Below are 72089 nucleotides of genomic sequence, written 5' to 3' on the forward strand. Positions count from 1 at the left end.
CCCCTCAGTTTATACAATAATGACTGGGAATGTAGTCACTCCCTTAAGAAGTCTTCACATCTTGCCCAATCCACAGACCTAAGTCAGAATGGCCATTTATTCAGATAACTATATTCCAGAAAAAAAGAAACACATATTTCAAGGAATATTGGAAACAGGATCCGAACTGATATTAATATCCGGAAAAGCAAAGTAGCATCTTGGCCTTGCTTCTCCAGTGAGTCTATGGGAATCTGGTAATAAATCAATGGAGTCCTGGCCAAAGTCTGACTTCTGATAGGTACCCTGAGTATATGGAACTGCTGAGTAAACATTCTCCAGTTCTTGAGTGTATAATTGGGATTGACACACTTGGCAGTTGCTGCAATAGCCACACTGAATCAGTGGCCTACAAGGTAAGACCTATTGCAGTGGAACCCTCCGAAACTACCCTCATACAGCCAAAATATTGGTCAAAAGCAGTATGACTTTCTGAAATGGGGTGGCAGAGATCACTGGTAAGGATCTTAAGGATTTTGGTGGTATTAATCCATTCTTATTCCTTTTAGTTACTGTTGCTTTGGTACCTTCTTTTCCCACCTCATTTTTTATGTTTCCCATCTTCTCTGATTCTTTTTTTCCCCCTTTTCTGCCCTTTGAGAGCAGATTAGCATTTTAAAAGTATCCACCTATTTTGGAAATTTGTATTTTATTTTTCATATTTTAATGCATACTTCTGCATTTTAACCTGCATATTGTATTTTTGAAGTCTAAATTTACTCAATCTACTTTCCTCAAGTTAAAGATGTTCACTTCTTTGTGCCAACTTCTGAATAACCCTACTATTTTATTATTTTGGGCTTAATTTAACTTTCTTTTTATAGCATAGACAGATGTTACTTTTATAGTCAAGAGTAAACTAAATTTGCCAATGCATTTTGACAATTACTATGTTACTCTGTTATCTTGTATTCCTCTATCTTGCTTCCATCTTCCTTTTCCTTGCAACATATTTTTAGTTTTTCACAAAGTTCCCTGGTTATTGAAATATCAGAGTATTTATACTTCTCAATACGTCTTTAATTTGCCCTTACTTTTGAAAAATTTTTTTATTAAGTAATCTTTAAGTCCAACATGGAACTCAAACTCATGACCTGAGATCAAGAGTCACATGCTCTCCAGGCTGAGCTAGCCAGGTGCCCCATAGCTTGACCTTACTCTGGAATCATGATTTAGCTGGACATACATTTCTACTTGATGGTTATTATCTCACAACAACTTTGAATATATTGTTTTATTGCATTCTGGCATCTGTTGTTGCTGAAGAGGAGTTTATTGTCTGTTTAATTCTCATTATCTTATCAATCATCTGGCAGCTTTTGAATTTGCTCCTTTTAATCCTGATAGTCTGCAGTATTACTATAATATTTGTTTTGTATGTTTGTTTTTAATTTTTATCCTATATAGACCTCAAGGAAATATATCAAATTGAAGATCCAGCTCACTTTTCAATATTTGAAAATTCTTAGCTGTTATCTCTTCAAATACTGCTGTTTTCTCATTTTTCTCATTTTTCTGTTTTTGGATCTCTTAGAATAGTGATCTATCCCCCAGTACTCATCTCTTTACCTATCACTGATATGTCCTGGAGAATTCATTATAAAAATATTACTATATACTCTTTCTCATTTTATGTCCAATCTAGAGCTTTTAACACCTCTTAAATTTTTGATTTAATATGTTGTTTATTCTAAGATGTTTATCTTCTTCTCTCTCACACCCACATTTCATTTGTATTTTGCTTCAGTCTTTATTTTATAGATGTAAGCACTGTAAAAAAGGTCATTTAAAATTTTATTAGATTGTTTTAGAAAATCAATTTCATTTAGAGTAAATGTATCTTCTGGTTGTTGATTTTGCTTTACTTGTTATGCTACTTCTTAAAAAGCTCCTCCTATCTTAATTTACCAATTTAAGATATCTATGGTAATATCATTAACTCCTTTGTGTTCTTGAGTTTGGAATTTGGGATGACAGTGATTTACTCTAATTGTTTGTTTGTTTGTTTGTTTGCTTTTTCCCTCCCTGCATTCTTTGCCCTCCCTCCTCATTTCCTGCACATCTTTCACTAGTCATTCTGAAATTACCTTCTGCTCAACTTCCCCAGACCCTCAGTTAGAAAAGAGGTCTTAAAATAGGGATTTAGAGTGACTAAGTTTGAGTATCTAGCAGATCCAATAATGGAACCAATGTTTGCTTTCACAGTAGTGTATATGGATCCTACTACTTACTGAGGCCCACACTGATATACAGTAGGCAGCTTTTATAAGATGTTAGTTGGCTTTCTTAATCTTTGTGCTGGAGGGGCTGTGGATATCACTCAGGCACTGGTTTCATAAAGTGAGTCAGATTTATTTCTTCATCTTGAGTTGTGTACTTTTAGCCCCAACCATTACTAGGAGGTGAATTCTCAGACATTAATGATCATTTGGAGACCTGGAGTCAAGCAGACCCATGATTCACATTATCTCATAATTTTCCTTTATCTCTGCCAAATTCTGCCAAATTTCTATTTATATTTTTTAAAGATCTGAGAGAGAGAGAGAGAGATCATAAGCAGAGAGAGTGGTAGAGGGAGAGAGAGAGAAAATCCCAAGCAGACTTCTTGCTGAGGGCAGATCCAGACAGAGTTCCATCTCACAACCTGAGTTGATTTCCAGAGCCAGAGGTTTAACTGACTGAGCTACCCAAGTGCCTGATATTTGCTATTTTTAGTCAGAAGTTCAATTTATAAAGTAGAAAATTACTTTAAAAGTTATTTTTAATTATATTCATTTATAGGGAAAATAAATTCCATATATTTGTTGTTTTGATTAATTTAAAATAAGAACTTCTAATCCTATTTCTATGAGAGTGATAAATTGGAAAGAAAGAGCATACAGAAAATTTAATTTGGTGGCCATGGAAAGAACCTTTCTATATTTGATATGTTTTAGATCTCTTAGGTCTCATAGACAAATATAGATAAGTAGAATAAGAGAAAACTAGATGTAACCCCACACACCCACTAAAATTAATTAATTAATTAAAAAATAGGTAAATCGGTCCTATGAGCAAAAGCTCTGAAAATAAATTCCATTGTCCAGAGATGAGCTAATTGAAGGACGACTATTACAGGACAACTAGATATATATAATTGAATATCTAACTAACTGTGAATAGCAATTCAGTATCAAGGAAAGAAAGGAGAAAAAGGTGAAGAGAAAGAGACATGGAGGGAAGATGGATGAACAATAGGAAGGGAATTCAGTGAAAAGACAGTACTCCTTGATTCTAAAGATTATGAGATATTAATTCAAAATATCACTCTCTGGAGATTATTTAGAAAAACATAAACACATTCTTTCTGAATTAGTTTAAATGTACTAATACAGCAGACTTATCTGGGAACTTATTATTGAAGTCCCTTCCAGCTTAGTCGATCCCTGTCATGCCTTGGAGCTAGACATAGTGCCTCATAAGAGTTCTTTCAACTTCTGCATATTCTAGGCATGAAACTTTGAGCTAGTTTTGCTGAGATTCACACTTCAGTATTACTGATCTAAGAGGTTTCTGAGCACATATAAACCTTTGGATACAGATTTGAACTACACTCTAGGGCTCTAGGGTTGTCTGCTACTTAATTAGACCTTCCACATAGGAAAAGAGCAATGAGCTGGTGTCCCATCTCCAACAGATGCTTGTGCCAGATGCTCAGAGAAACACACACTCCATTTCCTATAAGTTGTCTACTGTTCATTTTTATACTGTGTCAAAGAAACCTTTTCTGAGAATACTTCTAGAATTTACAATGGAAACAAGTAGAATAGAAACAGTAAAAGGGCTAACCTCTATTTCAATATTTTTGCTGTATACGCTTTTCAATGAGTTGTGCCTCTTTTCTCTTGTTCTGTTGTTCATACATTAACTTCTACTTAATTCTCTTTGGTGATTCTAAGTCAGAGTTAATGTGTACCAGTAAGAGCCCAGATCAGTTATCCACAGTACTAGAGAGCACTATATGATGCCTGAAAGTCCACAGTCTGTCCACTTTAAGGCAGATTTTGATAAAATGTTATGTCCAGGACACTGCCACCTGATGTGGTGGAGAAAGAAACATGAAAAGAAAAACTACTTTTCAAGACATGTGGAGATTTTGAAGAAAAACAAACTAATGATAAATTATATTTAGTCAAAGCACTCTCTAAAAGCTTTCCATGAGGGCATTAGAAGGAGTAACTCAAAGAGAAGGACACCCAGCCAAGCAAGAAGTTCCATGTATCTAGAATCATCACAGAATTTGTCATTAAAAATATGAATAATGTCGCTATTCATCATCAGATATTGCATCTAATAAAAGAATGTACTTGAAAATATTTCCTTAGAATTTGATGTAAATCTGTATTCAGGAGCATCTGAGAATTGTTGCTATCTCATGGTCTATCTCATGCTTTATGTGAAATTCAAAGCCCTCTAAAATTTCAACAAATTCCAAAGAACTTACATTCATATACTTATCTGGATCCTAGTTTCTGCCTCAATGAACTTTCAAATTCCTTGCATTTTACCATCTGCTGCCAGTTTTTCTTTCAACTCCAAGTTGATCCCCATACCAAACTAATTCTTATCCTTGATTTCACAAGGTGAAAGGTTTATTTTTCACCAAGAAACAACTACATAAGCACTAGGTATGCACACTGCAGAGATGAAGAACTTAAAACAGAAAAATGCATGTCCTTGTTTCTGTACTTCCCTTGTCTGTCCAGAGTCGGCAATTTCTTTTTGAACATACCTTTCATCAAGGTCAGCCCTTAACCCTTCTGCTTAGCCTTTCTTTCCTATTTATCTTCTTAATTATTATCATTTATTTTTTATCCATCATTGAATTTATGTTTATCTCTTAGTGTTTAGATTGCTTTCCTACATTTTCTCAACTTGCTTTTTCAGAAGTTCACGTTATACTCTCTATTACCTTTGTAGAACACATTCAGTTCCTTCACTCATAGGAGCGTTGATGCCAACAATTAAAATACTTTTTATAAAACATTAGGAGTTCTGAATATACTTTCAGAAAGAGAATATTAATAATTTTGTAATTACTGAATATTACTGAAAAGATAAATATTACTGAAAATATAAAGGTGAAATATCTTTTTTTTTAAGATTTTATTTATTTATTTATTTATTTATTTATTTATTTATTTATTTATTCATGAGAGACACACAGAGAGAGGCAGAGACACAGGCTGAGGGAGAAGCAGGCTCCATGCAGGAGCCCGATGTGGGACTCCATCCTGGTACTCCAGGATCACGCCCTGAGCCAAAGGCAGACGCTCAGCCGCTGAGCCACCCAGGCATCCCAGTGAAATACCTTTCTATAGGAAATCAATGAGTTTTATTTCCCTATTTCCTTTTCCTTTTTTTTTTTTTTTTTTGGTTCTTTCATTTTTATTCTATAGCTGAATTACTTTTTAGTATTCATGGATTAAATGATCTTCAACATATCACTTGCACACTTTACCCTGAGTCTTAGCCCAGGAATAAATATACCCCAACTTATTTTAATAGTCAGGATAAGCCTTTCTGCCACGAAACACTCAATACTAGGAAGTTCTCATGTTGCTCTGACTCCAACTAGGCTGCAGTCTTCATGAGGACAGCAATTTTGAGTTTTTCACTGGTTCAATAGTGCTTGGCATAGTAGGTGCACAAGTATATTTTACATATATCTATATTATATTACATATTATATTTTAAAATAGGTGCATGGTCTTTGAATCATTTCTCTCATTATTCTGCCCATGGTAATAATAGTAACATATTGTTCTGATTATTTATTACAGTGCCACAACTTCCAGCCCAATAAATATAATGGCTTAACACAACAGTTGATTATTTCCAATAGTTTTATGGATTAACTGGGCTCAGCTAGATGGTCATCACTCAAGAATCTCCAATACCAACATGAGATAAAGACTGAGTTTGGAGTTCTCTGAAGACTCAACTGAGACGTATGTGCACTGTGACCTTTTCACTCACATACTTGGCCCTTCAGAGTAATCTCTAGCTGAGAAGGAACTTGAATTCCTACCTTGGTAGATCAAGACTCCAAGACATTAAGGCAAAAGCTTCCATTTCACTGAGAAACTGAGCATGGAACTAGCATAGTGCTATAGACTGAATGTTTGTTTTTCCCAAGAATTCATGTTAAATCCTAAAAGAAACAAAACAACAACAACAACAACAAAAACACCTCATGTTAAATCCTAATGCCCAATGTGATACTTTTCGGAGGTAATACCTAAGGAAAGTGGTTAGATCATGAGGGCAGGGCCCTTACAAATGGGATTAGTACCCTTAACAAGAGGCTCCAGAGCTCACTAACCTGCCACCATGTAAGGACACACTGAGAGGATGGAAAGCTATGAACCAGGAAGCTAATTTTGACCAGAATTCAATATTTATGGCACCCTGATCAAGGACTTCTTAGCCTCCAAAATTATAATAAATGTTTGTTGTTTATAAGACACTCTATGGGCTTATAAACCCAAATCGCCTAAGACACATAATATTACTTATCCCATAATCTATTATCAGAAAATTCACTGGCAGGTGGGCCCAAATTCAAGGGGAGGAAACTATTTTCCACTTCTCAATGGGATAAATATCATCAGTAGCAAAAACATTGAACCCAAACTATGGATCATGTTCCATACAAAACCAAAAATACACATGATCTCATTTAATGCTCATAACAACTAACTGAAATAGCTACTACCATTGTCCTAGTCACACAGTCAGTGAGTTGGAGAGCTGGCTATTGCTCGAGTGGTCTGACTTTAATGGCCAGGCTCTTTATCACTATGACACATGGGCTCTGATTTAATTCACCAGAAGATTCTCCTACTATGATTTATTGCCATCCATCTTTAGTACATAGCCAGAAGTTGACACACTCATTTATTTTTGAGAAGTCCATACAGTTGTTTTTGCAAAGATGAGATTGCAATTCAACCTGTGATGGTGTTTTGTTTTTTTTTTTTAAGTCCATTGCCAACCGACTACATGAACCTACAAATAAGACTGGAAATTTATACTTGATCATGGTTACTTGTGAGGAAATAAAAATCACCTATGTTTATATTCAGTTGGTTTTTAACAATTATAGTAAATATTGACTTCATAGTGGGTTTCAAGCTTGGGACAGAGCACGGAAACATTTGCTCACACACCATTATATAGATCTTGTCCAGAAGGGTATGTCAGTAATTATCTCAAGCGCTTTTTGTTCTTTTAGTAGCAAAGATGTTGACATAATAATGCTGTCTTTTATCCTGACCACTCCAGTCTTTTGTCTAAAAACTCTAACAAGTTGATGGTCTCAATATTCAAGCAAAAACTTGATATTCTGAATTTCACATGTTCGGTGATTTTTCTCCTTTCATCTTATAGTTTGTCATTCTGTTAGGAATACAATACCATTAAATAATGTTATCATAGAATTAGCCTTAACTTTCAATCCCAAGTGCATTTGTTTAAAAGGAATAGATTTGTCTCTCATCATCAAATCCTTACAAAATTTGTTCCTATGATTATTTCAGCACATTGTGTTTCAGAAAAGCAAATCCAGCATTTCAAATTTCCCAAGTGACTATGAGAAACAACTCAGTGGTAGAGGAGACTCAAAGGAGAATGTGAACTTGCAGTTTAAAATTAAAAACAAAATGATAATCCATGGCAATCAGTCTTTCTTATTTCTTTTGCCTACTCTCCAATCATCTTTAGGGACTAAGAAAATGGAATGGGGCCCAGAATTATGATAATAACCCAGAGCATAATCATATAAATAGGGCACACAGTCTGAAATCTTTAGTTCATTTCCTGGCTTGCCCCTATTTGTTTAGGAATTGCTTGTAGGGGGCGGGGGGCGGGGGGGGGATAGGGGAGATTGTGTGAATGCATAACCTAAAATACATATTTCTTCCAAAGAAAGAAGCATGATGCTATCTTTCAACACTCTTTGAAATCCTGAATTAAAATTTATAATGTTGGGGGTGGCAGAAATTATGTAAAACTCGGTCTAATATTATGTGAAGATTCAGTATTAGACAAACCTTAGTATGATTTCAGAATAAAAGAAATCATTTATTCTAAAGATTAAAGATAGCACCAAGAAGAACGGCAAGCTTTGTAATGAACCTTTTTCAAAATGATATTGTGATTTTCTATCCACACTTAGTAATCACAGTTTCTGAATAATAATGAGTACTTTCTAAATTCTAAATGAAATTCCTAAAATATGGTTTAAAATTTAAGAGTTCAGCCTTTCTTTTGTCTCTAATGACATGACTAGTTCAATATCTAAGCTAAGTACAAGTATTCCATTTTAAGTACAAGTGTCATTTGGTGAGTTAATGTGAAAAACAGTGACCAAAGTTGAGGAAAACAGGATTTAATAAAAATAAATTCCTGCTACGTGGAAAAAAAATAGAAGAGGGTGGGCAGGTGCCTCTTGATTGAATAGTTAATTGAAATACCAAAAATAGATGACAAACAGTATTCACTGAAACACTGTCACTTCTATTGTAATAAAATACAAATCTTTTCTCCTGAAAGCCTATGAGAAATTGTAATTCAGTGGGGAAAAAATATGCAGACTGCTCTATTGATCTTTATGAAGTAAAAGATAATGAATTCATAATAGCCCACTTAGGAACAATGAATGTCTTTCATTCTAAGTTGAATGCAGAGGAGAAAATGAGGGACAGACGAGATAGTAATAAAGAGAAAACACTTAAAACATTGTCCTTCAATTAGTTTCTACCACAGAGGTTCATGTAGAACACTGTCAAGATGAGGGACCAAGGCAGTCAGGAGGTGAAATATTGGCTTGTGTCCGGGACTGACTGATGTGCTATGTCTGGAGTATTCTACAGTATTTAGCTTAATTTTGATTTAAAAGTATTAATATTCACAATATGATTTAGTACATTGGAATGATAAGATGATTCTCTGGAGGGGAAAAAAGTAAACTCACAAGTGAGAAGACTATTGCATTTTTATTGAACTGTGTCTGTTCTTATCAAGCACAATTATAGTTAGGTTTTCTCTGATGCTAAAACAACACAACAATATTGATATAGTAACATTATAAGATGTTATGCTAGAGTTCCTAAACTCTTAATAAAACTTCAAACTGAACAAAAAAAAAATGTTTACCTTAGGCAGTAAGAAGTTCTCATACAACAATTATTTTCTTTCAAAGGGATTAAAATCTTTGTATCCAAAAATCAAGACCAATATAGTCAAATAATATGTGAGTGTGAAAAGTTACCTAACAAATTTTAGCAGTATACACAGCAAAACTGTTCTGGTCCTGGAAAAACATCCCTGTCTACTCCTCAATTCACTACATGATTATTTCTCAGTATTCTATAGAGCTTTGACTTGAAATAAAATGCCATTTTATGCTTTCATGTTTTGTTTTGTTTTTTTAATTTTTATTTATTTATGATAGTCACACACAGAGAGAGAGAGAGAGGCAGAGACACAGGCAGAGGGAGAAGCAGGCTCCATACACCGGGAGCCCAATGTGGGATTCGATTCCGGGTCTCCAGGATCACACCCTGGGCCAAAGGCAGGCGCCAAACCACTGCGCCACCCAGGGATCCCTGCTTTCATGTTTTTTATATAAAATCATGAAACTTTTAATTGTTCAAGTTTCGAAAAGTTAAATTATAACTCATATTTTCAAGACATTTTGAGAAATGCTAAATACCTTTTATATCTTGAGTCTTTGGAATATCCAAATTTGTGCTAATATTTGGCTTTAAATTATAAAATTTGGGGGCCTGTAACTGGGCAAAAGTATAGCTGAATGGTAGACAAAATACATGCCTGAAGATGTATTACATTATTTCAAAAATGTACTTTTCAACTATCTAACATCACACATTTTTCTAATGTTTAACTGATGTAACAATTATAAAATTTCTTGAGGGATATTAAGTTAATATATCAGAGCATATTTCAAACTTAAACAATTATATTGTAGTATTGAAAAGGAACATAGCTTGAGTCTGCACAGAAATTCAGGAATTTCTGAACCATCTTGGTGATTAATAGATGCGGATAAGACTTTCAAATGGTTTGCGCTACTAAATAAATGTGAGGGATTATACAGATGGAAATCTGAATTTAAATTACATGACTGTGAATGTATCAGGGCGAATAGATAGAGACTAACAAGATTGAAGCTTTTTTTTACAATGATGATCTAAAAATGAGTCTCACAGTTTGAGCAAGGAACATTCATTTAGACCATGTGCAAAAATAAAATATAAAGTCTAATGTTAAATAAGAAATTTGATTAATTTAGATTACAAAGCCAACTGTCTCAAAAACTTGCAGGCTGCTAAATTTAAAGGGAACTTTTTAATCAACCTATTTATACCTTTTAATCATCCAGCTTCCAATAGAATGCAGATATCCAAGCTAATGACCAAAACACAGATCATCCTAGGTCAATTACATTCTCTTTACTGGAAGTTAAATGAAATGGCCCTTTGCATACAAGTAGAAAAACACTTTTTTTATCAACAAGTTATTTTAGTTACTATAATAAGACAATTCAAAGAGAATCAAAGTGTCAAGAAATTATTAAAATATTGAGGTAACAAGGTATCCTCATCCGGAACTTTTGCTTTAGTTAAAAAGATAGTATTAACAATCAGAATAATCTGGAATTATCAGCTGCTTGGTACTCTGGGGGTCAAGGGCAGCTACCCCATGATAGGCCATTTTGGCATGAACATTATTTTAAATTAAAAGTAATCAAACTCAGCCAATACAGAGAAAGTTCTTTACATCTCCCTCAACTTCCTGCTTGTACCAGGGAGAAAACTACTAACAAAGATTCCTCTTTACCCAAGAAATCTACATATTTTTAAGGATTTTATTTATTTAAGAGAGAGAGAGGGATCCCTGGGTGGCGCAGCGGTTTGGTGCCTGCCTTTGGCCCAGGGCATGATCCCGGAGACCCGGGATCAAATCCCACATCGGGCTCCCGGTGCATGGAGCCTGCTTCTCCCTCTGCCTATGTCTCTGCCTCCCTCTCTCTCTCTCTCTGTAACTATCATAAATAAATAAAAATTAAAAAAAAAAGAGAGAGAGAGAGAGAGAGTAGGAGGAAGAAGGAGAGAGAATCCAAAGCAGGCTCCATGCTAAACACAAAGTCCAAGGCAGGGTTCAAGGTCATGACATGAGCCAAAACCAAGAGACAGGCATTTAACGAACTGAGCCACCTAAGTGCCCACACCTACGAAACTTATCTGTGTATTAGGGCAATACTTGTTTTCCAAACTTCTCCTCTTACCTTCCCATTAATGGTCTTTCTTCCCTTTCAGATCCACTCCTCTCCTTAGCTCATATAAGCCTCATGTTGCCTGACTGTCTTTGGAATTTCCATGTCTGTGTGGATTTCCCTTATATATCCTATTAAATTAGATTTTCTCTAGTTAATCTGTCTCATGTCAATTTTATTTTTAATCCAGCCAAAAGGAATTTGAAAGATGTAAAATCCTTCCTTCCCAACAGTACAACAGGATTTATTTTGTGTGCACCTAAGTGGCTAGCTAAACCTTGGCTGGCAAAAGCAAGTTGTTATCTGAAAGAATGATATCCAGCATAAGTAAAATAGTACTGGATAAAACTAATTCGGTCAATTAAATTCTAGAAGGCATCTAGTACCACTCACCACAGTGGTTGGCATAAAGTCCTCCATTAGTAATCATTTTTCAAAATTACTTAACTGAAATGTTCAAGAAATATTACTGTGATGGTATCAGTCCCTGAGGTACATTTTACCACTGCTTTTATATTTGACAGACTTTTAATACTTCTTATAGTTTGCTAAGTTTAATAACCTGAAGCAGTTTTTGTGCACGTATATCTTATTTTGACAATTTTTAAGTCTTAAAAAAGTATTCATAAGAAGGCCAACTCATCCCAAAGATAGAAATTATGTTTGCTTTTTTTCTAGACCTAGATATTCATCTATCTAGTGAGACAACAATGTAAAAAGTATCCTTACATTCATAACCCAGACATAGGATCAACAAAGAAAGTAATTGCTATTGTTATCTTCCTTAATTTAAGAAAATCAAGTAAATCATGTGCACATAAAATGATCACTGATATTTTATTTTAGTATACAAGTGAAAATTTATATTGTTGGCAAGAAGAAAGAAACAAACTCGATATTGGAGAAAGTTGAGATTCCCACTTGGGTTTACAAGTACATCTACTGAAATCTTATAAACTAATTTTTACTTACAGGTAAAATATTTTTACTGATACACTAATTTTTTTGTATTTAAATTTTAAGAGAATCAAAAAGTCTTTTTCATCAGTAAGGTTCATTAGAGCTTACTCATGATATCTGAAATAATCAAATTTTGTGTGTAAAATAACCTTCTTACAAAAAAATGTTTATTTTTTAGGGGAAAGAACCTTATCATTTAAAACCAGCATTAAAACACACACACACACACACACACACACACACACACACACACACACCAGCATTTTAACAAAGTATTTTCTCCTAAAGAAATATTTGTAGTTTTAGGGCTACAAGGCAAAAGTCATTCCAACTATTATGACAAACATTTTACTATAGCAAATCTCTTTGGCCAGTTAAGTGAATATACTTAGACAAAAATTCAACTTAATAATTATTGGATCCAGAGTAAGTACTGATTTAACTTAAATTTTACAGTAATTCATATAGACACTAATATTCTTTCTTATCTAAACAATGACTATCTAATGACTAAATCAGAACTCATTATTGAATTGCATAGACCTTCCCATCAAGTGCCATTGAAATTGATACCTTCTAGTTTTATTAAAGGCTGAATGTAAGATATTCATAGCTCATATTATTAGGCCAGGAGTTGTGATAATGCATCTCAGATTTTTATTAATGATTTTTGGAACTGTAACAGCCAAAGGCAGGTCACCCCAAGATGGGCCACAGAGCATTATCTTAAGCTGAAAACAATCAAGTCCCAAAGACTCAAGAAGCAATTTTTATCCTCCCCACAACTGCCTAAAAGAATTTAGACAGAGGATCTGCTATGATCAGAGAACGTCACCATAGATAACTACATTATGGTAAGAACTAGGGGTAGTAAACCAAGAGGAATTTAGCAAATTCTCTTAAAATTCTTTTCTGTGTTCCATTGTTTCTGTGTGGCCCAGCAAACATTTGTTTACCAAATGTTTACTCTTTCCTGTGACTTTCCTTCCTTTTCTTTGAAGTCCCAGACTGCTCTCTTCTTCTTAATTCAGCATGACCTATACACCTCATTTTGCCTGTCTTTGGAATTTCCTGCCTATGTAAATCAACCATACACATGAAATTTAATTTGATGTCTCCTATCAATCTGTCTCATGTAAATTTAATTCCTAGCTAAGCTAGAACACTAGACAAAGGAAAGATTTCCCTCCCCAATGAAATAAATTCAACCTTCCATTCTCCCTTAAAGTCACATAACATACATATCTGATATCAGAAAAAAATATATCTCTTATGGCCACAAAATCCTCTCTAGAGAAATCTGAAAGGCCTATATCTACTAATACTAACTAAGCAACCAAGGAAATATAGTTCAAGACCATGGAAGTCTAAAAGAAAATCCAATCATGAATATCCCTCCAAGTATAGGAAAGGGAAAATAGTTAAAGAAACCAAAGAGGAATTATAGGGACAAAATGTAAAATCTGAATCTATAGAAAATTCCCAACAATATACACATATAGGAATAGGTACAAAAAAGGGGGATATATATTTCAGAAAAACTAATGAGAACCCATTTTTGTGTTGAAATCAAGCAGACTTTTGGCTCTAGGGTTTTCATTTACTCTAAGCCTTTGGACATTGATTTCAGGATATTGTTATTAGAAGATTGAATTACCAGCTCTTCAGTAAATCTTGTGACTTCTGACCACACATCTTTAGTTCTTTCTCCCAAGTTCAATGTCAAAATCCTTTACTTAATCCTTAACCATTCAAGGCACCTTCCTTTTGTGCTATGTGGAAGTTTTTGTCTGTTTTACTAATACATGTAAGACAGAGCTGGGATTAGACTTGGCTCCCCTCAACTCTGACTGCAAAATCCAGCATTCTTTGGCTACCTCCATTAGAAAAAAACAAGTTTAAAAAGCAAAAACTCTATGCTTCTTGAGCAGTACATCTTTCAGGAATGCAGAAGGAAGATGCTTCCCTTGAAAGGAGGATACTTACTACAAAGACTGGAGAAACCAAATCAAAGCAACCTGTGCTAACACAGATGCCAGGGCTGAAATTTCACTGACTTTTTCCCTCACTATAATACTAAAAATTACACCCAGAGGTGGAGATTTAACATGTTAATTAGACACGCAATGCATAAAGAAGCATGATTTTTAAGTGCACAAGTGCTAATAAATCCCTACCTCTACATGCTTAGATGTCATTCTTTTCCCACTTAAATTTCTTTTAAAAACTCTCCTTGACCTCTCCTCATGTAATCACAGCCCAAGGATTCTTCCCTTTGTGTTGCCTCCTTTGTTTTGGAACTTAAGTGCCAATAATGCCTTGCCTAAAACACCAATATTTGGTTTCTTGTCAATTTCTATTGCTTGGAGAGCCCAAGGGTCCGGTTCAAAAACACACAGGCTTAAAATAAACTCAACACTATAGATCTTGACTCAATAGTGTTGCAGGGTTCTTGTTTCACACCATGGAAGACAGAATCTCACAGACACAAAAGGGTGAAGTAATAATTTAAGTGAAGGTGAAAAAAGAAAACTGTCTGGAGTGAGAAGAGTCCCTTTGTGGTTGCCAAATGATGTAGTTTTAGAATGCCAGTGAGGTCCTGGCATGATGGCCAGGAAAATATTCTTGAGATGTCTTTGGTGCACAAAGGTAATTTTATTAAAGTTCAGGGACAGGACTCATGGGCAGAAAGAGCTGCACTGGGGTCATGAATACTGGCCCATTATATACTTTCAAGTTAGGAGGGGGTTAGGGAGAACCTAAGTCTCTAAGGAATTTTAGAAGCAAGGTTTCCAGGACCTTGAGGGGACTAGCTATTGTTAGAAAAAGGTCATTTATTACTGTCTAATAAAACCTTCAGGTGTGTATCGGCAGACCATATGCTTGGGGGCTGACTGACAACATGTACCTTGGGGAGTAGAGATAAATGAAGTTTCCAAAGGAATTTTTGTATGTTAGAGTAGACTTATAGGATCCTAAGGATTAGGCTAAGATTGCCTTTGACCCTTAGCAAAGTGTCAACATCTAGGCTGTTGACACCCTAGAGGAATGTCACTCTGCCTGTTTCAAGGATTTGTTAGTGGGCTGTAGGTAGCAAGGAAATTTAATCATTTTTCTTCTGCCTTTGTTTCCTGTGTTTCCCACATCAGTAGTATAGAACACATTGGTACTGCCTTAAGTTAGCACTTTTTTTTTTTATTACACTATGTCAGGTAATACTATTTTATCTTTTCTGATGTCCAAACTCAGCTACTGGATCATACATAGGTATGAATTAACAGAGAGTACCAATTGCCTTAACTAAATATATAGTACAGCATCTGTATATTTGAATAGTTGGCAAATTCTTTGACAACACCTTCAACTTGTTCTACAAGCAATCATGATTTTTTTGTGCCCAGTATGAAGTTTTTGGATCAATGACCACATATTCATTAAGAAAGTCAAAGCTCAACCATACATGTACACATAAACACAGCATTATCTTAACATGTCACTTACATCAGCAATTAGATAAACCACATAGCTAAGAAATATCTTTTTCAATCCAAATGTTCGTTCAGTCTACTCTATGATTCTTGCAAACTTTAATAAGAACAATATCAAACATACTTTAGTAATAAGTATCTTACTGTCAGCACATAGAAAACACATGTTTCCCTTCTGCAAGAGAAATCCACATTTATAAAGAGAATCAACATTTGTAAGGTATCTCCCTCTGTATGCCAGGCAGAAAAAGACTACTAAAGTACAAGAAATCTTAGCAATGGAGAAGACAAGATTTAAATTCATAAAATAAACCTTACCTTTGTTTATTGTGCTTTTTTTGGTAACCTCGCATAAATGCCCCACCACCCCCTTACATACACATACATCTTCATCTGTTTTTTTTTAATTATTTATTTATTCATGAGAGACACACACAGAGAGGCAGAGACATAGGCAGAGGGAGAAGCAGGCTCCCTGTGGGGAGCCTGATGCAGGAATCGATCCCAGGACCCTGGAATTACACCCTGAGCCAAAGGTAGATGCTCAACTACTGAGCCACCCAGGTACCTCTCTTCATTTGTCTTTGGTCATTGCCTAAGATGTTTGGCTTGGGCCTTCTCTGGGAGTTACTCATTCTTCCTGGGTATCTCCCATGTATATATGAGGTATACATGTTAATAAACTGTTTAAAAAAAAAAAAACACCTCTCCCTCCCCACAATTTAGACATATTTTTTCAAATGCATCTTCCCATCATGTCACTGATTTTTTCAACAAATATGATCCCTGTGATCCAATTACTTATTTACATTTTTTAAAAAGGGAAATGAACAAGATCTAGTATCTTTTCGAGGTCATTCAAATGACAATTCTGTGTTAAAATGTCACGTAGCTTGATAAAAATTATAGATCTGCCTTCAGAACCAGGGTTGGGGACACCTGGGTGCCCCAGTGGTTGAGCACCTGCCTTTGGCCCAGGAGGTGGTCCTAGAGTCCCAGGATCAAGTACCGCATCGGGCTCCCTGCATGGAGCCTGCTTCTCTCTCTGCCTGTGTCTCTGCCTCTCTCTGTGTCTCTCATGAATAAATTAATAAAATCTTAAAAAAAAAAAGAACCAGGGTTGGATTTCTCCTTCAGTTCTGAGATTTGACTTGCTCTACAGTAGGAAATTAAAGGCAAAATAAAGAACTACCTCTCAAAAAAAAAATTTAGTTAATAAAGAATTTTACTTGAATTATCTTGTGATTCTATTCTTGCTAAAAAGAAAGCCATAGGCCCAAAATGATGTCATTTAGGCCAAGTTACCAAATCAGAACTTACAGAACATTTTAAGATTTATTTATTTATTTTAGAGAGACCCTGTACCCCGTGTGTGTGTGTGGGGGGGGTGTTGCAGAGGAAGAAGGAGAATCCCCAGGTAGACTCCTCCACTGAGCTCAGAGCCCAATTTTGGGCTCAATGCCAGGACCCTAAGATTAAGACCTGAGCTGAAATCAAGAGTCAGATGCTCAACTGAATGAGCCACCCAGGTGCCCCCAAACTAGAGCCTAATACCTCGTTTAATTATACTTTCAACTTTCCCCAGAAGTGTGGCCTTAATGGTCAGTCATCAGTAATCAAAGAGGTAATCTGTCACATGGGCCCTCTCCATAAAACGAAAATGAGATAATCTGCATGTTAAGAGCTTCTGCCCTTACCCCTTAGAGAAAGTGACCTTGTCTAAAACAATCCTTTATTTTCTTTTGCTATTAACATCTCGTCCTATCTCCTTCTTAAAAAAAATAAATAAATAACTTTCATTTTGTACAACTCCTGGGAGTAAATGGGATGCTGTCCAATTCATGAATTACTTAATAAAGTCACTTACACCTTTAAATTTATTCAGTTGAATTTTCTTTTTTAACACTAGTATATACATATATACATATAGGAAAGCACACAAATTTGGGCAGTTGTGAAGTCTTGTATTTGAACTTCACTTCCATTATTACCAGCCATATGATCTGTGGCAGATTATGGTACCTGATAAATTGCTATTGGTATTTTGAAATGTAAATATTTGTAAGTATGATTAAGGATTTCTCCCACCTTCGTTCTAAAATTTTGTTCTTTTTACTCTGCTTCGGTGATTTTATTGACATTCATTATTTTGACTTCTATAATTTGCTTACTCCTAAATAAATATCTTCCAAGAAACATCTCCTTTTCAATTTCCTAAGTATGTGTCTACTTGCTTGAGATTCCCATCTTTTTGTAGCCTCAGCCATTCAAATTCACTGCACTCAACCTGAATTCATCATCTTCCTCCTTTAAACTTTCTGTCCTCTGTGCCATATCGATGTAGGCAGAGAAATGAGTCCCACTTGATCTGCTACTGTCCAGCATGGTCATGTTTGTTCTCCTCTGTTTTATCTACAAGAATGATTGTTCTCGGTCACTCAACCCTACGATTCTCTTAACTTCAAAACTTCAGGGAATTCTAGTTTCTTACAGTTAGAATTCACATTCCTTACGATTATCCAGGACCTCTATGTAGTCAAGCTATCTACCCTTTCAGTTTCAGCTTTCATCATTTCTTGACTCACTATTCATGCTCACTGTTTTGTTTTGTTTTGTTTTTTAAGATTTTATTTATTTATTCATGAGAGACACAGAGAGAGGCAGAGACATAGGCAGAAGGAGAAGCAGGTTCCATGCAGGAACCCCCATGTGGGACTCAGGCCCGATGTGTGACTCCATCCCAGGACCATGGGATCACGCCCTGAGCCAAAGGCAGGTACTGAACCACCGAGCCACCCAGGTGTCCCAATGTTTACTATTTTTTAATTGTTTTTATTTATCTACAAATATCAGGATAGGTCCAATTCTTCTCTTTGCCTCATGATTTTTCTCTTCATTTTTGCTTTCTCACCTACCCCAACTAATACCTTATCTTATGACACAGATAAGATGTCATCTCTGGTTGAAAATAAAGCTCTTTTCTAGTTCCTTTTCTTCCTCCCCTTGGATTCTTATACAATATAAACTCATTAACATTTTTATTGCTACATTTCTAGTTTATTTTAATTATCTTTGCCTATATCCACATTCTTGTAATCCTCTGTGGTTCTTGTCAGCTGACTCCTAACCACCTAAGAGACGCTCAAAGTAGATATCAAGGATAAATGAATAAATAAATCACATCTGAGCTAAGCTTTAAAAAGACAGGCAAGGTAGTGACTTGTGCAAGTGGGAGAAAGGTTGTTCCAGGCAAAGGCATAACCTGAGCAGAGACACAAAGAGGAAAGCTGAGAGTACATCTAAGTCAATGTGAAGCCAGTCAAAATGAAAATGAGTACAACAGCATGGTGCAGTGACTACTACTGACCTAGCCGTGTCCTCTCCGGCTACTTGAACTTGTCAGGAAAGCCTGTCCTATCCAGACATCCTTCTTTACCTCAGCACTTTATATAGAAAACAAATGGATTTGCTGAGAATGACTGAATTCATACTTTATAATAAGTACCTATATAAAGTAACAAAAATCTACAATATCAAGAACAGAGTTTTATAGATTTCTAATTCCAACTTGATCAAGAAGTAATGAAAGCTTTGTGAATGATTATTAATATTAATAATCTATTAGGTTTCTAACACACCAGTCTCTCCTGTGGGCTTCAGTGCTCTTCATCCAGACTGTCCTCATGCCCCACCATTCTGTGCTGAGTGGTTTCATCCTTACAATGCAGGATTTCTTCAGTCTCTGCTTTAAAATCACCTTAAGTTTTTTTGTTTGTTTGTTTGTTTGTTTGTTTGTTTTGTTTTGTTTTTTGTTTTGTTTTTTTTGTTAGCCAAAGTGATGGTTAAGGTAGCTTTGTGCCTCTCTTATGCTTTACAAAATGTCTGGCCTGCATTACTCGGTTCTGTGGACTGACTTCTTTCTATTTGGGGGGACCTGAATTTTTCTGTCTCTAATCTTAGGACATTGTGTTCTCTAGCCATCTGTTTCTGTGTTCTGCCTACACAGCAGAGATAGAAAAAAAGTTTTATATCTTACTCCTTTTGTTGGTAAGAGTAACTTCCAGATTGAATGTGAACTAACAGCAGAACCCTCACTGCATGGGAATTGCAATTTTCAGGTAGAACACAGTGACACCTACACCTAAATCCATCAACTCACTTAATATCTAATAGACAACTTTATACTCAATTTCATGAAACTCAACAGGGGAATATTTCGTGGTGGGAAAATAGGATTTGTGAAGCCTTTTTTTAAGGTTGTTTTAATACTAAAAATAAATTGCGAGATACGTTCGTTAGATTACTCCTTTCTGCCCCTGGACGCCGCCGAGTAAGCATCGTTAAAGTCTCCCCTCCCACCGCCGTCATGTCTAAGTCAGAGTCTCCCAAAGAGCCCGAGCAGCTGCGGAAGCTCTTCATCGGAGGTTTGAGCTTCGAAACGACCGATGAGAGTCTGAGGAGCCATTTTGAGCAATGGGGGACGCTTACGGACTGTGTGGTAATGAGAGACCCCAACACCAAGCGCTCCAGAGGCTTTGGGTTCGTCACGTAGGCCACCGTGGAGGAGGTGGACGCGGCCATGAACGCCCGGCCGCACAAGGTGGACGGAAGAGTCGTGGAACCAAAGAGGGCTGTCTCCCGAGAAGATTCTCAAAGACCCGGTGCCCACTTAACTGTGAAAAAGATTTTTGTCGGTGGCATTAAAGAAGACACTGAAGAACATCATCTAAGAGATTATTTTGAACAGTATGGGAAAATCGAAGTGATTGAGATCATGACTGACCGAGGCAGTGGCAAAAAGAGAGGTTTCGCTTTTGTGACCTTTGATGACCACGACTCTGTAGACAAGATTGTCATTCAAAAATCCCATCCTGTGAATGGCCACAACTGGGAAGTAAGGAAAGCCCTATCGAAGCAAGAGATGGCTAGTGCTTCGTCCAGCCAAAGAGGCCGAAGTGGTTCTGGAAACTTTGGTGGTGGTCGTGGAGGTGGTTTTGGTGGGAATGACAACTTTGGTCGTGGAGGGAACTTCAGTGGTCGAGGTGGCTTCGGTGGCAGTCGAGGTGGTGGTGGATATGGTGGCAGTGGGGATGGCTATAACGGATTTGGTAATGACGGAAGCAACTTTGGAGGTGGCGGAAGCTATAACGATTTTGGCAATTACAACAATCAATCCTCAAATTTTGGACCCATGAAAGGAGGAAATTTTGGAGGCAGAAGCTCTGGCCCCTATGGTGGTGGAGGCCAATACTTTGCCAAACCACGAAACCAAGGTGGCTATGGCGGTTCCAGCAGCAGCAGCAGCTATGGCAGTGGCAGAAGGTTTTAATTACTGCCAGGAAACAAAGCTTAGCAGGAGAGGAGAGCCAGAGAAGTGACAGGGAAGCTACAGGTTACAACAGATTTGTGAACTCAGCCAAGCACAGTGGTGGCAGGGCCTAGCTGCTACAAAGAAGACATGTTTTAGACAATACTCATGTGTATGGGCAAAAAACTCGAGGACTGTATTTGTGACTAATTGTATAACAGGTTATTTTAGTTTCTGTTCTGTGGAAAGTGTAAAGCATTCCAACAAAGGGTTTTAATGTAGATTTTTTTTTTTGCACCCATGCTGTTGATTGCTAAATGTAATAGTCTGATCATGACGCTGAATAAATGTGTCTTTTTTTAAATGTGCTGTGTAAAGTTAGTCTACTCTGAAGCCATCTTGGTAAACTACCCCAACAGTGTGAAGTTAGAATTCCTTCAGGGTGATGCCAGGTTCCACTCGAAATTTATTTGCAACCTGCTTGGGCACAGAAGCCATTGTCTCCACAAACCTTGGTGTGGTTGAACTGACAGTTAATGTGTTGTGACCTGGAGTTCACCGTTAAAAGGGTCACCCAAGCAAAGTCCTGGAGTTTATTTGGTTATTATGATTGTTGGCACATCCTATGCAATATATCTAAATTGAATTATGGTATCAGATAAAATTATAGATGGGATTAAAGCTTGTGTATCGTCCATTATCATGTGTAATCAATAAACGATTTAATATTCTCTTGAAAAAAAAAAATAAAATAAAAAAAATAAAAAAAATAAAAAAAAAAAAAATAAATAAAAATAAATTGCCCCTGAGAACCCATGCATTTATGCAAGGGTAGTATCCACCACAGCATTATCCCTAAAGGACAACCATACTTGCCTAAAGTAGAAAAATAGACCTCTACATACCCTTGGAAATTAAAAATCCTTAGCAGCCTCTGTTATGTTTGATAACAATGTTACTTGGCAGAACAAATAGTGATGTTCAATCAACATCGAACAGGCACATTGGAACTTATCAGGCAGAAAGTTATTTTTGACATGTTGAAAATGTAGTATATGTTGAAAAAAGAGATCATTTGAGTTTGTTAAGGTTTGACCTTTAGACAAATGTCCTATCTTTAATTTAATTATTGTGTATTTAGTATTTAATTATCAGTTCTTCATTGAAATATTTTGGCTATCATGGCACTTTATTTCGTTTTTCTTTTGTTATTACTAGGTTCTCTACGTGGTGCAGGATACCTCTATTTCAAAGATGAAAGGAAATGACCATTAAATCTCAAAAAATGTGAAGATTTAAATGTAAAACATCAAATAAAATATGTATGTTAAAGGTATTTGAAGATATCAGGTTAATAGGAATCTTGTTCACATTGGTTAGTTTATCATTAGTACCTCTTGCTTTTTTTTAATTTAAATTCAAATAGCCAACATATAAGTACTTCTGCTTTCCAACAGTGTTTAAATTAGTACACAGATGTGACTAGGCCATATTAATAGTTCCTTCTTTGGTGTATGTATATACAGTTTTGTTACCTCAGTATTTCTATGTTCTGGATATAAAAACCTCATGGTAAAAAATTAAAAATAAAAAAATAAAAAAAAAACCCTCATGGTAGGTTGAATACATACACAAGAAGGACTTCCATGGATGTTTTCCTTTAAAAATTAGTGATGTAGGGATGCCTGGGTGGCTTAGTGGTTGATCATCTGCCTCCAGCTCAGGGTGTGATCCCAGAGTCCCGGAATCAAGTCTCATATCGGGCTCCCTGTATGGAGCCTGCTTCCCCCTCTTCCTATGTCTCTGCCCCTCTCTCTGTGTCTCTCATGAATAAATAAATAAAATTTTTAAATTAAAAAATTAAAAATATGGCAATGTACAGCAATGTAATGGTAATTTCAAATTTTAGTCCTGAAAATGTTAATGGCTCATTATTAGAGCATTTGCTCTCATTTGTGGTTTGGAAAATATAAAATGCTACCAAATGTATGACAATTTCAATATGAATTGTTTTCCTGACCCTGTTAGTAGATACTATGGGATACCAACCAACTCATCCCTTTAAGGCTAACACATGCATCCCTTAGGAGCAAGGAGTTCTGAATTTTGTTGATCACAAATTAATTCCTCTTTAGGAATAGCTCTTTGCTAAAGAGAGGATTTATTCAAGGTAATCAATTCTCATTTTCCCAAGACAGCCAACATCCAATAATACTATTGTTGAGGAAGTACAGAGATCCAACCTCCTTGTCACAGTTTTGAATACGTCTAAAGGATTAGAGTTCCAGAGCTTCAGTGGGATCTGATGAAGCCTCTGCTGATACTATTGCACTCTTCCAGTTGTCATGCTGTCCACTTCCACTTCCTCAAATCTCCTACAGGAATTATTGGAACCACCCCAGGTACCAACTACATGTCTATCTATCTTAGAGCCTACTGTCTGAGGAAAATGACCATGAAACTTAGTGCTGGGAAATAAGCACTAAAATGAGACTTTGGAACTATACTATCCACTGTCCAGACACCATACATCACTGGTGTTAGATGAAGCAAACCCCTGGCATGTGGGTTATTTTTCTCTGATGAACTGAGATAGGATGTCAGCAGAAGGGAATGTTTTGGTGATTGTATCATCTTAGACACTTGAGAGCTTCAGGGAAGTAGCAATTATAATGACTGTAGAACAAAATGGCTCTGGCTGACTGCTACTGATACATTAGTGGAAAATATAAAAAGGTGAAGAGTGATTAATTCCTAATTCAAGATAAAGTATGAAAGCCAGAAGACCTCTCTGGTAAAATATTTAAAAAAAGGGGGATCCCTGGGTGGCTCAGCGGTTTAGCGCCTGCCTGCCTTTGGCCCAGGTCGTGATCCTGGAGTCGCGGGATCAAGTCCCATGTTGGGCTCCCTGCATGGAGCCTGCTTCTCCCTCTGCCTGTGTCTATGCCTCTCTCTTTCTCTCTCATAAATAAAATCTTTTAAAAAAAATATTTAAAAAAATCTTATCTCCTGCTTCCTGCAGGGAGTCAATGCTTAGAATCAAACCCAGTACTTAGAAAACTGGAAATCTCTCAAGAATATTGAATTCTCAAGTCCAACAAGTCCCTCTGCCAAGGTCAGATTGGCTATTGGAAAGGAGTAAGAATCTAAGACTAAGTTTGGCAAGTCTATGTCTATAAGCTAAAAAATACTGAATTCCCACATCCTCTAGAACTCTCTAGTTCTGAAAAAGTGGCTCACTGCTCTTTGTTAATGGCTGGTGCTTCCTCCACTCAATCAAACATAGAGTTAGAATTTACTAACATGGTGATGTTTTCCATGATTTAAAATTCTAGCAAGGACCCAAAGAGGCAGGTGTTAACATTCCATTAAGATGGCTGTAGAATCATGGAAAAAAGTAATACTCTACACTAAGTGAAGTAAAAATGACCCCCCAAAAATGCCATAGAAGACTATATAAGAATTCACAGAAGGCTAAGATAACCAGACATGCTAGAGGAAGTATACTGTGTAAAATCAGAAAAATCTGAAAACCCAACAAATGACTATGTTCTACAGAGAAGACCTGAGGACCCTCTGTTTATCCAAGTGTAAGAAATTTGTTAATGGTAAGGGCACCAACAGTATGAAGAAGCTCAGTGGCAGCTGTCCTCTGTAGGACAAGGATAGCAGGAGGATATGCTGTTACTAAAATGGTTTCCCTGATAGCAATGGCAAGGATGTAATCCCAAAATAAGAGAGGCCATATGGTGTTACTTAACCATTAGATACAAAATTGGAGCAATTATCCTAATGAGCAGCAAGGCTGGACTAAAAACAAAAGTGGACTGACTCATAGAAAGCTTTAGAAATGGTTAATAGAACACAGTGACCCGAGGAAAGAAGGTAGGTTATTAATTAACACAAACAGAAATCAGATTGGATGATCAAGAGGATAAAGATGGCTGCCCTCATAACACTCACAATCTCCTGCAGAATATCTGGACCTGACCAATTTTCAGATCCAAAACCCCTTTGTTTTGGACAGACCAGCTTCCCAGGAAGGACAGACAGGTTCCCAGGAAGAAGGATTCTGTCTCACTACAGAGAAAAAAATGATAAAATTTCCTCTAGAATTTTATTAGAAGTATCTATGGCAATTTACTAAATTAACTTCACAGTGAAGAAAGGGAATCAGCCTATTTTTCTAATGCTTGGACACAGTGTCTAAGTTGATATTGCTACCTAGAAAACTGTAGTACCAACATGTTCATTCCCTATGCCCACGTCTATCAGACTGAAGGAATGTGGAAAGCAGGCAGTTATCTGTGGCCTGGTCTAGGTCTGACTTTAGTGTGTCTACTGGGTCCCCTAATCTATATTAATTTTTTTGGTCCTGAATGTATCACCAGAATGGCTACGTAGGATAGTTGTCAGAATTCCCACATTGGTTTTAAGGTTTGTAAGGAAAGAGCTATTGCAGTGGGAAAAGCCACAAGGAAGTCTCTGAAATTAACCCTACCCTCTGCCAAGATATTAAACAACTCTATTAGATCTCAAGGAGAATTTATCCAAATATTTAAAAGTTAAAGTGTTGACTGTCCCCATCATTTTTCCACTTACTTTTCCACGAAGGCCCTTATGGAAACCAGACAGATCCTGAAGAATAACAATGACCTACTACTGCAAACTCAACCAAATAATAGCCCAATTACAACTTTTGGGCCTAAGTGCCATTTTTGGTTTAAAAGATCAATAGACCTGAGGTAAACCACCATTAATTTCAGGAGTGTATTTCCCCCCATACATATTAAGAAGCAATTTATATCCACATGGAATGACTCCAGTATACACTTCCAGTTTTCCTCCAGGGATAGGTTTAGTCTCCAGTACTCAATTGATGTCTGAAGTAATATACATCATTTATATCATCTTTGGAATATTACATTACTGCAGTCAGTAATGACAACGTATTAATCAACCAAATTACTAGTTAAATTTGGCTAAACAAAATGACAACATGTTATTAATCAAACCAATAAACACTTTTCTGCTAAATATGTTTCAGTCCTTTGTAATGTACACTAGGAGATCTTCTCTAGAAGGTTTTTGTCAGCAGAGTTTTTATTTCTATGTCCTATGGACTGGGGCATGTTAGCATATATCCTTTGTAAATGTTGGTTTTCTTACATCTCCTACTACCAAAGCAACACAAAAATACCTGGCTGGACTCTCCAGTTTGAGTGAAACCAGGAAAAGACCAGAGCTGAGACAGCAGGCCCAAGATTCAGCTCAAGCATCCCTGCCTTGTGGGCCACATCATCTGGCAGACTCTATAGTTTGAGATGTATTTACGGTGGACAAACTATGTAATCTGAAGAATTCTCCAGCAGGAGAATGGCAACATAAACTCCTAGTGCTCTTGATCATGGCCAGGCCATCCACAACAGAGTGTTAAATTTTTGAAAAACAATCTGCATTGTCCTCTGTCCTTGGTGGAGATATGTCAAGTGTCCATACAACCAGAGTATCTCATGAGTTGCATTCTATCCTAATATAGGGTGGACCCAAGAACAATTCCCTCTGAGATGGAAACACAACATGTATGGTGGGACTTCAGCAGTTCAGAGAATATAAGGATATGTTCACAAACAGGTTTTGTTCTCTGTCTCTGTGTCTCTGTCTCTCAGCTCACAACTATAACTATATGTCAGAGGAGGATACCTTAAGAGCACATAATAGAGGAAACAAAGGCCAATCTTATATCATGCACACATAAGCTGAGTATGTGAATTTGAGAGAAAAAGTAACTGCTACTGTAGGTCACAAGAGGAGGTAGTCAATTTAGCCATAGGGGAAATCCTTGCAATGTCAGAGCTTTGGACAGTGTAGACCATCTGTTTTGTGTGGAGGAAAGTAGCCTAAAAGAAGTCTATTTATAGTCTCCTAAGCAGTAGAGCTACTGGGTCATGGACAAGGAAAAAAATAGATTGGAAAAGTAGGAGGTCTGAGGAAAAATGTATGTAGATCAATCTATGTATTTATTGTAGGTTTGTGTCCACCCAAAATCATCTACCACAGGAATGGCATTAATAACCTAGACTGAATGACTAAGCTATTTGGTAACAGGCAGCCTCTACTCTTCCAGTGCTCTGAATTCAGACTAGCTTTGGATGGATGTGATGGAAGCTATCCACAAGAGGGGTTCCCATTCACTGTGTCTGATTTAGGTACTACCAGTACTCAACATCTAGATTTTTAGCAACAGAAACTCAATCTTAGGTGGTGTTCTAGAAAATGAGTATCAGGTGGTTACCCAAGGAAAAGAAAAAAAGCCCTTATGTCTGTGGCATATGCAATGCTCCAAGCATGGTCAGTTTCAACTTGCTAATAAGACATTGTTGAACTCTAAGGTCTGAAGAGATGCACACAATCACCTCTTAAGAGATGATTCAAGTCAGCGATTTCATAACATTGCCAACATGACACTATCTATTCAGGAGATCAATCAGGAACATGGTGTCATGAACCCTTTCCAATACGGAATGGATAGTGGATCATCATGACTGAGATTAATCTGCATATATTTCATTAAAGTAGCTTCTCAAACCAACAGGGCTAAAATCGGCACAAGCTATCTGAAGGTTAAAAGAATATTTGATCCCCTAAATGATCTCATATAACATACTGAATATAAGAGACTCTTGCCCAGCAAATAACTGGGGCTATGGGAACAGGATCATAGAATATTGGTTTTATCACATACCACATCATACAGAAGCTGCTGACATTGTAGAACAATTAAATGGACTTTAAGAGGTACAGCTACCTGCTTAGAATTATGATATTGCATATGAGGCACAATTTTCCAGGATTCAGAATATACCTCAAGTAAACAACAGTTGTTTCTTTAATAAGTTTACTACATGAAACCAATAAATTGGATGCAGAAGAGACCACGGTTTCTAAGAGTCCTAGTTTCATGGTTGGCAAATTAGTGCTCCCAGATCCTGGGATTCTAAGGTCTGCATTTCCACATGTCTTATTCTCACAGAAAATAAACACTTCTACCAGGGAACTAAGCAAGAGTGCTAGTGAGTTTCCACCCCTCATTCCCCAGCAGAAGAGACTATTATCTGCTGAGAGCTCAAAGCTTAATTACCCTCTGCAAAAGACTGATGTTTCACCCAAGTTTACATGCTCTTGAGAGACAGACTGCATCAAATGTCCTGAACACCATAACTCAACTTGGGATACCCATAAAGGACCACCTCACATCCAGAGCTCCACTTGTGCCAGGTACACATTGTCCCCCTGCCCCATTGTTTCTTTCCCTCCCTCACAGATGATGGTCCCAAAAAGTACTTCTTGTCAAATCCCTTGAGAATCTCCATTTTAGCATCTACCTGCAGGGAAACCCAAACTATGACAGATACCACTGATGGTATAGATCTGTCACTATGACAGATCGATCTCCTCTTCAGAAACATTTCCCAAATCCAATACCCTGCATTTTTTTTCTAGAACTTTGGTATGAAGTGGCCTAAGATTCCAATTTTTCTTTTCTCACTTACTCTTACATTAAAAAAAAAAATACTGGAAGCAGTGTCTGTGCAATCTGGCACTCAATTTTCAGAGTACATTTATATGTGCTATAAGTGACTATTTTATGAGGAGCAAATATCCAGCTGTGAATGAAATTACCCCTCACCTACCACCTCACCAGAGAACACAGTCTGACTTCTCAGTAGATCTGTGCTACAAAGGAAAACAACCACAACACTACTGCTCAGTTTAAAACAAAACCACACACCTTTTAGCCAAGTGCCACATGTCATCCCCTTGGTCTATAATTGCCTCACTATAAATAGCAGTTTCCTTTCTCCTCTAAAATTGCTCCAAGGATTCATGTACAAGTTCCCTTATAATTTCAACACATTTTTGGTGGTGGGGCCTTCCTCCCTTTCCAATTGTGATAAAGGCTTTTGTGAATTACAAAGACTAGTTGGCTTTTTAATACATCATTAAATCTTTATGCATTTTTAGAAATTTCTGAAAAATCTACTTACTTTTCAAATCCTTTCAGTATAGAGGTAGTACTAAAACAAATAGGGTGTTAAGATAAAACTTTCTAGGCCATCATATAGGTGAGACAAACAATACTTCTTCAAATCTAGGTAAGATTTCTCTTTTTACATTGGTCTTCATTTCACAAACCTCTAGCTTTTCTTTCTTAAAGTCATCTAGCACCGTGAAAACTCAGAGTTCAGGTTCTACTTGTCCTTTCCCTCCCCCTTTCTCCCCTATTTTCAAAAGGATTTCTTCTACAGCAAAAAGAAAAAGTAATATTCTAATTGGCTTCTAAACTATGTATTTTAAAGTAAATGAGTAATAAAAAAAAAGCCAATGGGTAAATTAGAAATGAGTAACAAGACAAATGCATCTCTGTATCTATTGAAGTCTATAGTAAGATATTATAGCCACAGAATCCAAGGTTTCGTGACATGTCAATACATGATGTATAAGCAAGATGTATTAGATCAAGGTATCAATTTCACTGCAAATGGTACATTACAATGTCAGTATCTTGAATCAATTTCTACCCCTATAACTCACCTTTCTTCCCATCTTATCCTTAGTGTCCCTCAATTCTAATGATCAGCAAATTTTAAAGACAATTATAGAATTCATCTCCCATTTTTTCTGTAATACTTCATATATTATTCCCACAACAGATGTAATTGCTGTCATTTTTAAAAATACATGAAAATAACTTTACTGTATAACAGAATAATTATAACTGGTCTTAAGATAAAATCTACATCCAACTCATACAGAATTGAAGAGAGAAAGCATTCTTTAAACTTTTAGAAAAATAGGTTTATAATGTATAACATGACATCCAATGAAATATACCACTTAATGTGCAGTTAGTTAAGTTACATTTAGGAAAATATAATTACTTTACTAACTTGTTTGTCTTTCTGTTTCTCTTCTCTCTTCCAGCCTCAAAGTGTATTGTTTCTTTTAGAACCCCAAACATAGCAGTACACAGTTTCCATAGAAAGCTTTTAATGGGAAATCAATGAGTGATTGAATTTGTAACTGATTGGATTTAAAATAAATTATAGCAATAAATCTACATCAGTAGAGAGGCAAATCTATTTCTGAAAAAGTATCAAATAAGCACACCAGCTCTATGATGTGACTTCCTTGAAAATCAAAGCATTAAGGGGCTCACAGGGTAATACATAAAAGTAAGTATCATCATAACTATGGGAGAATTCTCGAGCAACTACCAGATCTTTCAACAAGATGAGTCTGAAGAATTATTTTTTATTTCTGTTCTTATTACAAACTCAAATGAATTAATTATCTCACATTAAGAGTACAGAATCCTCATATTTATAATGAGAAAATGAAACTGGTATTGAAAGACAGTAATTCAAAATATACAGTCCCGAACATGAAGGCTGGCCATCTCACAGAATTCAGAGTGTCTGTTCATCCAGAATTCACTGTCCAACAGTCCCTGGAATCTGTGGCAGATTGAGGAGAGCTAGTAAAGCGATAAATGAATAGGCCTGAAGCATTTAAAAGTGAAAGCTACCAGTTACACCAAACTGAGCACTATAATAGCTTTCTTATAGTGCATGACAGCGGGAAGTATCTTTTACTCAAGAATCAATATGGTCGACTAGGAATTTAAAACCCTGTTATAGTTTTGTGAGATTAAGGAATTCAACTAGACTTTACTCAGTTCACCAAGTGAGCAAATCACCTCTCCACTTTGGGCTCTGGTTAGCTTTTTCAATCAACTGGGGATAATCTCATCTTCCCTTGCATCTCAGCAGACAACATGAGGTTTAATTTAAAAATTTTGGGGAAACATAACTACAAATAATAATAAAATACTGTTATTAACCTAAAGTGAATACATCATTAAGGTATTTGGAATCTACCACAAGCACATTAACATTCAGGTTGTCCTAGAATAGTTTATTTTTTCCTGCCTTCTTCGTACTTGTTACCTGATGAGAATTCTGAGTAATTTGAGAGACTTCTAACTAAAGACTAAGTCCTCGGCCCTACATAGTTTATCTCCTTCTTCCAAACCTTACCAAGAAAACAGACACCCGGGAACTACTTACAACTTTAAGAACAACTCATTTATTTATCCAGTAGATAACCACTTAATATCTGTCCTTCATCAAGCCCTGCTTTCCAACTTTGGCAAAACAAAAATGAAAGTGATATAGCTTCCACAGGTTAAGATCTCACAACCCCTAGCCTAGAGATAGAGATTCCTTTGGGATGTGACACTACATGATTCCTGGGGAATGATCATTATCAACTTATCACTTGGAGTCACTCCTTCTAGAAAACATAAGGGCTAAGAACAGTTCTTAGACTAGATTTTATGAGGGAGCTCCAGGCTTTTTTGTGAAAGCACTTTGTCCCCAAATCACAAACCCCTTGAGCTTTGCCTTTTTCCAGTCAAGTTCTTTTAGTTTCTGTATATGAGACTTCACTACTGTCCAATCCCAAAGCAAGTATTTTAAGAGCTTACATTCTACAGTTATACTATCTATATTCAAATCTTGGTTATTTTATTTACTAGTTTTGTATACTTGGCAAATATGGATGAATTCTATGCCTCATTTTCCCCATCTATAAAATAGGAGTTAATATTACCTAAGGTTTCTACAAGGCAAATTAACATGCATAAAGGACATAGAATGGTGCCCCGCACATGTGAGGATCATCATTGCCATTACTCTGTGCTATGGATAAACTTAGAGGTGATTGGTAACAAACTGCCTAACCCTGAAGAGCCTATTCCCAAAAGTTAAATGACCCAATCAGCATGAATATTCCACCCAAAATCCTCTCTGTATTAAAACAGACTAAAAATGGCTAATCTCATATTCAGCAGTGGACTTTCATGGCAAATTGTTTTTTCCTAGGACTTAAACAGGATCTAGATCTCTCTTCTGAGTTAAACAATACTTACACTCAGCCAAAGATCAGTGCCTATAATAGAAATGCTTTTGCATATTAACTGTCATCCATTCCTCCTAGAAGTTCACTTTCCCCATCAATCTAATCAATCATGGAACCTATTGGACTTCATTTATGAGACATTTCTGGATTTCAGCTCTATCTTTCCATCCTCATTTCCAAATACCATGATCCTTTACCTCAACTGCAGGAAATAACGCCACAGCCTCTCCGTTAACCTATTCCACCTATAGCACCAGGTATAATGTGTTGAAAAGACAAATGGGAATATATCTCTTCTCTGTCTTATAAAAAGAAAAAAAAGACTTTGGGAAAAAAAAAAACACATAAGATTTTGGTGATCACTGGAATGAAATCCCAAGTGTTTACCATGAACTGTAGGGCTCTCTAGGATTTGTAGATCAAATACAACTCAGACCAGTCAACATCTTCCCTACATTTCTCTCCTAGATTGGGCTTTTTCAAATCCTCTAGGCAACTTTACTTTCTTTGCATTCCTAATTGCTATTCCCTCTGTCTGAAAATCTCCCTAACACACAGCCAATATCCTTTTGACCTGTCAATGCCTATCCATTCTTCAACTGTCTACTCTAGATCCCTTTCTCTAAAGAAACCAGTCTAGGTAATATCATCTTTTAGGAATCAGATTTCTCCTTACTGATAGTTAACACTAACACAATAAATTGTACAATTAATAATATAATTAACATGTTTTCCCCCAGTTTAATCTAAGTTCCACTAGAAAAGGGGCATTGTATTTTCTTATTCCCAGCTGATTCCTGCTGATATTCAGTATTTGTCTTTGATGTACAAATAGTTAATCCATAAGTCTAGTTATTAAAACTAGGCAGAGTCATCACAGGCCAATTAATATTTCAGAGAGTTTAGATTTACTAAAATCTAAAATATTGATTCTTAATTCCACATTTAATTTCAGAATAAGAAAGAACCACCTCCACTTCCTAATGTTTCACTGTTCCTTTATTAATAGCAAATTCAGGTCTCAGTTCTGGAATTTTGCCCAGCTCTTTACAATAGGCAAATGATTAGTACTTTATTCATATGCTAAAAAAATGAACGTCATATTTCTTACACACACACACACACACACTCACACACACACACAAATATAAGAAACCACCTCCATTTGTGAGAGCTTTTATTTTGCCTGAAAATAAAGGGGAAAATAGTTAACACTAGGGACGCCTGGGTGGCTCAGAGGTTGAGCATCTGCCTTCAGCTCAGGGCATGATCCCAGGTCTGGGATTGAGTCCCACATCAGGCTCCCTGTGGAGAGCCTGCTTATCCCTCTGTCTATGTCTCTACATCTCTCTCAGGGTCTCTCACAAATAAATAAATAAAATATTTTATAAAAAAGAAAAGAAAATAGTAATACCAGTGCTAAGGCCTCAAACTGAGTATGAGAAATTAAAAACTAGCCTTAGCTTTTCTTTTTTTTAAAGATTATTTATTTATTCATGAGACACACACAGAGACAGAGAGAGAGAGAGAGAGAGAGAGAGAGACTTAGGCAGAGGGAGAAGCAGGCTCTTCACAAGAGCCTGATACGGGGACTCGATCCCAGATCCCAGATCACGACCTGAGCCGATGGCAGCCGCCCAACTGCTGAACCACCAGGCGTCCTTTAACTTTTCTTAAAAACAAACAAACATGTTTTAACTAGTAAGAGAAATTTAGAGTATTTCTGCCTTCATAGGATAGTGTATCCAAACCCTGAACTAATGCATTTCTTTTATAAGTGTAAAAAGTATAAATCCTTTCCATTGCCAGTGACCTTACATCTTGCAGGGTGACCCTGCAAGAAAAGTTTAAGATAACAAACTTTATCCCCATACTCCCAATTTTTAATGATTATGAAAAGCAAATATACCTCCAATATATAGTTTTCCAAAACTACTAATGCATTTATACTAAAAATATTTTTCTCTATTTCAGGAAAGATGAGCTTCAAGTGTGTTTTCTAGTTATTATAGCCACTCCTTTTCAGCTTTTTTGAAAGCTACTCCTTTTTCCAAGAGTTATTTAAATGTTTGTATTCTCTTGGATTCTGACTTGGCAATCCTGGTAGATTTTGGTTTTGTTTACCCAATATCTGCTTTCCCTCCTCTGGAGAGAATTTACTCCCTCACCCCTCAGCAGTCAGAACTTGTCATTTGTTTTGATCATGGAAATGGGAGCAGAAGTTTTATGTGTTACAGGCAGAAGCTTTAAGGCTCCATTCATACTTCATCATGTTCTTTCTTCCCTCTGCATAATGATAAATGATATTCTATACAGAAGTTGCTCGGGAAAGCTGTGTCCTGGAGCCAAGAACAGAGTCAAAGCCCACCCACAAAGGACATGTAGCAAATGAGAAAAGAAAATCTTTGTTGTAAATCATTGAGGTTTGGCGGGGAAAGGGGTGGTTACTGTAGTATAACCACATCTACCCTAACTGATATATCTATCTTAATTTCTCACTCTGTTCCTACACTCTGTAGGAGTGTAGTGGCTCTGTAGTCATAGCTTTTGTTGTCACCTATATACTAATTATTCTCCCCAAAAAAATCTTCAGCATCACAGGAAAATCATCTCATCATTACATGTGTATTTTACATGTCTCCTGAACAATTTTCACCTGGATGTCATTCAAACAATTTATAATAATGACCAAAATTAAATTAATCATCCTTCTTTCAAAGTTATCAACTTTCCTTTACTCCAGTATTATTCATCTGTGACAATCTTTCTCAACCACTGTATCTTTCACCCTCACCCTATAACCAATTTATTGTCAAATTTTGTCAATTTGAATATCTTTGTCAACCCAATATCAATTTTGTCAATTTGTCAATATATTTGTCAACCCAAATATCTATTAAATCGACTCTAATCTCTTCATCTCATTATCAGAGTTCTAGTTTAGAACTGTATCATTAATCTCCTAGGATTTAAAAGTAACTCATCAAATTGTACCTACTTCTAATCTGGCACAATCTCTTTTATTCTTCCAATTTTCACCAGCATGGTCTTCCTAAAATTCAAATGTGTCTCTATCACTTCACTGCTTAGAATCTACCAATGGCACCCCAAGCATTCTACACAAAGTCTGGACCCTTGGTACAGCATTTGAGATTCCTTATTATCTGACTCTCACCTCATTTTTAGTTTTACCAACCGATATACCTCCCCATTCATCTTCTAATTTGTCCAACTTGTAACAGCATAATGTTCCTAAAACTTCTGTTCTTTTCTTTACTTTTTTTTTTTTTTTTTAATCAATGGTGATTTTCTTCCCACAAATGGCTGGCTAATCCTCCTCATCATTGTGGCCTAAGTCTCAACACTGCAGATCACCAAAAGCAGTAAGTGGGTATAAATCAGCACCCTTAGACCTATCCAATATACATATATCATAGGAGGGAAAAACAACATTCTATTCAATTTAGCTATTACATGGGATGGTAAGTACACAAGCCAGTGTACAGTAGGTTAACGATTATAGATGGTGGGACTTGGAAACAGTAGGTGCAGATAAGTTTCTTGCTAGTGTGGATCAGTCAGGATGGAGAGACATAGTAAAACAGCTTTAGTAAACATAATAGGAGGAAAGAATTTTTTCAGAATAGGGTATCAGGGTAAATTTTTTAGAGTTGCTGGAGGAGATCAGAGTCAAAGGTTATTGTTTTCAAGGGAGTTAGGGTCTGATGCAGTGCAATAGTCAATCAAAATGGAGTCCTTGAGAAACACTACTGTTTTGCCAGAGAAGGAGAAGTATAGAAGTTTATCTTTAGGGGACGCCTGTGTGGCTCAGTGGTTGAGCGTCTGCCTTTGGCTCAGGGCGTGATCTGGGTCCTGGGATAGAGTCTCATATCAGGCTCCCTATGAGGAGCATGCCTCTCCCTCTGCCTGTGTCTCTGCCTCTCTTTCTGTGTCTTGCATGAATAAATAAATAAATAAATAAATAAATAAATAATCTTTAAAAGAAAAGAAGTTTATGTTCAGTCATGTTTAAAATGAGAATAGCATTGTGCAGTAGAAATATCCTACAGATTTAAAAATACTGGTGTGATTGTAGATGAAAGGTCACAGTTGACCTTTTATAAATTCCATCCATTGATTTCCTCAGAAAACCAGCCCAACAAACTATCAAATTGTTCTCAGAGGGATGAGGCACGGAGTTCCATTTGTCATCTTCCAACCTATTTTTCAAAACAGCATTTTTAATATGATTTCACCAAGTATCCTTGACAAAACCATCTGACAACACAAAATGAATTTTCTGTCTTTAAAAAGTGTGAAAGATATTCCAAACCATGTTTGAATGATGTGAAGAGCTGGACAGTGTATAAACCATTCAAAGATATATAGAAAGAAAAAAAGAGCCCCAATAAATACTTGAAAAAAATAGGAAAAGAGGAGGAGATCATTTTAAAACTCTTAATTTTGCTGAAGGACAGTCTTTTGAAGGTGGAGGGGGAGGTGTTTACTACAGTGATCTGTCTATACTGGAGTCAGCTAATTGCTTTGAAAGTAATTTTCCCTTCACTAAGCTGACCAAACAAAATCAAAATCCCATCCCCAGTTTGTATCGATGTTTTGAGGATTCAATGTTGCTTATAAAGCAAATGGTCATCTTAGCGAAAGTTATTCTCCATGTATAAATTATCAAGCTACACACTAACAGAGAAAGAAAAATTAAATGTTCAATATATTTCCTTGGTGGAATATCTTTTCTAAAAGCTTATCATTGTCTCTAATTAAAACTATCTTTCCTAAAACCAAGTTTCTGGAGATTCTGTAGTTTTCTTTCACTAAAATATTTAAAACTATGTTGGCAGAGTGCTTCATACCTTAGACTCTTGGAGCATATTTTGTTATAAATACTTAGGGCTGATGTTACAATGTCCTTGAAATACTTCAATTTATTGAAATTTCTACATATTTTTACTTTATTTTCCTAGAAATGTAATAAAAATGGATGGGGATAGTTATATTGTCCACTGCTCTAGCAACACATCTTCATATATTGTTAAAAACTACATGTATGTAAGTTACAACATCAAAAATCCAGATGATATGTGAATATTCAAAGGGGTTCCATTATCAGGCAGCTAAACACTCCTACCATATTTCCACATTTTCTTTCCCTTTTTACATTGCTGATTTGTATTAGAAAAAGTATACTTGTCCCTGCCATTAGGAAAAAAGCAAAACAAATTTTTTATGCTCTGATTAATATTAAGACACTTCAAACATCATGAAAAGGCACTTCCCATATTGCTTGGCACTACTTGTGATGTTTTCATTTCTAGTTTTTAAATCCCTTTAGACATCTTATGTTTTCCTTTTTTCATGCTACAGTGCTCTAACTTATCCTTATTACAAAGCCCCAGAAACCAACCAAACAGCTTTGGACTTGTAGGAACCATCTGACCGATTCTGAGCTGGCAGAGAAGGGAGCACTTAACACAGCTCTCTGGTGGCTTGTGTGAAATGCATCAGTGGCATCTATCTAGAATGGTGACTAAGTGTCCACATCAAGAAAGTGCACAATTGCCATTGATACTAAGTCACAAAGGAATTTAATTTGAATGAGGAAGTTCCAGTTCATGGTCTTTCATCAGTCACAATAGTGCTCTGAGCTCTCTTTGTAAATTCTTTATCCATGCCATCCAGCAGTAGCTTATCTCTTGTGGAAATTATAATCTAGTTCTTGCAATTATTAACATGAGAGACCAGATAGCCATTTTAAGATGAAAATTTTCATCGTTAGGTCAACAAAGAAGATCATATTAAAAAAATCAAAGTCTTTTTTGGACATTAAATCAAGAAAAAAAAGTAAAGGATAAAGGAGGGTGAATAAAGTTATCTTTGATGTAAGAAATGTATTATTGGTCAGAAAATCATCCCAATCTACTTGACATTGTTATAGAAAACTAAATTCTAAAGCTTGATCTTGCTTTTCTATTTATTTATTTATTTTATTTATTTATTTATTTATTTTTTTTGCTTTTCTATTTATATGCCCAACTAAAACACAATCATGATATAGAAACATCCTAGAAGGCTAATAATTTGGCATCCAAAACAACATTCACCAATCACTTATGCTTGGAAGTGAGGAGAATCTGAAGACTGCATGAAGTCAGGCCAATGAGCACGGCACTTAACAGTTACTTAAGAATTTAGAGATTGGATATATAATAATAATTCATTAAAAATGGGTATAAACAACTTATTATCTTCATGTATCCAGATCAATTCAAAATTACTTAAATAAATTTCTAAATTACTGCAGTATTATACTGTATTTTGTATAGTTAAATATAAGACTTTATGATTTTCTTCATTTATGTGCCTTCTCAGTGTCTGCCTCCTTGGAGAGACCTTTTCTAACTACATGATTTAAAACAGAGGCTCCTGGGACACCTGGTGGCTCAGCAGTTGAGCATCTACCTTTGGCTCAGGGCGTGATCCTGGAGTCCCAGGATCAAGTCCCGCATTGGGCTCCCTGCATGGAGCCTGCTTCTCCCTCTGCCTGTGTCTCTGCCTCTCTCATTCTCTCTCTCTCTCTCTCTCTGTGTGTGTGTTTCTCATGAATAAATAAATAAAACCTTTAAAAAAATAAAAGTAAAAAAAATAAAGCAGAGGCTCCTGTCCATGGAGAGGCAACCTTATCCTTTACAGTATTTTATTTCTTCAGATTTTTTTCCCTCTTATCCACAATGATACTGGCTGTGTATTTGTTAACTTGATTACACTCTGCTTCTTTCCCAATAATGTAAGCTAATGGGAACAGCTACCTCTACTTTATTCGCCCCTATACCCCAACCTCTAGAACAAGGTCTGCCACATGGAAGATGCTCACTGTTCTTGAATGAATGACAATAGTTACTTTCACATCAAGTTACCACATTTCAGTCAGAAATTTACCAATGTATGGTTTTCAGCTGGACTAGAAAACCTATTTTATCTCCTCCCTCCCTCACCAATATAAACATTTAAAGCACATAATCAAAAGGAAGAGGAAAAGGTACACAATTTTATCTCTTTATCACCCAGTAAAACACTCCTTTCATGTTCCATCTTTCATGTATGCAAGTTGACCATCTTTCTAAGGAACAAGGCACCTAATGTCCACTGTTGATAGGTATTTATGGATGTGGAAAGAAAGTTTTTGTTTAGCTTTGGACCATTTGGGATATTATCTTCTCCAATACTTTGTATTATCTTAAAATGTTAGACAAAACCACTGTGCTAAGTATCTCCACAATAGCACTAACATGGAAAAGCATGAAAGAAAATGAAGATATTAGTAATTAATGAAACCTCACCTCGATCTCCTTGGGAGCTAGGAATGTACAAATCTCTGGATCTCACTTTAGCAACTGTCTTCAGCTTAAATGAGACTTAGCATCAGAAATCACTCTTAGTGTTGTCAAATATATAATCGAAGTCATCTGTTTGGTAATGTCAAAAGGGCAAAGATTAAAGATTAAAATTTAGAGTCATTGATTTCTGTTCAATTCCCAAATATAATCAGAATTGTTACTTTCAGGAAAATCTCTGGGCAGAAGGTATTCTACTCAGTTTCTCACCTTCCCGGGGAAAAGAACTGAAAGGCTCCAAGAGGAAGGGGAAGGTAGAAACGGAGGCAGCCATCAGTCAGCTGTCCTAAAATTAGTCACAGAGCACACACAGGTAGAATTTTCCCTGTGCGTGCTTTGTGACAGATTTTCATAGAAATTATCTCCACTTTCCTCCTCTGTGGATTGTTTTCAATATTTTCATTCCTACTAGTATATGTCTCTCCTCCATATTAATAACAGCAATAAATATCTCTAAAGGAATGGTGACCTTAATTTGATTAATTCTCCTTAATTATGAAAGAGGAAGGAATATAAGAAAAACTGGAAGGATTGAGTATAAAATACAGTGGCTGGTAAAACTTAAAAGACCATTTCATACATTGACCGTGTGTTAACTCGTACTTTCCTCTCTCTCTTTCCTTTCTCTCAAGCCAAACAATGAAAGAAGTGCTGGAGATGCTTTTGGTTTTTTCACTGTTTTTTTGTTTTTTTTTTTCTCAACAACATGCAGATGTGTTTTAAAATATGATAGCTGGAAGAATCTCACTGCAAATAAAAAATTACAACATAATCACAATGTGCACAGCCTTCAATCATTCCCAGACTTGTAAAAAAATGCCACTAAGTTTTATGTAGCATATTATTGCTTAAAGTGTATGATTTCTCTACACACACACACACACACCAAAAAAAATTTTTTTCCTTCCAAATCTCTGCATTGTGCCTACAGTGACCAGTAATGAAAATGTTACTTCATAAATGGGACCTGGCCTGGTTCTCTTTAACAGTATGTTTTGAAGTATAGCAAATAAGGAATTGAAGTTTTGAGAAAAATTTTTTGGGGATCCTCACTACACTACACAATATACTATTTTCAAAGAGAGTTGTACAGAGGGGAGAAAAGAAAGGATCAGAGGCAGACACAGAGACAGACTCAGAGAAGCAATGAGGTTTAATCATGAACACAAGCTCAGTGCAGTTGAATCTTTTCTCTTTGGTACCTGTGACCTCTTTCCAAAACTGTCTTATTTATCTGCCCTTCCTCTTCCTCCTTTCTACGCAACCCAGCCCTCTGGAGTTGGAAGTGACCTGCCTGCTTTCTAACTACACATCTTCCAGAGAAGCATGAGGAGAAAGGGGAATACTGTTGTAGGTATTATAAATTAGGCACATTATGTATGCAGTCTTTTTTAAGCCTAACAATATATTCCTGATTATCACTTTACCCATTTGACAGGTAAAGAAATGGAGGTTTCATCATTTGTTCAAGGCTGTCCAGATCCTAAGCAAAAGATGTGGACTCACACTCTGTTTTTTTCTGACCTTAAAACCTTTGTCTCTTCAGCGCATGGCATGGTCTGTCCCTCTGCCTCCTTATCCAGACTCACTCTCACTTGGCCAGAAGTTGGATTGAATTACTAATTCCATCAGTGAGACTCAGTACGCTTTCCCTCCAAGGAGTGCACATATTTACACAGGAGAAAACATCCTTAATTAAGGAAGTATTTCCTAAATTACAACTTCTGGGCTAAGTATCACTTTTCTGGTAGAGTGACATTGGGGCTGAATGCTCTACTTGCTTCATTCAGCAGGCCACGGCTCTCGGCTCTCAAATGGTCAAATATATTTAGTGCAAACAGACAAGCAAGAGTTGTTACACAATGTATATGTCTGTTGTTTTTTCTTCTGGTGATTGTTACTGGCAGGCTTTGAAAGCAGTTGCAGTAACATTTGCGCGAACATTGTTTGCTGGGGGAATTTGCTTCAGTACTTAATAAATGCATTTGTCATGTTTCTCATTGTCTTTATGTACTCTTTAAATGCTGTTGCTTCCAAGGCTTAAGTCGTGATAACCTCAGTTTGGTTTTGTTATTATCTCTCTTGTCTCCTTTAGGATATCTAGAGAGAGAGAAGTGACATGAATTCTGGACAGTGACAGGTTTTGCCACAGGTATTAATGCATCACATTCTAGGATTGTTTAAACTGCTTTAGTCACACTACAAGGAATTAGCTTCATTTTGTAGCTACCTCCTCAACTACAAATGATGTTAATAGTAGCACCTCACTGGGAAGTTATCTAGAACAATCGGCTTCACATATACATACAATGTAAGAGTTAAGAACATGAGAAACTCCTAACTCTGGGAAACAACAAGGGGTGGTGGAAAGGGAGATGGGTGGGGTGTGAGGGTGACTGGGTGACGGGCACTGAGGGGGGCACTTGATGGGATGACCACTGGGTGTTATGCTATATGTTGGCAAATTGAACTCTAATAAAAAAAAAAAAAAAAAAAAGAGTTAAGGGTCATGTTCCAAAGCCAAAAGTCCTAAACTTCAATCTCACTGTTACCTCATTGTTTTGTGAACTACATTAAGTCACTTAGCTTCTCTTATACGGATTGCTATTATATAATAATTTCAGTACCTACTTCATTACTTATATGATTAAAAGAACAATGTATGTTAAGTGTATCAAGGAAGGTCTGACACATTTTGTCATATGCAAGTTGCTTTGTAATTCATTAAGTACTTCAGAAACACGCCTCACGTTCCTGTGTTGCATCCTAAGTGGCAAGAGGGTTTCCTTGTTTTCTTCAGGATATGAGAAAACAGGATTCATAGCAGGCTAATAGGAGAACCATGTATTTGCCATCATGTTCAATCCTTGTATGACAAAAGCTGAATTAGAAATAATAGGGCACAATGTGAAAATACAATCATATAGCTGTGGTCTTCAGCCAAGCCCTGGTGGCAAAGTCAGGAAATACTATCGAAAAAAGAAGAGTATTGTTGAGCATACCGCTCTGTTTTATATGGTCTAACTATACAAAGTTCTGGTGAAAGATTCTAAAGGCCCAAACTGAACTGGGAAAGAGATTCTTCCTCCAGAAATACTGAGATACAATCAAATAGAAGTACTGTTTGGTAACAGTCTTATTTTTGGTGAGGAGAAATTCATCCACAGAGAGCTTAGAAAGAGAGGTATGAAAAATAGAAGAAAACAGAATAAATTATAGGAAAGTTCCAGAGACAGTTCATCTATTGATAAAAAAAAAAAAAAAAAAAAATCATCTATCACTAGTACTGATCCTACCTGCACCACCCATTAATCCCCCGTGAGTGGCATGGCCTACTACTTGAATCGGACATATAAACCAAATACATAAAGCTTTTAACAAATCTACATTTGAAAATGAAAATAGGTAAAAACAAGTAAAAAGCCAGCAACGCCCCAGGAGACTGGACCATTAGTGAAGATCCCCCTTCAGGGACTGCCTACAAGTTATTCCTTTGCTCCAAATACATTTTTCCGTGTAAACTGAACATTTTAATATATTCTACCATCTAAATGTTCTTGATTAGAAATTTGAAATTAAACATCTACTTCTAAGAATGAAGCAGCCTCTGGGAACATGAAGAGATTTGCCTGCTAAATGTTTAACAGAGATGAACCAATATAGGGAATTGGAGTTAGAATCCAAGAGGGTGGCAGCCCGGGTGGCTCAGTGGTTTAGCGCCGCCTTGAGCCCAGGGCCTGATCCTGGAGACCCGGATCGAGTCCCACGTCGGGCTCCCTGCATGAAGCCTGCTTCTCCCTCTGCCTGTGTCTCTGCCTCTCTCTCTCTTTATGTGCCTCTCATGAATAAATAAATAAAATCTGAAAAAAAAAATCCAAGAGGGATAAAGGTAAATAACTTAAAAGAAAAACTCAAGGAGGCAAGTCGACCTCACTATGGGTTGAGTCAGGACCTACAGTGTCACTAGGTACATGGAGAAATTCAAGAATGCAGAAGAAAGAGAAAAGGAAAGATCATTGTTAAATTTTGCATAATTTTAACTTTTGCTTTGGACCATCCTGACCCAAGAAAGAAAAACAATCCTTATCTTTGTGATTCCATTCTAAACTTCATAGCTCCAGAACTTGGATTTTTAAATGAATATTTATTTCAGTTACATTTGTTATCAGTTAACAGGCTTCTGAACACTGGTTTTGAACCTAATCATGAAGACTCTTCTGAGAATGTGTACTCAATGTACATTCGAAGGCACTAGAACATATTTTAAAATTTTTGACAAAAGCTAGAGTAGAACTTACAAACTGCCACTGGAATGAAGAAAAATGAACAAAAGGTCAAGGAAGAATAGGACTATGTATAATGGCTCAAGCCATTACACAAAAACAAGAACAAAAGGGAATACCCAACCACTATAGCAACAGGGGGAGGAAAGGAGATATGGAAAACCTCAAATTTATAAGCTCAAGGTGCCAGAGGACAGAACAGCTGGAAATTCAAAGAAGAAATCCTGGCAGAAAAATACAAAGGAAGGAGACAATCTAAATATAATATCTGCCCAAATCCCTAGCAGCTGAATTACTAATGCAAGGGGAAGAGATACTGAAACATAGTGGAAAATTAGGCAGAAACCAAAGGAATCTACTTCTGAAAGACAGAGCTACAGAGTCAAGCCATGAGTTTGATGCTTTCAGAACTGAGGACATTTCACTGAACATTAGGTAGCTAAAATATCAAAGACTGACAACACTATGCATTGGTGAGAATGTAGTACAACTAGAATCCTCATCCATTTCTGGTAGAAAGGTAAATTTCTTATGACAATTTAGAGAATATGGCAACATCATAAACTGAAATGTACAAATATCATGTGACCTACTAATCACATTCATAGATATTTACCCAAGAAAGAAAATCTATGTCCAAAGATCTGAACATGAATGATCATAGCAACTTAACAATAATCACTCAACACTGTTGACAATACAAATGTCCATCAATACATCAATGGATACAACCAATTATAGTATTTTTATATGGCTGGATACTATCAAGTTGTAAAAAATGACTGAAGGGCTGATAACAACGTGGATACATTTCAAAATTATTAAGCCGCATTAAAGAAGCCAAATACCAAAGAATACATACCACATTATCCCTTTTGTATGAAATTCTAGAAAATGTAAACTGATCTATAGTAATAGAAAGCAGGTTGATCATTTCCTGGGTTGGAAGAGACACATTGCAAAGGAAAACAAGGAAAACGTTTGAGGTGCTGGAACTGATCTATATCCTGAGTAGAGTGCTTGTTATCAAGGTGTGTACATTTGTCAAAACTCATTGCACTGCACACTTAAAATAGCACCATTTATTGTATAGACTGGGCTTAACTAAAATGAGTTATCAAAAAGTGGGTGGCAGCTTGTACTTTATCAGAGTGACTTAAAAGTAGTTTTTCAAATGCCTTTCAACAACTATTTACATAATCCAGTTCTTTTTTGAAAGTAGCAAATTCAGCAATACTTATGACCAAATGACAGCTATGAAGGCTGTTCTATTTGGTATTTCAATAGTTCTTGCTTCCTCCAGGTCTTCCTCATTTGTGTGCACAATATTCCTCCTGTCCCCACAGTCTCTACTCTCCTCACACTTCTGACATTTAAAAATGCTTATCACCCAGAAGTAATTTTAACAGTTTAGAAGTTCAGTGCAGTAAAAAAATAAATAAATAAAAATAAAAAAATAGAAAGGTTCTTTCTAGAAAAGACCTTTTATAAATTAGTCAGGAAACATTGTGGGGAGAAGAAAAGAAAAAAAGGTAAATATTTTATTTTATTTTGATATCTATCAAAGGCCCATTAGATACTGTATAGCACTGCAGCCAACGTGAGATCCACCTTTCCCCTTCTCTATTAACAGAATCCTGATTTTGCATGGTATGGCATTGCTCTCAGCTGAAAATCAAACAAACATCCCACTTCATTCTCCAACTTCCCTTGTGACAAGCAGTGGCCACGTGGCACAACTGTGGTCATTGAGATAGAAGCAGAAATGGCAGAGCTTATGGGGCAATTTTAATGAAAAGCTGAGGCCATCTGAATATATTTTTTAAACTATGCTTTTCTCCTTCTTCCCTTCAGTTGAGACAGAGTGCTGGACTCAGTGAAGCCATCTCATAACCACGGGTTGTAAACATGAGAACAAAAGCTTGAGGAAAACTGTAAGGTTGGTGGAGAAGAAAGTTAGGTGGATCCTGAGCCCCCAAAGACTCCTTGGGCTACCAAGCCAACTCTGCATTTTTTTTTAAACCTAAACTGTTTGTTACAAAAAGACAAAAGGAAAACACTTAATTTTATTAACTTAAATTTTATATGTCACTGAGCTTATTCCTAAATGATACAGGCAACCCCTCCACCTCCTAGGACAAAGCCTCTTTTTACAGATTAGAGAATGGAGGCAAAAGAGGTAAATAGCTTCCTTCACTAAGTTCTCCTCTCTTATTTTAACTAATGATCTAGTTCTGAAAACCCAGGTCTCTTGATTCTCTGTGCCATGCAAAATTCCACCAATATATGAAGATGCCTGCAGAAGAAAACTGCAAAGACAAATGTATTTCTTCAAATCATTCGAGTTTCAGAAAGCTACAACAAACTATTAGAGTTTAACACCTTGAACTGCAGACCTTTACATTAAAGGATTTCATTTTGTGTTAAGAGTAGCTCTGATTTGGAGAGGGAAATACTCAGTAGGGGTTAAAATACCTTTAAAAAATCAGACATATGTCTTTTTAAAAAATCTATATCGAAAAAATAAATTAGAAATATATCATGGTCTTGGATAGGAGACAACATTGTGAAGCAATCTGTCCTTCTAGAGTTAATTTACAATCCCAATAAAAACAGATGTCAGTAGCTGGGTAGATCTAGTACAAAGTTCATCTAGAACAAAATTAGGAAGAATAGCCTCAGAAACTTGATCTCCCCCCAATAAAATAGTGAAATAGTTCCACCTGGTATTAACAGACATCATGAATTCACCATGATTAAAACTACATGATATTTGCATATAAATGGCAAACACAGGAAGTAAATATGTGAGGTGATATTTGTGCTAATTAACTTGATGGGGGGAATCCTTTCACACACAATGTATATCAAAATCACATTGTACATTTTAAGTATCTCATCATTTTGTCAATCATACCTTGATAAAACTGAGCAAAACTCAGAAATTTATCCAAATTTGACTGTGATTTAGTGTAAAAAGTGTGATTATTATCATCACAGTCATTGAAAGGTAAAAGAGATCCATCCGCTCCTTATACCATTCACTAGAATAAGTTCCAAGGAATTTTAGAATTTAAATAGTAAAAAGTGAAAACATATGAACATCAGCCAAAAATATGGATAAATTCCCCTATAGCTACTGTTGGATAACCATCCCTAATTAAGATTCAAATCCAGGTGCACAGGAAAAAAACCATTAAATTTGACAAAGAGTATGTAAAGAGAAGTAAAAATGTGTTTCCTGGCAAACAAATAAACACAATAGTAATACATGAAATTAAATACCACATTGACATAATAATAATCTATGTTTAACTTATAGACAAAATATTAACATCACCAGAACATATGAGCTTCTAAAACTGCAGAAGAAAAATTGGCAATGTCTAAGAATGAATGGCTAACACATAATTATAAATATCCCTTAATCATGTATGTTCAATCTGGTTCATCCTAACTGAATGCAATTAAAACTTTCTATGTCTCACCTACATTAGAGAATATGAAAACTTTTCACATTATACTTTGTTGGCAATGTTGGTTAGTGTAGCTTTTCTCAGGTATTTCTACTAGAGATGCAAGGTAGCAGAAGCTATTTAAGTAATTTGATAAGACAGTATCTAGCAAAATTATATAACCATTTACCAGTTTTACTCAGCAATTCTACTTCCAGAAATCAACCTGAAAGGTACACTAGCAAAAATTTTAAAGAGGTATATGTACAAGGATCTTCATAAAGCAAATGCCCAAGAATAGGGGACTATTTGAAGGAACTATAGTTTGTCCTCAGGTGGAATACTATGCAACTATAAAAAATAAAAGAATATCTCCTTTATGAATAAATCATCTTCAAGATTTACTATTATGTGAAAAAGAAAAAGGGAGAAAACTAAGCATCTAAAAAAGGCTTGTATATGAATTTAACTATAACTGAAAGTTAAACCATATTTAATTAAAAATAGAGAGAAGGAAGAAGATACAATAGTGACAAAAGCTAGACTTCTCTAAATATACCTTGTTTTACTAACTTTTTTGTAAAACTAAATATTTCATGTAATTACAAAACACAAATCTGAAAGTGATCTTGAAAGACTTAAATGTGCAATGAATTGAATGAAACTATTGATTTGATAACATTATCACAAATAGAAAAACTATTCCAAATTATTTTAAAACACAGTAACTTCATATATACCAGGTAGAACATGCACTAAGCCAAAAAAGTGTTTAAAATTTTTTTAATCTATTTTCACAAATTGCTTTTTTGGTGGTAGTTTTAGTTTTATCTATTCTTTTTTTTTTAAGATTTTATTTACTTATTCATGAGAGACACATAAAGAGGAAGAGTCAGAGACACAGGCAGAGAAGCAGGCTCCATGCAGGGAGCCCGACTTGGGACTTGATCCCAGGTCTCCAGGATCATACCCTGGGCTATCGGTGTCGCTAAACCGCTGAGCCACCCAGGCTGCCTAGTATTCTTTATTCTTATACTATTGCGTGGTACATATTGTGGTATGAAGAAATTGAGTAATTATGTTAGTGCCCCAAATCCAAAAATTTATCCATTGGACATGGACACATGAAATTGTTGGAGTCAAATACACTCTGTAGAACTAAACTGAAATTAACTTGTTAGTATAAATCCATGACTTTAGTCTCTACAAAATGAACTAATGTTTCTAAGTTCTGTTCACTGAAAAAGCAATGACAAACCAATAGTAATAATGACCCTTTGAATCCAGATTGTGATCCTTAATGATCTCTAAATATTATTTCCCCACTAAAAGCATTTGGTCTTTTGAGGCAAGAATGATCTAAGATCCAGGGAAGGAAATATGACAAAGGTTTCCAGAGAAATCTTCCTCAAAAGAAAGTAAGAAGCTAGGAAAGACTACTAGAGGGATTTCAAACAGCCAAAGCCAGGAAGCAACATAAGGAATTCCCATTACACAAGAGTAGGAGTAATGGAGGATCATTACAGATTCAAAACTACAACGGATTTTAAGACAGAAAGTATGTTTAAATGCATAAACTCATAATAACCATTGGAAAATTGACCACCATTGGCGGATGCTGTTTTTAAAATTAGTCAATAAAAGGAAGCTATCAAGCATTTATCCCTTGTTTGGGGTAACCACATATTGATGAAATATGATGCAAGTTTCCTCTTTGTAGAGATATTCTTGCTAATAAAAACAAAAGAATGATGTAAATTAAACCATCTCCATTTTATAACCCCAAGGGAAATCATGCATCTAAGCCACAATTATTAATGACTGTTAAAAATATATAAAGTGAAATAAATTGGCATTATATGCTTATAGTAAGAATATTACATATGAAATACATCTGCCAAAAATATTCATACCCAGATTAAGCATTTGCCTCTACCCATTAAATTGCAAGAAATACTGGGGACAGTGTAATTCTTTTAAGTGACCCAAGAGGAATGTAATTAGTAAATCACAGTCTATGAGAAAGTCCACAAGACATATTTACAGGATTAATAACTAAAAGACAAAAAAAAAAAACTTAAGAAATGACCAATTGAATAAATAAACCTTGTTTGATACCCCCTTGAACAAATCAACTAAAAACAATCAGAAAATTTTGAACAATGATTATACATTTGATAATATTAAGTAGTTCTTGGCAACTTTCAGGTATGTTAATTAAATTGGGGCTATTTAGAAAACATCATTTATGGAAATGTACTACAGTTGTCTCACAAAAAGTATCTCAGATGTGCTTTAAAAGGATCTGGGTATTATAGATGAAACCAGAGCTTATCATTTTTTTTAAAGATGATGGTTGATTTCATGACATTATTCCCTGTGCATCTGTATTAGATAAACATTCCATATGAGGAGTTTTAAAATTATTTCCAAAATATACACAAATACACAGAACAGCTGAGTATGGACAGTTCTGCAAGGGGATCTAGAGTAGTTACATTTACAATGTTCTTTCCTATTTATCCCACACACTGCTTTTACCCTTTAAGCCTAAAACTATTGGGGGCCTTTTTTGTTTTTCTTTTTTTATTTATTTGACAGAAAGAGAGTGTGTGAGTGCACAAGCAGGGGGAGCAGCAGAGGGAGAAGGAAAAGCAGGCTGTCGCTGAGCAGGGAGCCCAATGCAGGGCTTGATCCCAGGACTCAGATCATAACCTGAATCAAAGGCAGACACTTAACCAACTAAGCCACCGAGGTACCCCCTAAAACCATTGTTTTGACTGCAGGGACAATGAAAGGTGGCTGAGAAATGTGGCATTGGAATATGGCAACAAATACTCTACACATGACTTTGTCTCTAGGTAGAAAGATAGACAACTGGGAAGTGCTCATGGAGAATGCTGGATGGAGTTACTCAATAATTTACTCAACTTAGCAAGCCGAAATTCAAAGGTTTTAATTCAGAATTATACCATCATAGCAGCTTAGTATTCCTACAAATAGGTTGTGTTTTATGATGCAGAAACAGGGAGCATGTAGTCTTCCTTTCTCCTAAAGCAATGTGGAGAAAATAGAAGCAGGGCCAATACAAAGGACTTGGCATTGCACTTTGCTAGGTTTTTTAAGGCAGATGGACAGGTGTATAAATAAGTTTCTATTTTCCCTAAGATAACCAAAGGTTAATTTAATTGCTTCCTATATGATAATGAGGTCAGAAGGAGATTCCACAGTCAATTAGAAACATATTTTATTAAAATCATTAACCTTTAATTTTATTCAGAGGAATTCCTATCTATTAAAGAGTCAGAATTCAGGAAGCTGTATTGTTTCATGGCTGTAAAAGGGTTTTTTGTTTTGTTTTGTTTTCTTCTTTTCACATAGCATTAAAGTAAGCTTTATAGACTTATTTTACTGATAATTTATCAAAGTTTCAGCGTATTACATTCATTCTTGGTAAGTGTGAAAAAATTGTGCGTTACTCATTTTTTTCTATTCCAGTTCAAGTTTTTGTTTTGGTTGTAGAAAGCTAAAGAATAAAAAACCAAAAGAAGAAGTGGAAGGAAAAGGAAAAGAAAGAAGAAAAACATTATTGGATAGGAGAATATGCTGAATCAAAGCTCTATCATTTTATCTGAGCATTTCTTCCTTAAGGGAGAGAAACCTAAGCTTTGTATAATTATTGTATTTCCAACAAGGTATAATAATACCTTGAAACATAGGGACTTACTATAGTAGGCAACAGAACAGAATAAATAATGTTGTAACATGAACAGTTTTTAATTTCAATGATGCCTTCCAGTTCTTTTTAGTAATGTGTAATTTCAAAGTCTGCACTGGCAACTGCTGGTTGGATAGGAAGATCTTGGGATTACTGTACTTAAAATTGATGGGATTGATGTCTGTGTGCACGTGCCCACACAATGCATGTCTATCTCAAATAGTTATTACAAATTAACCAACTTGGAATAGAGTCTAAAAGTCTCTACAAACCTAATGGTCTAATTTGAGTTGGTTTATTTATTTATTTATTTATTTATTTATTTATTTATTTATTTATTTATTTTTACAGAATTTATGGTTAAAAAGTAGTTTGCGGCCCCTGATTTCCCTTCCTGTGCTGGAAATGCCCATTAGAAAAAGTCTTAAGTTTAAATATACAACTGTTTTGAGTAGTGCTTGGAGCAGCAAAATATTAGCTACCTCTTTAGATTATTAATTACCTCCACACTGATCAGTTAATGTAAAACCATGCTAAGATCATGACTGTACCACCCCATGCTCATAGAATAATTAGCCAAATTGACAATTTGACTAATGAACTTCATGAATTAAGTTAATCAATATTTCATTAACTAAAGCCCAAATATGCAGATCATCCATGACTAATTATTGCCTAAAGATAGGAGCTGCCTAAATTTAGATCTGTGTTTATTATATGGAAGAAAAATATTGAAATATTTAATATTTTCAACCCGTTCTCGACACTTTCCCATTCTAAACTTGCACATCTGAAATTACTATTGAATTCTCTAACTTTGGTTATATCTTCTTCAAAATAGAAACCAAAAAAAGCAATTAAATAGATCTACAGATAGAAGTAAAAACATACAGTAACAATTCAGTTGAAAGCTTAGAGAAATAAATTAATTTCAAGAGTTTGCTAATAAACCATTAAACCATATTCTCTGCTGCACTGATGAGCCATATGGTGATAGATTTACTCTATGTTGGCAGCAGAAAAATTTTATGGAAAAGAAATTAGATTGACACTTTGTTTTATTTTTACACATTTCTAAGTTTATTTATGAGCTAATTATATGTGAAATATGGTGTGAGCCTGTTGATGTATGAGCCTTGATTATGTCTTTAATCAAAGAAATTATTTAAGATCGATTTTCATTCATTCAGTAATGGATATCTAGTGGGGTGAGTGAAAGAGAACAGGTCAGGTGCCTGAAGGCCCAAAAACTCCTTAAAATTTGCTCTTCTATCTCCAACAAAGCTTCTGGACAAACCTAGACTCCTAGCATGAGTCTAGAGCCAACTTGGCTTTGAACAAGGTAGGGGAAGGTGTCAAGAAATCAGCTTTTTTTTTTTGGTCTTGGCCACAGAATGTAGTACAGTTCTGCCACCTAGTGGTTGATTTTTCACACGTGACTTGGCAGTATTAATAACACTTGTGTGTGTTCCTCTACATCAAGGAAAACAGTGACGCTGAGAAGGGCCAGCAAAAGCTTGGCAAATCATTTTCTGTCACGTGAAAAACACAATTATCCAGGTTTTAAGACGTAGACACAAATGCTCGTACATTTAATGTACAATACACAAAGTCCTTTGTAATCTGATCTCTCTCTGCCCACCGTCCAATTTATCCCCTCCATGAAAAATAACTTGCTGTTACCCAAATGCACTGTATTCTCTCAGGCACTTCCCTGGGTGCCTAATTCCCTCACTCTTCTGAGCTGCACTGAACATTCCTGCATCTTCTAACTTGAGAATGATGTCCCCTGACGCCTACACTTACTCCTAGGCAGTTTGCCTTGTTTCATTTTGTCGTCTAACTGATCCTATCCTGTTTTTGTATGTCTGCGTTACCTTCTAGAAAGTAAGTTCTTTAAAGACAAAGATTTTACACCTTTATATCTTTGAATTCCATCAGGGCTTACTATGCATATGGTCTTGAATACATGATATGGTTATTGTATGTGACTCTGTGGAAGGGGTGTTGAATTCTGAATTTAGCACAAGTATTGTTAAATAAAAATGAAGATAATATTTTTTGAAAAACTATTGCCCAGGCATGGCCTTCTAATGCTTCATAAACCACATTTCTCTGTGTTTCCACATGATTTAAGGACATTCATGTCAAATAGATGGCCTTACGCGGAATGCAATCTTTAATACTGCTAGAAATCTTTAAGATTGATCATGAAAGAAAATGTGAAGAAATTATAAAAATAATTTCAAGTTGAATGGGTTAAATGAAAAATAAAACTCGAAGGTACAGATATACTTTTTTGGGAAATAAAACTCCCTGGATTAGTCTGCAATTTGTGCAAAATCTTTAATCTCAAATGCACAATATAAAATTTCATGGTAGCTAGAAAAGTAATCATGAAAAAACACCATTTTTTTTTTTTTTTGCTTAATTTAGCTCATCCTGGCCTATCTTCAAGCCACACATGCTTGCTGTATTGATCAACACCATTTACTCATTTCCATATTATATAACTGAAACAGTTATGGAAGAGTCAGCTTAGACTTTTCTTTCATGATCTGCTGAGCTTACAGCTAAATCCTGGTTTATAATTTTGTTGTCCAAAGATGTACTCAAGAAGATAAAGTTTGAGGCTGGAGGCTGCCATGTAGAGTTTGAGAAACTATTTCAGACTTTGCACCAAAATCACCTTTGCATGTAGATGGGACATGTGATGTGGACAAGGATGAACAGCACAGGCTTGAAGGGCCCTGAAAAATGATTAAGTGTGGCACTTTTTAGCAGGTAACGGAATACAATCCATCATGAAAATGTTCTTGTGTTAGAGTTCACCTGCCTCATTTCTCACGTCTTAGATGACTGTTTGGCAGATAACTTTGATAAATTTAGAATAAACAAAATGTCTTATGTGCCAAGTTTATTAAGTTTCAAAAGAGGTAATGAATAGATAGATCTTTTTATTATTAACTACCATGTGTGTCACAATATATGTGTGAAATCTTAGCATACTGGCTTCTATGTGCTTTTAAGGACCTAATACTCAATTCCATCCATCCTTTGGAAGGCAATTTATACGAAATATAAATGCAAAAGTGTTTTAGATTAACTGAAATCACAATCGGAGAAGGACAATCATTATATGGTTTCACTCATATGGGGAATATAAGAAATAGTGAATAGGATTATAGGGGAAAGAAGGGAAAATGAGTGGGAAAAATTAGAGAGGGTGACAAAACATGAGAGACTCCTAACTCTGGGAAATGAACAAGGGGTAGTGCAAGGGGAGGCAGGTGGAGAGATGGGGTGACTGGGTGATGGGCACTGAGGGGGAACTGGATGGGATGAGCACTGGGTGTTATACTGTATGTTGGCAAATTGAACTTCAGTAAAAAATATAAATATAAAAAGATTAACTGAAATCAAATAAACCACTATTTCCCTAAATATAAACTAGTTCTTTGATTGTTCTCTCCCTTTAACCAAAGAGATTTTTTTCTATTGCTGTATTCATTATAAATTTCCAACCTATGAAAAGCTCAAGGAGCATCATACAAACCCACCAAGCCTTTAGCTCTATGTGAAGTAGTTTCAAAACCTGTATTATTAATAGGCCTTAGGAGCTTCTAAAATACAAATGCCTTGGTCCCAGCCTAGATCAATAGAAATACCAACCCTGAGGTAGGGCCCGGAAAATTGACTTTCAAAGTTGTCCAGGTGATTCCTACCCATGTCCTTTGAGACCAGTGAATAAACTGGTATTTGTGAAGAACACCAAGGTTCTCAAGATGTGGTCCAACACAACAGCAGTGCCCACAGCACCTGGGAGCTTATTAGAAATGCAAATTATCACATCTCACCCAGACCTATTAAATCAGCAATTCTGAGGGTGGAGCCCAGAAATCAGCATTTTAACAAGCCCTCCAGGTAATGCTGAATCATGCTAAATGGAATGTTTGAGGTACTGGTCCTGAAAATTAATTCAATAAAACTTAACATATGCTCACTATTTTGAGAAAATATAAACAAGATAAGGCCCCTAATCTTACGAAGGGCAAAATATAGCCAATTCTATTAGGTGTTTGTAATCTTTACCAGTTTTTAAAAAGTTGGGTGCCTGGGTGGCTCAGTTGGCTAAGCATCTGCCTTTGGCTCAGGCCACAATCCTAGGACCCTGAGATCCTGTCCCAGGTGGGCTCCTGCTCAGTGGGGGGCCTGCTTCTGTCTCTAATGAATAAATAAAATCTTCTTTTTTAATTTTAAAGAAATTATTTACTTGTTAATAGCTCCACTTATAGCCCTTATGTATTTTCTCTAGGTTACTATTATAGATATGCAATGGGTGAAGCTTTCACACATTTTTATTCAAAGGACTCTATCTCCTGAAGAAACCATTCTCACAAATACCCCTTCTGTGAATTTTCAAAGTTTCTTCTTTTTGTAGGGATCACAGAATTTGGAGGGCCCTGTAAGGCTAATCATTTTTGCCTCATTTTATACACTGATAAAGTAAAAGGCAAAATTACTCTTTGAAAATTGAGCACAAAGTCTTGCACATGATAACAGAGCCCTAAGTAGTGACAAAGCTTTCCCCAGTATTATCTTGTTTCTCCTATCATTGTGATAGGTATTAATGTTCTAACAACATAAATGTAGAAAATGAAGTAAATGGCTCTCTGATGGTGTTAGTTCACAACCTTTTTGGGAGATATCTGAATGTAATATGCAACTGGCCCCTGGTATGTGGAAAGCAGGGAGAAATGGAAGGAGGTGGCAGGCCACTCCAGGCTGGTAGGTGGCAGTTTTAATAAACAAACATGCAGGAGGCTTGCCCTGGCTACAATAAGAGGAATGGATCCCCACACTTGCCTGCTCCATCTTTAAAGTTTGTATAGAGAGATGCCTTGACTGGGCTCAGTCATGCATACAGTACAGGGGTTCTTGACACTACATCACCATCTCAAAGCTTTGTCCTTGAAGCAGCCCCTAGGAGTAGGAAAACAAGTGGAACCCACATTCCAAGGGGGTAGAGGTTAGGGGGTCAGGTGCCTCTCTGATCATCCTATTCCAGGGGACTGGTCAACTGGCAGTAGCATCTTTTCGATGACCTTCCCCAACCCTTATCTATTTTTTCTTAGATCAGATTACTAAATCAGACAATATAAACTCAAGTTCCATATTCTTTACATTAGATCCCACTACCAAGCCCATTGAAGGCATATCATATGTGGTCCATATATATTTATGCAATGGTACTGAAAAAGAGAACCTCATCTCCAGGATGAGGGGAAAGGACATTGATTTTTCTATGCTGATTCCCTTTGAAAAAAGACAGCTTAAGAAATAGCACTGTAATTCCCAGCCATGAGCATAAAGTAAGAAAACCAATTCATCTATACTGAGAATACTGATTTATGGACATTCATAAATGAAGTAAACTTGGAAAGAATTCATTAGGGTACCTGGACATCATTGAGGGTTGTTTTCCCAGCATCAAAAGCTTGAATTCACTATTCTTCAGGCTATGAGACAAATTAGTGCTACACAATCTCAAGAGCTCATGTTTTTAAAAACCCCATCAACATTTAAACTGAGTCATTTATTTTTCTAGACATCATATTTCAGCTGAGCTATTGATCACTCTGAATTTTTGTGTGGTAAGTTTGAATTGCTCTACAACATTCAGCATGTCAGATAATTTCCGTTTCTTTATTATTTTCAGCCATTTCAAAACTAGATTGTAGCTGCCAATCATCATAGTTGACAAAGCCAGTTATCAATTCACTTTCAAAACTCATTCTCCACTATTAAGCGTACAAAATTCAATGAAGCCCTGCTCCCCCACCTCCATCCATGCACCTTCATGTCTGTCACTGTTGCCAATGACCTTTGCTCAGGTTTGAGGTACATTGAAACAGGCCAATCTACATTCTCCCAATCAGTTCCAGATCATGTCACAGAACCTTTCCAAAGGCCCCTGAAATATGGTTCTCAATGGTCTCCTCAGGGACCTAGAGAGCTATCACTTTCAAGACTGTCACACCAGGAATACTTCAATGATTCAAGAACCCATTCTCAAAATTTCAGAAGAATTTTCCCCTCCTTCTTCAGGTATTCCATCCTCACAAATTACAATTGTTTGTGAAAGACTACTATTCTTTCCAAATCCCAAAGAACAAAGGTATGTCCCCTCCCTCCTGCTCTCAATTTCATTCTCTGAACATCCAATCAATTTTCTTAATGGCCCAATACTTTACACTTTCTTAACAAAAGAACTTGTGCATTACGGATCCACCTTATTTTCTCCTCACATTTAATGGAAAACTTTTTTCTTTCTCAAATTCCAAAAAGCCATTTCTTCCTTTGAAGCCAGGAGATCCCAGACAAAAATATATTCCTGGCCACTCTAGTGAGTCCATAGCAAATATTCCTGTTAATGATAATAATAATCAATAAAACATGAAGAACGAAATAGTGTTTTATTATGTCACTATATATGGATATTAGTGAATCACTCAGAAACTCTGTAGCCTAGAAGAATTACAAAAGCATTTGAGAGCAGTCTTTGATTTTTTTCCTAATTAACCTTAAAGATCACATCATCTTCTTCCCAGAGAGAAGCTCAGGAAAAGAACAAAGTGGATTTGCAGGAGTCCTATTCATTTTCAAACAGTGACAGATTTTCCAATCAGTGAAGTACAAAGGATACACATATGGGTCCACCACACATACCCCATGTAGACTCTATCCCTCACTGTGGACTCTTCATGACACAAACACTCTCAAAGTAGAAGTTGAGGACAAGGGTTTATCCTGGTCTGAACCAACTAGGAAAGCTGAGGATACACTAGGAAAACTGGAGCCTGGACTCCATAGCTCATTGGTCGTAGAGAAAGAAATTAAGGGAAATGAGGAGGTCAGGGAACAATTGAAGTGCTGTAACTGCGTGTGTCCATCTTTCACTAGGACTTGGCTTTTTAGATACAAAAGTGCAGTCTTACAAAAATTATATTGAGTTTAACTTGGTACACAGAGTGTAACACCTCTGAGACATGCAAGCTCACTGAGGACCATTCACCCTGAGAGTTGCTCAGGAGAGAGCGATTTAGGTTGGTCACACAGGAGACAGTTCTGAGCATTAAACATTCAGCTTTCTATCAAAATTTTCAGCTTCAATCAAAAACTTTAAATTGCCTTTTTAATTAATCACTTTATTGCTAAAGCCTTATCTTTCCCTGCATCCTACTAATCCCCAGAATTTAAATTTCTGTGACCTTTTTTCCAGGAGAGAACTACTTCTGAGTATAGCTTCTATTTGTGTATGGCAGAGGGGAGGAGGGAGTTTGCTTTTAGTAAACTCTGCAAAGATTTCTAAGTTTTAACTGAACTCCAGGGGCTCTCAGGTTTTTGTTTTGTTTTGTTTTTAGTTTTAAGTAGATGGAAGGGAAAAACATTCTGTACTTTATGATAGTAATCAAAATTCTAGGGGTCCAGAGACCAGATTTTATAGAGCAAAGGCTAAAAGCTCAGGTGATCCAGTGATGTAAATAAGTCCACTTGAACCCCAAGAATAGTTTAATCTCAGTAAACTGCCACTTCCCTCATTGTCTTCCATGAATGAGATCACGTATCTAGTCTACTCAAGCTAGAGACCTTTTAGTCTGGCGATGCTTTAGCTGAAATGATTTGGCTCTCTCTCTGCCAGAACAAATTCATCCCTTTTCCTACAAACCCACTCTGTGGGCCCCACTGATGTCAACAGCCATCATGTCTCCCTGCCTAGTGTTTATAGTCAGGCAAGCCTAGTTTTGAAGCCTGCTCTCAAAGCCTCCACCCTGCTTACTACCTGGGAAAACATGGGCCAATTATGCAGTCTCTTGGAAAATACGTTTCTGTTTCCTTAGATGTAAAAACGGTTGTGATAATATCCAATTCATGGGATGGTGAGGAGTCATTGGTAGTGTATGTATTAAGGTACTTGGCATAACTGACAGCACATGTGAACCTTAAAGTATTTTTCCCCTTTTTTCCTCCTTTGTGTTTCCCTTCCTTCCTTCTGTCCCTTCTGCACTAGCCTCCTTTCCTGGGCTGTGCCTTTATTACCCACTCCCCCACCCTCACCCACTTCCTATCCTCATTCCTTCTTCCTTCGCAATTGCGATAGGTGTTTTATACAAGAAAATGTCTAATTATAACACTCCTTGTTTACATTTTTCCAATTTTCTCCAGAGAAAGAAAGATATGTATGCAACTCCTTCAGTTCTGGCTCTCAACGCCACTCTTCTGGAGTATTGCTGATACAGTACTGACAAAGTCAGTGTATGGAGACTGTACTATAATCGTGGAGGCAGGTTTTCAAGATACTCAGTCCTAACCCTCCCAGAAATCACAGAAGGAAAAATATCATTACCATAATTTACAATTAAGGAACCCAACAGACATAGAAGGTAACTAAGTTGTCCCAAATGACACAGTCACTAGGTGGCAGAGATCAGTTCACCAGTGCAGTTCCCGAAGTCTGCACTTATTCCTCTGCTGCCTCTTTGCCCTCTTGCCAGCATAATTATTCCAATTCTGCACCTTCCAACATTGCCATTCCTTGCACCTTGGAATGCCCTTCATTCCCCAATCTCCATGGTAAACTCAGTGTCATGTTTCAAAGCCAGATCAAACGTCATCTCTTTTCTGAAGCTATCTGGTGTCCAAAGGCAGAGATAACAGCCTTAGTCTTTCCTGAGCCCAGAGCACATTCTATATAACTCTCTATAAATAACTATTAAAGCACCAGTAAACTGTGAAATCCTCAAGGGCAGAAACTATTTTATTTGTCACTGAATCACAGGACCTACTACATATTAGGGTTTCAATAAATCTTTCAAGTTCTTTTACACATTGTCTCATTCCCCCTATTTCATTGAGCCCTCCATAACTACCTTATCTCTAAATGCTAGCATGCCCCAGAGCTCAGTCCTTGAATTTCCTGTTCATATATATATTTGCCTCTTAGATTATTTCAACTAGTTCCTTAACTCTAAATATTGTCTAAATGCTGAGGACGCCTACATTTATTTCCTTCAGTCTGGAATTCATATACTTGGACTCATCTTCAACTATAAATTTAACAGTTCTGTTTAATTTAATAATATATCTCATAATTACAATGTATAGAACTGAGCTCCATTTCTGCCCTACCCGCCCCCCCAACAAATCTTATTGTTCTACGCCATCAGCTAGACCAATAGTCTTTCTTCCACTCCAATTGCTACTATGTTGGTCCAATATTGATTATTATTGGAGCTGTATTTTTACTATTGTCTCTTGCTCTCTTCCAAACCTGAGCTTCCTTAATGTCTTTACACGCAAAAAAATTACCGTATCTTAATGTCTATGTGCTTTCTGCTCCATTCAGAACTTCTGCCTTCCCAAATACTCACATAAACTCACTCACTCCATTCCTTCAGGTCACTGTTCCTGTGCTGTTCTGTGATCACACACACCCAGCTGTTATATTCTATTGTTTTACAAGCTTTCTTTTTTTTTTAAATAGCACTTATCAGCATCTGGCATAACGTAGGTCTACCTGATTATGTGCCCATTATCCACTTCCCTATTGAATGTAAGATCCAGGAGAGCTGGAACCTTGTTTGATTCACTATTTGATACCATTGTGTGAAATGGTACAGAACTCATTAATGTGAGTAAAGCTTACTTAGGTTAAGAATAACCTAATCAACAACAAAATGAAAGCTATCAGTGTAGCCTGGACCCAATCTCCTCATTTTTTGCCCAATTTCATTTTTCTATCTGTTCACTATTTTTCTCTCCCAAAATGCAGTGAAATATCACAGGAAAGCTAACTGCTTCCTGTGACTTGGCATTCAGCACACTGAATCAAACCCCATGATGCTTCCGAGTTCATGGACCACTGAACAAGTGAATTAAGTCTTATTTGCTTAGCCAAAAATTTTACTTTACTCCTACACAGGGACCATTAATGAAGGAGAACCTTGAGAAGCCAAATTCAGTCCAGACCTTCTGAAATTCTCCCCAGATGAAATGGTAATGACTAGGAGCAAGTAGGGAAGAGGAGAGTTTGCAGAAGGAATTTGTAGAGAACCTAACGGTGAGCTGCCCTGGAATATACATGCCCCAAGCCTTCTTTACATTAACTTTAGTGAAGAGAACAAAAAGTAGATTTTCTAACCCCAAACTCCTAGAGGACACTTGCAACAGATTATCAAGCCATAGAAGGGCTCTTGAGTAGAAGCCAGTGAAATCTTTGAAATCTTTTAAACTAAAATGAATTAATCTCCCACTAGCTTCTAAGATTACAGTATTATGCACATTGGACCACACTTCATAAATACCCCAAAGAAGTAGAAATGTTGGCCCAGACTCTACTGTGCCAATGTAATTCTATAGATTCCCAGGTAGTCTTTTATCCAGGTTATTATCTAAGTTATTTCTTTGGAGTATAGTTCCATTCACACACAAATGGGCAGGGCCATAAAATAATCACCCATGGAGTAAGTTTTTTAGTAAATTAATGTAAATGAAAGATTTCTCATTAAAGCTTCATACTCAAGGGAAATATTGCCTTAAAATTAAGCCTGCTCTAGAACATTTTAATACCTGGAAGTGTTTAGGCACTGAAAAATTCTTGGAACAAAAATGAGCACTTATGTATAGGTGCCAGAAAATCCAGGACCTTACTGTTGAGGTCAAATGGTTCCATATCTTCTGCAGGTTCGTGCTCTCAATGAATCAAGGCATTAGACAAGCAGATCACAGATGTCCCGTGTAAAAGGAAAAAACTGGCCAGAATGCCTGAAATGCGACTATTTCAAAAATGTTATTATTGATTGATTCTTGGTGGCTACAAGTAAGCCCTTTAGTAGAAAGACGATCTAAACACAGCTGTTTTTAACCTTTGCTTTAAAAAAAATGACTCAATTCAATAAATACATACAGAATGATCATTTAGTAGGATTTTTATTTCCCTTGGCTCCCTAGGAGAATACAAACAGGTCTAAGACACAATTCCTGGTTTCAGGGCCCTTATAAATGGTAGTCTGAAAGCTAAGATTACTAAGAGCAGGAGATGGTATGTGAGATGAGCAGATGTGTGCCAAATGCTTTGGGAATTTAGACATTAGGAAGTTCCCATCTAACTGAGAAACTCAAGGAAATGCACACAAAAAGAGATCATAATTGAGTTGGATCATGACGTTGAACTGTGTTTAAGGGAAGTTTTAAAGAAAGAAATCCTCAGTGGTAATTCAAATCACCAAGCCCAGGATATGCTTAGATAAAAAAGGATGATCCAGGTGAAAGGGAGCTTTCAAGAAGACCCTCCATGATCCCTGCTCTCTGAATCTCACACCATCATGTTGTCACCTCCCTTTGTGAGATGGAACTCAACATTAGCTTCTAATGAACAGAATAAGGCAGAAGTGATGGGATATCATATCCACAGTAAGGTTACAAGTGACTTTAACTTCCACCCTGCTGTATTTTTCCTATTGTCTTCTTGGCTTACAAATTCTGTTAAAATAAGATACCATGCTGGAGAGGCATGTGTCAAGGAATGGAGGGCAGCCTCCAGTCAACACATAGTAAGAAATTAAGACTCCCAATCCAATAGCCCATGTGGAACAGAATCCTGCCATGATATCCTGTTCAAGGATATCATGAACTTGGAAGCACATGCTTCCCCAGTTGAACTTTGAGATGCTTCTAGCCCCAGCAGAGAACCTCACCTACAACTTGGCACATATGCTGAAGGGGAAGATTTAATTAAGTCATGTATAGATTTCTGACCTAAAATACTATGACATACCTGTTGTTTTACGCCATACAGTTTTGAGGTCATCTGTTAAGCAGGGATAGAGAACGTTTGCAGTCCAGATGGACTGTGGCTTGCTACATCAAATAATTATTTACATTGTGCTTCACTCTTTCCAAAGTACTTTCCCATGCATTGTCATTTGATTTTTAACAATCCTTTGAGGTGGAAAAAGCAGGTGCAATACTCCTTTTATAGATCAGAAGAAATTGCTGTGGTTTTATGGTTTACATTCAGAGTCAGACTACCAGCTAGTGTTTTGTCTTTAGTTCAGTGCTCTTTTCATTACAACCCTCCAAGGAATAGAAGAAGGAAATTTGAAAGATTTAACATACACTAGTATTATAATCTTTGATGTGGATGAACAGAGATGGCAAGTATCTGATCACAAGGGAATTGGTTTTGCTATTTATCTCTGCCTTCCTAATTCGTAAAATCTGAATACTTCATAAATAAATCTTCCACTGGATTTTATAGCTTTGTTTTGGTGTCTTTGTCCTTCTCCTAAGTATGTCACCAAAATGTCAAAGTATGTTGACATTTAAGTTGGTTTTGAATGGCCATTGATTTTTCAAGAAATTGAACACATCTAATATGCAAACAGGCAGGTTTTCCATATGGCACATAATATAAGTATAGACTGTGATACATTTTATTGAACTATTCTGCAAAACCATGGCCCTCCTACTAAATAATCAATTGATGCTAGTCCCTATCATTAACATTATATGTTTATGTTACCATAATGAAATTATAAATATATATCTTCTCTCAGGAATGAGGGTACGTAGAACAAAATGAACCTTGATAAATTAGTTTTTAAGGTGAACTCTACTCAATAGAATAATACTCTAGATAGCACTGAATAATTCTGCATTTAGTAATATTTACAACTCTCCAACCCCTCAGATTTCCATCATTCTTAAACACTGAACGATTTTATATTTTTTTCTTCTTAGCCATCCATGTTTTCATTTTAGCTGGTACCTTTCATTTCTAACTTCCTGCTTTTCTTGTTGAAGGGGAACTCACAAAATAGTCAATAATTCTAGCGATGATGTTCACAATAGTACTATTCAGGCTCTACACATGAGTTAAATATGAAGGAGGTTATGGGAGCCAGCCTGTGTGAGTTTGAAGCCTGCCCCTTAGTAGCTGGGTAACATTGGACAGCTTCCTTACAAAAATATGTGCTTCTGATAAGAATTGCAATCTTATGGAGTTGTTATGAAGAATTAAGTAAGTTAATATTTTGAATGTGAGTATGAATCCCTTTGGTGGGTGCCAGATATTACTGTTTAATAAAAAAATTTCCTAGTTGATTCCAATGAGCCCATATTCCTCTAAATCTGTGGCTCTCAACCTGGCTGCAAATTAGAATCACCTGGTAACTCTTAAAAATTGCCAAGGCTTGGATCCTGTATTCATTTCCCATCGCTGCTGTAACAAGTCACCATGAATTTAGGAACTCAAAAAACCACAAATTTATTAATTTACTTTTCTGGAGATGAGAAGTCCAAAAAGATTCTCGCTAGACAAACTTCAAGATGTTTGCAGAGCTGTGTTTCTTCTATAGGCTCTGAAAGAGAACCTGTTTTCTTGTTTTATTTTTCTGACTTCCAGAGGCTGCCTGGATTCCTTGGTCCCTGGCCTCCTTCTGCTGACTTAAAAGCCTGCAGTGGCTGGTGGAGTCTCTCTCACACTGCTCCACCGTGACACTGATTCATCTGCTTCCTTCTCTCTACTACATTAAAAAAAAAAATTTAAGTATATTGGAACCACCTAGATATTCCAGAAAAACCTAAGGTCAGGTGGTTAACAGAATTAATTCCATCTGTTACCTTAATTCCCCTCTGCCATATATCAAATTTTAGGAATTAGGAAGTGAACATATTTGGGGGCCATTATTCTGCTTACTGTCGACTCCCAACCTACAAAGACTCAGATTTGATTTCTCTGAGTATGGATATTCTTCACAAAGTCACTAAGTGATTCTAATGTCCAGCTTCTTTCGAATATTTTCAGGGTTTCATGAAATGTTTGATAACGGTCAAATTAGACTTGGAAAGGATTTAATTGAATAAATTAGGTGCTAAAGACAGTAAGAAATTCTGAGAGTAAAATCTGCTCAACCTTATTTAAGGGTCTCAAAGTTTTTAGAGTAATGTCTATTAAAAACCCAAGGAGTTGGCTTTCTTTCTTTTTTTAATATTTTTTTTTTATTCATTTGAGAGAGAGAGAGCTCGCCCTCCACAGCATGATCAGAGGGGAGGGGCAGAGAGAGGGGAAGAAGCAAACTCCCCGCTGAGCATGTAGCCAGAGGTGGGGCTACATCCCAGGACCCTGGGATCATGACCTGAGCCCAAGGCAGAAGCTTAACTAAGTCACTCAGGTGTCTCCCAAGGAATTAGTTTTCTATGTAAGGCCTTTGGGATCTAATGTTCTAGGGCAGAAAATGAGTGTAATGGTACTTGTTTTGTTTTCTTTAATCAGATGCTTTAAAAATATTTTTTGTTGTTGTTTTACTATTAAACTATCTGTTGCATTCAGCACATGTTAGCAGCTTAAAACCCAAAATCAAGACAATCTATTCAGTATTGTATTACCACACATATTAATAAGAACCAAATGGTCAATATAGCATAATTTAATCATTCTTTGAGGAAAGAGATCCAAAAATAAAACTATTTTGTTAAATTAAACAAATGGTGTTTTCATGTTAATATCTGAGGACTAATTTGCTTATACAAAATGATACAATGACTTAAGAGCATAAATAAAATTGAATCACTCTATTTTATACGTGTATACTGTGAAGACCCAAGGCCATCCCTGAAAAACCATGTAAACTAGGTGCATATTGCCTAGCAGACTAGAGAATATATATTTAACTATTTTCCTCAAACTTCTCAGCAGAAATCTACTTTCTTGAGTAGCAAATAAATGTGAAGCACTTAGTGTTTGGAAAATTTTGTATCCCTTGAAAAGATGGATTATTGATCGATGACTGAAATAATTTGCTAGCTACATTCTTATGTTTTAAAAGGAGGGGGGATAACTCAGAACAAGTAATCAAAGAGACTAAATAAATAGCTCTGGTAGTCAAAGAGCAAGCAGGCTACTTAGGAAAGATTCTCTCTTCAGATAAACTAAGATAAATAGTTATTTCTGGTTACTGAATTATCTACATCTCATGGCTGCAATGTCCCCAAATGCAAACCAGATTTACAGTTCAGCAGAGCTTCTAGGGTCAGTAATTAGAGACTGTAGAAGTTCAGAGTTCAAACTATTGTTCAAGATTACCAAGAAAATATTCAACCACTGCTCTGTTGCCTAACTCAGAAAACACTGTGCAGAACTTTTTTTTCCATCTTCAGAAAGTGGCACACAGTGACATAAAATGGGAGTAGTGGTGAACTACACAGCCCTGAAGCCCAGCCTCCTATGTGAAAAACCTGACTATACCTTTTGTTGAATGTGTGACCTTGAATAGGTTAGTTAACCTCTATAGCCTTGGATTTCCTGAGTTAAAAATAGTAATACCTCAACGCATGAAAGTTAGTAAAAGACTCAATAAAAGATATTTATACTTATTACAAAAGTAATGTGATGAAATGCTTAGACAAGCTTAATTTAAATGTATTATTTTGTAAATGTTATTAAAAGTACATTTGCAACTTATATAAGAAGTTAAAGAACTAAGTGGAATTTAATTTGAAATCTCACTGTATGAGATGTGCATATTTTTTCCACTAATTAATGCCATTGGTTTTTAGAAGTAGAAACACTTTTAAAAGCTCAATTTTCATATTTACAGATAAACATATTGAATCCCAAAGAGTTTGACTGACTTTCATATTTTTAAACACATAAAAAATAAAGGATGAAAAGGCAAAGTAGCAAAGATTTCATGCTTAATAGAGTTTTGCTCTATTAAGATCTAAAAACTACTTAAAATTCTTGGAAGAAGCTTTTTTGTACTTAAGAATCTCCAAATAATTCATCCAGAAAGCATGCATTGAATATTTACTGTGTGCCCGTCACCCGTCACCACTAAATGCTGAACAAAAGTTGAGCAGTGATAAAAAGGTATATGGGAATTAACAAAATGAGATTTTTTTGAGAGTGTTAGAATGGAAAGAGATCTTTGACTCTAACATTTTTATATTACTGACAAGGTCATTAAGTTTTAGAAAATGTTTAAATAACTTGCTCATAATCCTTCAGCCAGCAAATGACATATTTTAAGTTCCACAACTCCCATTTTGCCTATCCAGCAAATATTGAAATATTCATAGGAGATTTTGAGGCCTAAGGGAAACAACAGGATCTGGTTGTTATACTGAGTAAAAGAGGAGAAATGCAGTATTGGAAAATTCTCTTAGCATTTATTTCAATTTAAAAACCAGTAAGAAACCATTTCTTCATTTTCTCACAGGAGATCAGATTTTAAAAAGAAGGTCTTGAATTGAAAAAGCTTTTTTTTTTTTTTTTTTAAATTGCAACTAGCTGTTAAAAGGCTATGGTGAAAATCGGGAGAAGCTTTCTACCAGGAGCTAGGGCAAGAAGCACTTGTGTCCTCAATTCGCATATAGCCTTCTAGCTGCAGATTTAGGGCCTTGAATTCTCCATCTAATCTTTCTCTGACCTGAGCTACTTCCCTCTTTCCAAAAGACAATTGTCCTGTTTTTCCAATCTCCTTATAATGGGTTTCTACAGTATGCTGCTCAACCTCATGGGGTTCTTGACTATTTGTTATTCTTCTGATTTCTGCTCTTGCACACACATTGTCAAATCAAAAAGGGATTGCATTTTTTTTACACCTGAAAAAATACAGTCTGAAAATATAATGCCTGACTCGCTCACTAAGCAGTTTCTCCGTATCCAGCCCTGTGCTACATATTATCTATTGGAGGATCTCATTATTCCTCTGGGGTACTTACTGTAATAATTCTTGATTTGGTCCAGTTTTGCCTGTATATTGTTGCTAGATAATCTTCTTAAAGCCCAACTCCAATTATATTCTTCCCCTGATTAAAAACTAAAAACACCACATACACACACACAAATACAAGTTTAAAAAAAATAGTGAAAGCACAGTAAGTTCTGCATTCCAGCTATTGGTAATGTATCAGAGTCAATTTCCTAGTTTGGATATTCCACTCTAGCTGTACCAGCTGTTGCCATTGCAGGGAAGCTGAATGATGTGTATATGAGACTCTGTAGTATGTATGCACTTTCATGACTCCATAATTAGTTCAAAATTTAGATTTTTTAAAAAGTGAAACCCATAAAATGATTTCTTTACATTTCCAAAATACATGAAGTTCTGTATAGTACTATCAGCATATTCTCCAAAACAGCACCGCTTAAATCTTTTTTTTTTAAATATGTCCTGTATTTACTAAGACACATAAGCCTGGATCAATGCCTTTCGCACACATTTTGGCTCATGGAACTCTTTCAAGATGTATCTTTTGCTGCTGTTCCTTCAAGCATTGTGTGATCATCAGCTGAATACAATCTCTCTCACCTATACAACCTTGTGCTGTCTCCCTTTTGGCACATCTACTGCATATTATTCAATTTGAGGAGTGATTTTTCAGCCCCCATTAAATTGCTCTTAGAGGACAGAGTTTGTGTCTCACTTATCTTTTTAGTCCCTAAAGATTCTAGTAAGTGCTTTGCTCACTATTTATTTTAAGTAAAATGAAGAATTCCACCTTCAATATGCAGGGGTCAGTGTCCTGTAAAGTGAAAGTGGGGGTCAGCTGTAATCAACAAATAGATCAAAAATTTTATACACACTGAAGGGCAAAATAATATATGTCTTTTTAATCTAGTGTGACCTTTCATGTCTTAAATATATCTTCTTTGAATATTCTCTGTTAGACACAGTAGAAAATGACTGTGTTGTTCAGATACAGTTGATAGATGCTCTAGCATAAAACTTGAACAACAGAGTCAGCCTATCCAACGTGAAGGCAAAGCCTGGGTGCATATGACTTGGAGGTTTCACAACAACTGAGAAAGAATCCAAATTTAGCAGGGTCTCTAAAACTGCACCTCAGTTTAACCCTTCCATTAATTACGTTTTCTCAAGATGAATGTCTTTCTCTTGGTTTAGTATCCTTTATCTTCTCATTATTTCTCACGACTGCTCAATAACAAAGGGTCCAGCAAATCCCTCAGGGGTCACTGGGATGCAGCTCCTATCAAACAAATTCTGCCATGAGCTCAGTCTGAGGTTTCTACCTCACCGCAGAGCAGTGTTGGAATCCTAAGACTCAAATGATTACTTGTCCGGCACTCAGTCTGACACAGCATTATTATTTCAGCATCTATTTTGATGAAAGAATGTGTAAGCAAACAAACAATAATATAACAAATAAGAGGAAGTTTCCCTTTAAACAAAAGGTCTGTGTGCCCATTTATTGCATGTGAACCTCTGCATCTAGTTTGCCCAAACAACTGCTTTAATCCGCTAATCAAGTGGTTTTTTTTAAGATTTATTTATTTATTTATTTATTTACTTATTTATTTATGATAGACACAGAGAGAGAGAGGCAGAGACACAGGAGGAGGGAGAAACAGGCTCCATGCAGGGAGCCCGATGCAGGACTCGATCCCAGGTCTTCAGGATCACGCCCTGGGCTGAAGGCAGGCGCCGAACCGCTGAGCCACCCAGGGATTCCCGCTAATCAAGTGTTTTATTTAGATAGTTTCCCGTCTTGAGCTATTTTTTATTTGATGTAATTACACCAGTGACATTTGATAATGAAATCAAATTCAATGGAGCATATTGAAGGGCCCCTAAAATGACAAGCACTTCGCTTTTTTCCCAGTCTTTGTGATGAATTTGAAGGCGGCACATATTCCTTCTAACTCCAGTCAGTGTCTCCTTGTTAACAACAAGGTTTTAATGAATAAACTGGAGCTCATGGCAGCATCGAAGGTTTATACAGCCTACTAGTCCCATACACAGATCTACCCCCGATCTCAGCTCAGTAGCTCCACAGTCTGATGAAAGTCAATTAACTGAAAATTACTTTTTAGTTTATTAATTACACTATTTCCTCAACATGTACCAAGTGATAATGTACTAAAGGGCAGCTTAATTTTTGCTTCCCTACAATTGATCCTCAGCCGAGGTCATGCTTTTAATTATAGAATTTTTAAAATAAACTTTTCAAACAACACCCTCTTCACCTCCTCTACTAAGCAATTTCTCTCAAAATTCGCAAAGTCAAAGGGAAGGATATGTTTATCAAGAGGAGTGCCTTGCAAATATATGTTTTGATAATTACTTTAAGCTCAGAGCCATGGTAATTCTGTCCAATATAATCTAGAAAGACTTAGCCTGCCTCAGCTTTTAAATTAGACGAATGAATCCAAATAAACCTATGTTTTTGGCACCAGAGAAGTTCAGAGAAGCTCTAAGAAATACATTTACTTTAGTTCTGTAAGCTTATAAGGAGATAAACTTACATTAGTTTTAATTGCAGAGACTGAGGTTCCTAGGTGTCATTATTTTGAGTATGCTCAAGAAGATTTCTTTAAAGTTATAGCCAGGACTTAGAAGTAAACATCTAGTTCCCTATAAGTCTCATAATATCCCCATAGATATTTATAATCTGAGAATTGAGGGGGAAATAATACAGTTTGCTATAATCTATGAAAGGTACTCATAGAAGTAAAGCATAATCTGTCTAATTTATAAACATTTTAATTGTATATACGAAATAAACAGGAATTTGATGATTTCAAGGTCAAGAAACACTTTGGATACAGAGTCCATTAATTCAGAGTTGTGTTTTGAAAATATATATAAATGTTGAGATTTTAATAAAAGCTCTTCAAAAAGCAAAGATATTAAAGCAGTTAGGCTTTGGGTGTGGTTGCTTCTCTTATATGTGTGAATATACTTTATATAATGAAAAAATATATCACTGATCTCCTGCCCTGAGAGAGCTATCTGAATAGAGCAAATTCCAAGATTTAATCACAGTAAATACAGAACACATTGAAGAAAAGTATTAAAGGAGAAACTGGAACATGAGCTGAAACCTCAAAGAATGCAAAATGTGTGCTATTACTAAAATAAAATTTATGGGCAAGTGGGTGACTTAGTGGTTAAGTGTCTGCCTTCGGCTCAAGTCATGATCCAGGATCCTGGGATTGAGCCCCACATCCTCTCCCTGCTCTGAAGGGAGTCTGCTTTTCCCTCTGCCTCTTTCCCTGTTCTCATATTCTCTCTCTGTCTCAAATATATAAATGAAATATTTAAAATAAATAAAAACAATAAAATAAAATAATAAAATAAAATAAAATTTGTACCGATGTAGAAGAGAAGGGAGAAACAAATAAATGCATAGATTAGGCAACCTGAAACCGAAGATTTTTTATTAAAAGCTAGGTAGGAATTCTTTCTGGATAAATCTAAAATTAATATAGAACTAATAAGTGTGTGACTTTTTGAATAGGCAGAAAATTAAGTGGCATACCAATCAGTGGTAGAAAAGACCCAGGTTTGGGGCTTCTGGGTGGCTCATTTGGTTAAGCTTCTGCCTTTGGTTCAGGTTATGATCTCAGGGTCCAGGGATTGATCCCCAAGTTGGGCTCCCTGCTCAGTGGAAAGTCTGTTTCTCCCACTCTCTTTGCCCTCCCCCCACCTTCTCATGCTTTCTCTCTCTCTCTCTCTCTCTCTTTTTCTCTCCCTCAATCTCTGTTTCAAATAAATAAATAAAATCTTTCAAAAAATAAGAGGCCTAGTTTTATGAGTTAAGCTATTGTATGTGTTTGTTGGAGCAGTGATAGCTTTTATTAAGGTGGTAGCAATAGGATGTGAGAGTCAGGGGCGAATCTGAAGTATATTTCAAATGAAGAAATAGTATAATCTGATGATACATGGATGACAAACTGGAATTTGATAAAGATAGGAGTTAAGTTCGGTTCCAACTTTTCAGAACTATGAGAATACAGGGGTTGGGGGGGAATGCCATTGAGTAAATCTGAGGTGTAAGAAGGGGAGTGGATGTAGGAAAAATATTCAGAGATTATAAACAGAATCCAAAGGAGACATACAATATCAGTAAGAATTATTCAAGCAGGGAGGCACCTGGCTGGCTAAGTAGGTTGAGCAACCAACCCTTGATTTTAGTTCAGGTCATGATCTCAGGGTCATGAGATCGAGCCCCAAGTAGAGCTTTGCACTTAGCAAGGAGTCTGTTTAATATTCTCTGCCTTTCCCTCTGTGCCTCCTC

General features: G+C 36.3%; 1 pseudogene; it reads left to right on the plus strand.

Moving 5' to 3' along the window:
* The first annotated feature begins 20114 nt into the window (after positions 1-20114).
* Positions 20115-21867, plus strand: LOC125752456 (heterogeneous nuclear ribonucleoprotein A1-like; annotated as a pseudogene).
* Positions 21868-72089: the final 50222 nt, after the last annotated feature.

The sequence above is a fragment of the Canis lupus genome, chromosome 14 (assembly GCF_003254725.2).
Source record: "Canis lupus dingo isolate Sandy chromosome 14, ASM325472v2, whole genome shotgun sequence".
Classification (NCBI taxonomy): Eukaryota; Metazoa; Chordata; class Mammalia; order Carnivora; family Canidae; genus Canis; species Canis lupus.